The following is a 72089-nucleotide window of genomic DNA, read 5'->3' as shown; positions in this document are numbered from 1 at the left end:
CACTTCTGATGAAGTGTTAGTAAAGCATTTCAAAGCATTCTATTACTGTGCTCAAGCTTATTTCATTCCTAATAAGACAAGATTATTATCCCCATTTTAAAGCATTTATTAAAATCATAGAACTTTTGCTCCAAATGTCCCAAGATCATAAATAGGTATTTTTCCATATTTTCAATTCAATTTGATGAACTGTTACCCAAAAGCATTATGGTAGGCAATGTTGGTTTTCTGCCTTTCGTTAGCTCACAGTATATTAATTTATACCTATATCTTTATCTTCTAAAATATCTCTTCTATTTCAACAGTTAAATTCATTGTATCTCCTTACTCTTTAAACTGACCAGAACAGGACTGTTACTCAACCTTGGGTGATCAAAAGCAGAAAGATCTACTACCTTTGAACTTTATGTCCTGTGTTGTGTTGTTTCATGTTTATTACAAAACAAAACAAAACAAAAAATTGAACTCAAAACAACCCTAAGATTTTTTTTTAATTTTTATTTATTTATGATAGTCACAGAGAGAGAGAGAGAGAGAGGCAGAGACATAGGCAGAGGGAGAAGCAGGCTCCATGCACCGGGAGCCCGACGTGGGATTCGATCCCGGGTCTCCAGGATCGCTCCCTGGGCCAAAGACAGGCGCCAAACCGCTGCGCCACCCAAGGATCCCAACCCTAAGATTTAATACAAAGTGGGACTGCACACCCTTACAAAATTACAAGTAAAATTAACCACATAAAGCAAGCTCTATGAATTTAAAAATTGGAAAAAAATCATAAATAAAACATTCAACTATGTAGTATTTTTAAAGCTCAAAAGATATAAATGAAAATTCCCACTTGAGCTATGATAGAGCAACAGGGAACACATTTGTCCTTACACTTAGACAACAGACAATTGAGCAAAATATGTGAAGCAGCACAGGACTGTGATCCCTGAGAGAAGGGAAACAAGGTAAGCCATAAAATTTTACCAGCTTAACACCTACAGTACGTGCCTAGACTAAACTCACGAATAATTAAAGAGACCTGATGATCCTAATGAATTAAGGACAGAATTTAATCTTCAAATAGAAGTCAAAGTTAAGAAAGGTCAAAATGCCTTTGGGGGCAGAGTACCAGAGAAAAGGGGACTGCAGATGGAAGGCTCAAGCTCAGGAATTTTTCAGAGATGTCTTCTAAAGTCTTCAGCTGAGTATTCTCTGTATACACAGCAGAAACAACCAGGGTTAGGAGAAATGAACAGAAAAAAAAGCACAACAATAACAAGATCCCATAATGGGTTAGGAATAATTCAATAATTCATCCTCCCACCAGCCTGACAGGAAAGACTTTACACATTAAAATGGATAGCATCTTCAGAGGGGTGTCACCTTAGAAGTACAGCTAAATTACTCTCAGACTAAAACCTTCTCTGGATCTTCCCCCAAGAAAGTTAAAAGCAAACATTAAAAACTTTCCAATTTATTTAACTAAGCATCTGAAAAATAAACAGTCTTTAAAGGATTGGAGAAAATAACAACCAACAATAAGATTTATGTAAGATATCTAATTGAAAATTACTTGACATGCACAAAGTAGGAAAATATTGCTAAAATCATAATAAATCAATAGAGACAAATTTAGAAATAGGCTTAATGAAACTCACACACAAGGATGATAAGATAGATGTTATAAATATGCTCCAAATGTTTAAGCAAATAGAACACAACTGTGATTAGAAGAAAAAGGAAAGCTATCTTTAAAAACACAAAAGGAAACTACTACAGAAGAAAAACTATGTGACATGACAGTTACATTAGGTGGAATTAATAACAGTTTAAACATTGTAGACAAATACCTACACATACATATGCACATGGACACACACATACAAAAAGCTGTCAAAGATAAAGCACATTCTGAAAAAGACCCCCCAAAAATGAAGAGAACACCATGATTTATATGACAATATCATGTATTCCCCACTTACATCAAAGGATAGATCATCCAGACAGAAAACGGATAAAGGAAACTTTGGCCTTAAACAACATGTTAGGCCAGATGTACTTAACAGATATTTACAGATCATACAACCTAAATGCAACAGAATATAATTCTCCTCAATTGCACATGGAACATTTTATTGGATAGCTCACATGTTAGGTCACAAGTCTAAGAGGACTGGGGCAGTCTGGATGGCTCAGTGGTTTAGCACTGCCTTCAGCCCAGGGTGTGATCCTGGAGACCTGGGATCAAGTCCCGTGTCAGGCTCCCTACATGGAGCCTGCTTCTCCCTCTGCCTGTGTCTCTGCCTTTCTCTCTCTCTCTCTCTCTCTTTCTCTCTGTGTGTCTCTCATGAATGAATGAATGAATGAATGAATGAATGAATCTTTAAAAAATAAAATAGATAAACTATTAAAAATTTTAAGAGGACTGAAATAACATAAAACATTATTTCCTGACCATGGTGTTAAGAAGTTAGAATTGCAAGAAGAAAATTGGAAATTTCACAAACATGTGATTAAAAAACATGCTACTGAACAACTGATGGGTCAAAGAAGAAATCAAAAGAGAAAATACCTTGAGACAAATAAAAATGGAAATGTAACACACCACTAATCTACCAAAATTTATGGGATGCAGCAAAAGCAGTTCTAAGAGGAAAGTTCATGGCAACAAATGTCTATCTTAAGAAAAAAGACAAGTCTCAAATAAGCAACCTAACTTTATACCTCAAGGAACTAGAAAAAGGACAAAGGACAAAGTTAGAAGGAGGAAAGAAATAATAAAGATTAGAGTGGAAATAAATGAAATAGAGATTAAAAAGACAATAGAAAAAAAATCAATGAAACTAAAAGCTGATAAACAAAATTGACGAGCCTTTAGCTAGACTCACAAAGAAAAAAAAAATCTCAAAACCAGAAATTAAGGAGGTAATGTTACAACTGCTAGCACAGAAATATAAAGGATCCTAAGTGACTACTATAGACAATTATGTGAACAAATCGGACAATCTTGAAGAAATGGTAATACCTAAAAACATACAACCTACCAAGACTGAATCATGATGAACTAGAAAATCTGAACAGCCTCAATACTAGAAACAATATTATTGGGAGATTTTTTAATTATTGACCAAACTCTTGAGCACATGGCTTCACTATTGAATTATACCAATCATTCAAAGAAAAAATCAATACAAATCATTCTCAAATTCTTCCAAAAAATAGAAGAGGAGGGAAGTCTTCTAAATTAATTTTACAGAAACCAGATGAGAATACCACAAGAAAGGCCAATAAAGATGAGCATAAGAGCAAAAAAATTCTCATTAAAATATTAGCAAACCTATATCAACATACATTAAAAGGATCATACATTGTAATCAAATGAGATTTATTCCAGGGATGTAAGGAAGATTCAGTATCCACAAATCAGTCAATATTATTCACCACAATAACAAAATGAAAAAAACTTGATCTCAAATACATATAGAAAAATAATTTAACAAGATTCAACAATGGTTGATGTTAAAAACTCTTAACAAAGAAGGAATAGAGGGAATGCGTTTCAACATAACAAAGGCAATATGTGACAAATCCTCAGCTAACATCATACTCAATGATGAAAAACTGAAAGCTTTTTCCTGTAAGATGGAATAATAGCCATAAAAAAGCATGAAATCTTGCCATTTGCAACAACATGGATGAACCTTGAGGCCATTATGCTAAGTGAAGTAAGTCAGGCAAGAAGAAAAAGCTGCTGTATGATACACGTGGACTCAAAAAGTAAATACATTTAAAAAATCCTCATAGGGGATCCCTGGGTGGCGCAGCGGTTTGGCGCCTGCCTTTGGCCCAGGGCGCGATCCTGGAGACCCGGGATCGAATCCCACATCGGGCTTCCGGTGCATGGAGCCTGCTTCTCCCTCTGCCTGTGTCTCTGCCTCTCTCTCTCTCTCTCTCTCTCTCTCTCTCTCTCTGTGACTATCATAAATAAAAATTTTAAAAAATTTAAAAAAAAAATCCTCATAGATATGGAGAACAAATTGGTGATTTCTGGAGTAGGAAGAAGGGGTAAAAGAATTGGGAGAAATGTTTTGTTCTTAATTTAAATAAATTGAGTATAAACAACAATAAATATAATGTATTTAATCTCCTTTGTCGGTGCCTGACCAAAAAAAGCATTCAATAAAGCCTAGCTATTTTAATATTAATACTTTTGCAAAATAAATGAAATACAGCAACTGGGCATCCAAAAGGATAAGAGTGGGAAGGAAAGAAAAAGTATTTAAAGAAATGTTGCCCCCAAGCTTCCCAAATTTGATGAAAACCATAAGCTCAGAGATCAAAGCAGTTTAATTAATGCCGAGTAAAAATAAGCACAAAGAAACGCATTCCAAGTCATATAATTTATTGATAGAAACCAGTGATACACAGAAAATCTTAAATGCATCCAGAGAAAATGCATTACACACAGAACAAAGATAAGAATGATAGATGACTTTCATAAGAACTATGAAAGCCAGAAGATAATGTAGATACATCTTTGGAGTACTAAAGGAAAAACAAAACAATACAATATTAAAACTGGTGGTGAAATAACTTTTTCAGACACTGAGATAATTGTCATTTTACCTGAACATGGGGGGGAAAAAAGGCAGTTTTTCAGGCAGAAGTAAAATGATTCCAGATGGAAGTTTAGATCTGTGCACACACATGCACAGACACACACAATGAAAGCATCAGAAATGGCAAATACATAAATAAATATAAAAGATATCTTAGTCTCATGATTAATCTCTTAAAAACATATCTTATAAAAAATAGTAATGGCACCTGAGTGGCTGTCAGTTAAGCATCTGCCTTCTGCTCAGGTCATGATCCCAGGGTCCTGGGATGGAGCCCTGAGCATCAGGCTCCCTGCTCAGTGGGGAGTCTGCTTCTTTCCCTCACCCTGCTGCTGCTCCTGCTTTTGCTTTGTCAGATAAATAAAATCTAAAAAAATATATAGTAACAAGGAATTGTAGAAGTAACATAGAAGTAAAGTATATAAAAATAACAGCATAAAGAAAAGAGAAAATGGAAACATACTAATAGAAAATGTTTATATTATACATGACGTAAAATACTATTGACTATAGAGTCTGAGAAGATAAAGAATCATATCTTAATCCACATAGGAACTACTTAAAAATAAAATGGTTATAGATAATTAGCTTATAGTGGGGATGAAGAGGAATCATTTTAAAAAATCCGAAAGGAGGTAGGAAAAAGAAGAATGAATAGGAAAAACAGAAAGCAGGCAGTGAAATGGTTGAGAGAGAAATCAAAATCCTATTTCAAGTTTTCAAACTTTTCTCTCACTAATCAATAGAATAAGGTGACAATAATATTGTAGAAGATGACTTGAATGACTTGACCTAAATGTCCTTTATGGATTGCTCTATCCAAATTTAACAGAATATCAGAAATTTCATGTGCAAATTTCATTTTTTTTTTTCATGTGCAAATTTCATAACACTCACAGAGTCAGATTTATTTCTGGCTATAAAATAAATCATAGTAAATTAATGGGGCTTAAGTGATACCAAATAACCACAGTGAAGCTAAAGTAGAAATCTCTATCAGAATGATGTCTGGGATATCTCTCAAATGTCTGGAGATTAAACAATGATGTTCTATATAATCCAGGAGTCAAAAACATAATCACAGGAATTATTAGAAAGTATTAAATAAAAATGAAAACAAAAATTAAAGTATGAAAATAAAGAAGTACAGGAAAATCTATAGCATTAAAATAATTATACTAGTTAAAAACGGTCAGAAATCAATGATGTAAGTAAGCTTCTGGATATTTGTCACAGAGTAATGGAAATCTATGTTCACACAAAGGTTACACTGAAATTCTCATTGCAGTTTCATTTCATTATAATTCTAAACTGGAAACAATCCATGTATCTTATCAACTCACAAATGCATAAACAAAGTGTGGTGTATACATGTAATAGAATGCTCTTCAGCAATAAAAATAGCCTATTGTTACATGTAATACTCCCTACTTTTAAAAGCATTATACTAAGTGAAAGAACCCAAACATAAAACACCATGTACTCTATGATTCCATTTATATGAAATTCCAGAACACTCAAAACAGATCAGTAGTTGTGGTAAGCCAGATATGAGGACAGGGTATGGCTGAAAACAACTATAAAGGAACTTTTGGAAAGACTATAATAATTTGGATGATAGTTACAGGGTTGTGAATATTTATCAAAATTTACTGAGTTATACACTTAAAATTGTGGAGTTTTATTGTAAGTTAGAGTCGCATAAAGTTAATTTTAAATTATGAAAATCAATTACAGAAAAAAATACATTTTGTGAACCTGTTTGAGATTCCACCCATGGAACCAAGAACCATTTAAATACATATGCAAGAGAACCTTCTCTTTCAGAAAAAGTCTTCTATAATTCTCAGTAGTGGAAGGTACATTCATAGTGTTTATTTTTCAATATGAGTTGCCATTGGTGGCACTGCTGCTCCTAGAGCAAATGGGAAGTGTTTGATTTGCTTAATTTGCTCTGAGTTAGGCTAGAGAGTCTGTATCAGAAAGTATGACTGGGATGCCTTCTGTGGGGATCTTTTCAGTTTATTTTCATGATCTATATATGCTATCCAATTTTATTAGCTTAACTGAATTTCCTTAGAAACATATATAATATTTCTTCATGCATAATATGCTGCACTCTATACTGTACCCAAATGATTTATTTAGGCTAAATTTGAAAATGAAGATGTACACACTTTTATGACTCAGCATTAACTAGCTGGATTTCTTCATTTATATTTATAAGGCCATTATAAATATTTTAAATATAGATTTTAAATAAATATTTTAAATATAAATGAGGGGATCCCTGGGTGGCTCAGCAGTTTAGTGCCTGCCTTTGGCCCAGGGCATGATCCTGGAGTCCCGAGATCGAGTTCCACATTGGGATCCCTGCATGGAGCCTGCTTTTCCCTCTGCCTGTGTCTCTGCCTCTGTGTGTGTGTGTGTGTGTGTGTGTGTGTGTGTCTTTCATGAATAAATAAATAAAATCTTTAAAAAAAAAGAAAAAAAGAAACAGAAGGAGGAATTACACAAGTTGGAAAAATTAGAAAAGCCCTTCTGGAAGAGATAGCAGTGTTTCTTTGTGCAAAGAGTGTAGTCTTTGAAATTGGAATATGTAATTTCAGGAGTGTTGATTTCATATTTTAGCTCTACCTCTTACCTCTTGAACGATTGTGAACAAGTCATTGAATATTGCTGAGCCTCAGATCCACCCACTTTGCGGGTTATTGTGAAGATCAAATGAAATAGTGTTCATGAAAAAAAAAAAACACTTTGGATACTATAAATTAATGGCTGAAAGATTTTTTTTAAGATGAGCAAACAAATGGATCTTAATTTTTATATTCTATCTCAAATGCCCCTTCCTGTTGGTAACATAGGCTTCATCTTAGACAGGGTAAGCTCAGGTAAACCAGAGCTTCTTTCTATTGCTTTCTCCAGAGAGCTTTATCTATGTCCCATGGAGTCTTATAGAGCTCCTTATAGATAAGGAGGACATAGCTGATCCACAATCACCATCACCTCTGCACCTCACATCTCCTAGGATGAATGTACATCAGCCCCAGTCCTGGTTGCTTGTGTTTATTTGCCCCAGAATTCCTGAAAATGTCACAGCTCCCTGTGTGGTCACCACATCTGAGTCTTCTTCTGGCCCATTGGTCCTCTCTCAGATCAGTAAGAGGCCTTTTCTAAAGTACATTTCTAATATGGCGATTTCATACTTCATATTCACCTTGGCACCCAGATATTATTCTTTTATTCAGCTTGATACTCAGATATCATCCTTTTATTATTCTTAAATCTTCTACACCCAGCATAGGGAAAGCTAGGAAATAGATAGCAACAAGTACATTTCAGGTAAAAGAAGTCGTGTGAATAAAGGCCTAAGCATGGAGATGAAAAATGTGGAGGCATGATCAGGAAAAGTGAGATGAAAGGTGGTTGGGATGTTAGGTATTGAGAGAGGAAATAAAAGCAATGGAACTAGACAGGCTAGTGTTCTCACTAAGAAAATCCTTAAATGCCAGGCTGAATAGATTTATCCTAATTCAAAGGCAATGGGTTTTTTGAGGAGAGATGTAACATGATCAACATTTGCATGAGGAAGTTTATTGTGGTAGAAAGGAGAATGGAGAGAAAGGAGGATGGAAAACCACTTGTAAGGAGGCTGGTTTCATCCAACACAACATACTGGGGTTTAACACCCCCTACCACCACCACCACACACACCACCGTATTTCTCTAGGACATGTGCAAATGCTCACAGAAGTCAGGGAAGGCCCAACATTTAGAAAAGTTAGGGGGGAGAAAAACCCAAAATGAAACTCTGTTTCTATAAAGAGCTAACCTATATAGTAGAAAAGACTTTCACCTTTCACCTCCCTACCCCAGCTGCCCTGCCAGGTAACAGCCCTATTTCAGCCTACATAAGAAAAGGTATTTCATGGTACACTATTTTCCTGGGGCAGTTTGAAACCATTTTTCAACCAACTGTGGTTCTTTTTCTTGTCCTTTCTTAATCAGTTTGTGAAGGACGTTGTAACCTTTGAAAATCAATTTATGGTCTTGTCAGGAAACTCTCCTTTTAAAAAAATTAGATGCAGTTGTCCAATTGGACACAACACAAGCAAGACAGAAAATTCTCAAGAAATCACAAATACAAGGAATTAAATCAGTTTAACCGTGTCTCCCACATCTGACTACATCTGAATTTAGAAACTTTCCTTTGAAGGCAGAATTTTTTTCTCATCTATTTCTACATTCCTACCCATCAAACTTCCATAAATCCCCCATTAATATTTAATGAGAGCCCACAGTGATATGCCCAATATTTAGATGGCCTAGTCAAGAAGTCCTTTTCTTGTGCACACAGTAAATTTGAGATTACATTGTGGGAAAATATAGCAAAGAAAATAATTCAATCTTTTGTTTCAGACGTTCACAGCTCAAGTGCCCTAATAATCCCATGTTGAAATTTGAGAAAATTTCAATACAGTGAAATTGTCACTGTAACTCTATAAATAGTTTCAGAGAGGCTCAGGAATGTATTCACCCAAAGTCACACAGTTAGTCAATTATAGATGGACAATTAGAACCCATAGTCTTATTCCAGAGCTCCCATGTTGAATTGCCATAGTATCTTGCCTGGAATTGAACTAACTCTAACCTCTGGTCCTAAACCTTGCTGTTCTGTGCACTGAATATAGAGAGGTGTGTATAGGTTTCTCCTTCCAACATTCTGAGAAATAATGGCATTTAAAGAGCTTACTTAGAAAAGTGCCTGACACGATGTGAATTTAATAAAATGAAAGCTAATATTAATATAACTAATAAAATAGAGGGGGAGAGGCAAATTTCTGTCTGATGTTTTCTAGAAGAACCTGAAATCCTTAAATGCCAGGATGAATTTCAAATGTGAGAGAGATTTAGATAAATGCTGTAATTCAGCAACCATAGACTGGGTGTGATATAGTGGAAAGGATCCAAAGACAGAAGAGCCGTGAATATAGGTTCTAGCTCTACCCTGGGATTAGTTCTTTTATTAATTATGATCATAAGAGTCAAATATTGTTATGGCTAGAAGGGACATTAGAAATAATCTAATCCTAGATAGATAGATGATAGATAGATAGATATAGGTTATATATATATATTTATAGACTTATGTATCTATCTATATATTTTAAAGACTTTATTTATTTATTCATGAGAGACACAGAGAGAGAGGCAGAGACACAGGCAGAGGGAGAAGCAGGCTCCTTGAGCAGAGCCCAATGTGGGACTCAATCCCAGGACCCCAGGATCACGACCTGAGCCAAAGGCAGATGCTCAACCACTGAACCACCCAGGCGTCCCTAATCCAATATATTTTAACTTTACTTGTAGGTGGACCCATTGGGACCAAAGGTAATATTCAAAGAGGTTATAACCTCCCCGCTAGCTTGTAGGCAAGCTTTGGAATGTGTTAATATACACTGTTGTTGTGTTTACTCACCACTCAACCCCACCTCCCACCCCATCCCCACCAAGAAAAACATCGTCATTGTTTTTATGGTATTATAAGAATTAGGAGCCATTTATCTGGAACAACTTCTAAAAATCTTAGTCCCATATAGAAAATTGAGTATTTTTACATAGCTGGTCAATGACAAAGCCAGAACTAAACTGTTTGTTTTTTCTTATACCAATGAAAATTATTTTTAAAATATGCTTTTGTATTTAATGTTTGATCTAGTCTGCTTAGCCAATGAAAAGGTGAACAGTGAATACGAAATTTAAGCAGTCAGAGAATGCATTTGTTTTATTTATAGTGTTCCAGTGCCAAGAACAAACCCAACACATGGTAGGGTCTCAATAAACATTTGTTGAAAGAACGACATTAACTGGGCTGACACTGAATTCTTGCCAGGTTAGATTTCAGAGAACAAAATACATATTTCAACCACATGGTGGAGCCATTTTATAGGTTATTTGAAAAATGAAGTTTAGAAGCAACCGAAAAATCCAACATACTACTTTTTATTGTATAAAAAAAGGGAGGGATTTAAATGCAGGCTATGGAACTATTTAGATAACTTATCTGGCAAATATACTCATTTAGAAACCTTTAAAAGGTAAAGTGGCTAGAATCCTTGAATTACTGATAGAGAACAGTAATGTTTCATATGAGCAGTTTTTACTTTCACTGGTTTAGTTCAAAGAATGTCTTAATCCAAATGACATTTACTTGGTAGCTGGTAGGGACTACATGACACTTCTCTATTGGTCAGTAAGAACCCATTGGGACTGATGAAAGCATTCACAAAATAGCTGAATCCAGATTAAGATCCCACTTAATATCTACGTGACATGTGAGCTACAAAGATCTCAGAAGGAGAAACAGTGAGAACTAGAGCTTTCCCAGATTTCTATATTTTATCTCATATTAAGGTAAATCAAAGAACTGGAGACTCAGAGGTAGAAAATAAAACTTTGTAAGTGGGGTTAGTGATAGAGCTATAGGGAAGGGCAGTTATGAAGTCTACTAGTGCCAATTCTTAAGGAACAGGTGACTCTCAATTATTTTAGTTTTCGCATTCACTAACAGGGATGGGAGACTAAATGAGAATTCCACCCACCCTCCTCAACACTATTTCAGACCTTCTGGCTTTCTTTCTAATATTTTCAGGCTGCCTCTGCATTTACCCTACCTGAATACACACATGTTCTTTCTTTCACACACACACACATACACACACACACACACACACACACACAGCACATTCACTACATTGCTTTTTTCAACTATGGTCATCAGTTTCATCCTCTGTGTAGTGCCCTAGATTTTTTAGGTTGATATATGACCAGTCATTAAATTACCACTTCCCACATATATCTCTATGTAAGTGACTTTTATCCACTTTTTCTTTCATTTAAGTTACCTGATAGAAAGCCCATCATTCTGAATCATTCCAAAACAGATATACCTCAAATTCCAAACCACCTAGGGTAGAATTGGACTACATTCCCCCTATAAACCATTTGCGACAGGCTAGTGAAAAGAAACAAAGACAGTCCCTGGACAGGCAATAGGGCATGGCTGGCACAGATTCCACTTCGGAGATTTTCTTTGGCTCTCTTCAATAGCCTGTTCTAAGCCCCTGGTTATACATCCTTACCTTTTTTTTTTTTTTTTAAACCATATCCTCAAGGTCTTCATGTAGTCTTTTTTTTATTCAAAGCTCTTAGATACACAATCCAAAATCTTGCTGATTCAATCCAGTAAAAATAATTCCTCAAAATTAAAAAAAAAATATTCCTTTACCCAACCAAATGAAAATGGCATTTTATCAATGACTCATAGCATTAAATTAGAACGTCCATCCCATCAGTGAAATCCTCTTAACCTTCTCAGGGGTTTGCAAACTCAACAGAGTTTAGAGGAGAAATTGGAGGGTGATAAAAAAAAGTTTTTTTTGTGTGTGTGTGTGTACACACACACAATTTGACATTGCTGAAATAAATTTCTCTCTTTTTTAAGTCTTATAAAAGGATAGATGATCATCTATAGCTGAGATCTACATTTTTTTAATGGATAGTGGGTGGCAGCATACAGACAGAAGTAGTTGAAAAACCTGCTTTGAAGAACATTATATTAAGAGTTAGCAGTGAAGGCAGAATCTGACATTTCCTACAAAACTCTTAGGAAGTTCCAAAGGTGTGGCTGGCAAGGGGAAATAAAGAGGGGTAAAAAAAGAAAAAAAGAAAAGAAATGGAGTTTTTGGTTGTAAGCAATTATGAGGAGGTTGGTAGCTTTATGACATATCAAAAGCTAAACTGCAGGCCAACTATCTTACCAGAAAGAACCATGGAAAGAGACGGTTAAGAAGAACCCTCCTATGGTCAGAGCAAACCTCAAAGCCTAGTCTCAAAAACTACCACAGCTTGGGTTTATTTGTATTGGACTATAATTCCACTTATGCCCCAGGGCATTATTGAAAACAATAGGGGCATCAGCCAGCAATTAGAGGACCCTAAAATTGAATAGATATTAAAGTAAGCTGATAATTTAACAGAGAGACCAGAGAACATTATCCAAAGAGAACCCTGCTAAAATCACCATCATTCCAAATGGACCTGTGTGCATTCCCAAAATTATGTCCGTTAAAGTGCAATATCAGAGGGTCCACACTGACAAAGAAATAGTCTTCACTAAAATAACCTAACCAATTCACTAAACAAATTAATGTGCCTATAACAACAAAACAAGCCCCAGAATGGGATAAGGCGAATCAGCATCCAGGATTACTATATTACCCAATAAAATAGGAAGGTATGACTCATGCACATTACAAAAAAAGCAGGCACTCAGGATAGAATCAGGAAAAGATGCAGATATAGAATTTAATAGACTAAGACTTCAAAACAGGCAGTATAACCACAATCAACTAAAAAAAAAAAAAAAGCAATGCTTAAAGGAAGCTAGGATGATAGTATCTTATCAAATAGTGAATATCCATAAAGAACTAAAAGTTCAAAAAAGAAGTGGAAATTATTGAAATTATCAAACTAATTTCATGTATCATTCAATAACCAAAATGAAATAGTCCTTAAAGTAGATTTGAGTAGAGGAGGTTTGAATTGGAAGAAGAATCAGTGAACTATAAAATAGAACAAGAGAGCCTATTGAATCTGAAAAAACAATGGGGATAAAGACTGAAGAAAAATTAACAGAGCTTAAAAAATAAGATATTGAGCTAAAATCTCCCAAATTTGACGACAATTAGAATAGTCTTTTTAACAAATGATGCTGGGATTACTAGGTAGCCACGTTCAAAATAATTTAGATTTCTGCCTTTTATCATACAAAAAAAGTAACGCAAAATGGACCAAAGGCCTAAATTTAAGTGCTAATACCTCAAAAACCTTAGAAGAAAACAAAGGCATGCATTAAGAGAAATTGTACTTCAAAGGAAACCATCAAGAAAGTGGAAAAAAAGACACTGAATAGGAGAAAACATTTCAAATCATATTTATAAAGGACTCTAAGCTAGAATATGTAAAAGAAAAACTTTTACAACTCAATAATGAAAAGAGAGATAATGCAATTAAAACTGGATGAGGGCTTTGAATTGACAGTTTCTCCAAAGGGTATATATGAGTGGTTAGTAAGCAAATTAAAAGATACTCAATGTCATTAGCCATCAGAAAAATGCAAATCAAAACCACAATGAGAAAGCATTCTCTGCCCACTAAGATTCCTATTATCAAAAAAGACAGATAAGAACACATGTTAGTGAGGATGTGGAGAAATTGGAAACATCATGTACTGCTAGTGGGAGTGAAAAAATGGTGAAACCACTTTAGAAGACAGTATTCCAGTTTCTTAAAAGATTAAATATGAATTTGCCATATGATCCAGTAATTTCGCCCCTACCTATATATCTAAGACAGTTAAAAACATATGACCACTAAAAACTTGTACACAAATGTTCACAGTTGCATTACTTAGAATAGACAAAAAAAAGTAGAAACAAGGGTAATTTCCAACAACTGATGAATGGATAAGATGGGATATATATCCATGTTATAGGGTATTATTTAGCAGTAAAAATAAATGAAGTATAATAAACGTCATGACAAGAATGAACCCTGAACATATTATGCAAAATGAATCCAGTTACAAAAGACCATATTATGTTTGAACCCAATTACAGGAGTTATCTAGAAGAGGCAAATCTGTAAGACATACAGTTAAACAGTGGTTGTTGAAGCCTGCGGGGACTGATGGAGCATAAAGAGGGATGCCAGTGGAATGGGATTTCTTTTTGAGGTGATGAAGTGTTCTAAAATGTATTGAGGTTATGGCTGCATTGTTCTGTGAATATACTAAAACCAAAGAGTTTTACTTTTTAAATCTGAATTGTATGGCATGTGATTTGTATCTCAAAAAAAGCTGTTAGTTCTTTTAAATGACAGGTCCTCATGGAATTTCATGAAAATGAGAACAATAAACTTCTAAAAGCTCTTAGAGGCTAAAGAGGTTACCTATAAAAGAATAGGAGTCAGCACGGTATTAAAAAAAAAAAAAAAAAAAAAAAAACAGTCATGCAGGAAAAGAGCCAAGATTTCAAAATACTGGAAAAGAGTTTAATTTTCCATTTGATTTCCACACCAAAAATATTCAAGTATAAGTAGTGTGTTAGTTTTCTATTGCTGCATAACAAATTACTACAAATGTAGTTTAAAACAATCTACACTGAGCAACTCCCCTGTGTCAGAAGCCCAAGACTGGTTTAACCAGGTTCTCTGCTCGTGGTTTCACATAGCAGTAATCTAGGGACTGGCTGGGTTATGTTCCTTTCTAGGGCTCTAAGACCTCTCCAAACTCACAAGGTTGCTAGAAGAATTGAGTTCCTCATGGTTATAGGGCAAAGGTCCTCTCTTTATGTTTTCAAGTGGGGGTTAATTTTAGTTCTTCCAGCACCCCTCAGATCCTTGCACTGTGGCTCTTGCAGACCCTCTTACAACATGGGAGCCTGCTTCATTAAAGTCAGGATAACCTCCTTCTCCAGTCACCTACTGTGTCATCTGTTAGCCACAAGAGTGACTATCCCATCACCTTTGCTAGATGTCAGTCATAATTTCCTATCCACAATCAAGGGGGGGGGGGGCGGCCTATACAAGAAATTGACTCATTTGAAGGTCATCTTAGAATCCTTTCTACCGTACAGGGTTAGGGTATACATCTCAGAAAGTTGATTCTCCTTATGCCTTTGCAGAGCAAGTGATATCAGATATGCTCTTATAAAACACGCCCCCCTCAAAAAAAGGGAAGAGAAAAAAGGAGTTGTGATACAAAAGAATATAATTTTGATAGTGTTGCGGTGAACTCGGGGGTAAGCTCATACCAGGTCACAAGAGCTGATTATTATTAACATTTTAAGGAGTTTCCAGGCCAGTTGTTATATGTGGTCAATATTAAAAATTAAATAAAAATACAATAAGCATATTTAAAAACAGATAATACTCAAATTTATCACTTCCTTATTTTACTACATTTTCTTACTACCGATGCCCAAAATTACTTACATCTATTTTATCTTTATGGCAGGCATCCTCGATAATAATGAACTACTGCACATCTCTAACTCTGCCTTCAGTGACTTCAAGATGGCAGTTTGAAATTAGCCATTTAGGGACTGTCCATACCATGGAACTTCACAAATATTACAAATAAGTCCATATCTCTTGTAGCAGAGCTGATTGTTAAATATTTAGTATATCACTGATTGCCGAAATAAATTTTAGATTTCAAGGTACTATGCCCCATAGCAAAGCAGCAAGAATTGACTCTTTATAGCTATGAATTTTGAATAAAAAGATGACAGTAAAAGGTTTTGAAAGTTTGAGAAATGGGGGAAATATTCAAAGGATAGAACAAGGGATTCAGATATGGATATAGTATAGGACTCTGACTCATTCCCCAACCTAAACCTTCCATTCCAAGGTATTCTGGAATAAGAAATTCTTAATACATTTGGTAAAGATGACTACTCATAGTTCCTAGTTCTGAAGGGTATTAATCCCTAGAGAGATTCTATAGTAAATTCTTTCCTCTGGCTGATCCTGTGGAGTAACAGGGAGAATAAAGATCACTGGCCTAAGTGGATCATACATTTATGAGATCATTAGTCCAGAGAACATAATATTCCTTTAAGCTTCACCTTTACTGAAATACAAGAATATTGTAGGCAAAGGATAAGCCCTGAAAAATTTCTTGAGGTCAAGCACAGGCTTTACACAGAATAGATGCTCAGTAAATATTGTATGTAGATGTCATATTAAATTGAACTGAGCTGAGCTACCTAGCAAAGAATTAAGGCCTATGTCTAGTACTTTACACTAAAAATGATTTAAGGATCAGAGATGATTTTCTCAGAATGCATGTTTATGAACAAAATTAATTCAATGGTCTCATATTTATGAGCGTACTGTGTAAACATTTGATATGTGAGGAGTCCCAGTGGCACATATTTATACCCTAAAATACAATTTTATTTATTTTATGGAAAACAATTAGAAAGCTCCAACTAAATGTTAAGAACACAACGCTTCGCTAATATGTTTCTTTTCTTTATATGCATTTTGAGTATTTTTTAAAGAATTTATTTATTTATTCATGAGAAACACAGAGAGGCAGAGACATAGGAAGAAGGAGAAGAAGGAGGAGAAGCAGGCTCCATGCAGGAAGCCCAATGCAGGACTCGATCCTAAGGCTCTGGAATCATGCCCTGCGCCAAAGGCAGTTTCTCAACTGCTGAGCCACCCAGGTGTCCCACATTTTGAGTATTTTATTTTGAACCAGAATGCTAGGGATATACCTGGTTAACACTGTTTGACTTCTACTTTTGAGAACACTTTTTTGAAATCAGAAAATGTTAAAATTTACAATAATTTTCTCATACAGAAGGAATATGGAGGGAACTTAAATATTTGAAGTGTTTCATTCTTCTGCTAACTTCTCAGTGAACTCTTGAATCTAATATCTTATAAGTAGATATCCCTGTGATTCTAATATTTCACTTTTCATTGTACAGGGTATAATTTCTAATATTGTCCTGGTAAATGGCTATCTTGGTCAAGAGGCCAATTTGCAAAACTTTTTTGTAATCTCCACCAACTGCAATTCAGTGCTAAGTTTTGAACTTTGCAATACACAAGAACCCTGAACTTGCTATCTGATTTCATTTCATTCAACATTTAATGACTGCTAACAGGTACACTTACAATAGTTCTTCAACCAACTCATGACTTCTAGTCCTTAATGCCTTCATACTTTCATTATCCATCAGCCCCATTTTATCTCTATTTTCTCACATCACCAGCTTAGAATCCATGTTTCACTACTACAATAATTGCTTTGAAAATACCCAAGGTTTTGTTCCCCTTTCTGCCTCTATCATACTTACAAAAATAACTCAACCATCCATCATTTCTATGAATATACCAGAGAAGTTAGAGTCTTTCAACTAGATAGGACAGTATATTAATTTTCTAAAACTGCTGTAACAAATCATCACAAATTTTTTGGCCTAAAACAACATAAAATCATTCCCTCACAGTTCTGGAGGTCAAAAGTCTGAAATCATTGTCACTGGACTGAAACCAAGATGTTGTCAGGGTCATTCCCCTTCTAGAGTCTACTGTGGAGAATATGTTCTTTGGCTTTCCCAGCTTCTAGTAACCCTTGGCATTACTTATCATGTGCCAGATGTCTTCAATTTCTACCTCTGGAGTCATATTTCCTTCTCCTCTTCCGTGTATAATGTTCTTCTGCTTCATTTTTATGCCATCATCTACATAGACATTCTGGGGTAATTTCCTCAATTCAAAATCCTTAATCATATATTGCAAAAACTTTACAATGTCAGTTAACATTCACAGGTTCCAGGATATAGGATCTGATACCTTTGGGGGACTATTTATTAACCTACCACAAATAGTTGCACTTTAAATTCATGATCTCAACATTTAAATAGGTGCTAACATTGCCTAACATTGCCTAATCTTACTATATCAACTGACTTTCCAAGAGTCATCTGTTCTCTCTCAACTATGTCATGTGGTCATTTGTTCTCTCTCAACTATGTCATGTGATCTCTTCCAAACTTCTCTCTTAGCTAAAGACTGAGTCTACACATGATTTTTTTTTAAAGATTTATTTATTTATCGGTGAGAGACACAGAGAGAGAGAGAGAGAGGCAGAGACATAGGCAGAGTGAGAAGCAGGCTCCTCACAGGGTGCCCAATGGGGGACTTGATTCTGGATCTTCGGATCATGAACTGAGCGGAAGGCAGGCACCCAACCGCTGAGCCACCCAGGCATCCCTACACATGATGTTTTATTTCCCAGTCCGCCATCCTCATTCTGTGCCACTGCTCAATTGCTTACTATGCATAGCCACAGCTCATGCAACCCCTATAGTTCCTTCTTAATTCAGAGCACTTTACACATATCATTTACTCTCAGATATGTTGCATTCCACTACTAGTCTTCTTCTCATCTCCAAACCAAAACCAAGATTCTCCTTGCTTAATCCTGTGGTATCATAAAATATCATGTTATGTGGATCTTTTCAGGTTACACTATCTGGTTTCCAATTTCCACAATGTCCACATTCTCCCCACGATCTATATACTTTGTCTATTTAATGTAACTGAAGACCATGATTATTTATTCACCATTGTATACTTACTGTTTAATCCAATGTCTGGAACTTAAAAGATACTTAATGATTTTCTAAATGAATTCTAAATGATAAACTAAACTGATACTGAATGATGAAACCTCACAATTATATGTTGAAATATATGTATGGCTGAAAGTATGAACTTGGGAGTCAGAGAAACTTATATTTGAATTCTGGCTTCCTCATGTCTTAACTGGAAGAACTTGGGCAACTTAAATTATATCTTGATATTCTACATACCACTGATTAAAAAACAGTGTCAAGTTACAGTTCTACCTCTGACCACTTCTGTGATTATGGACCTTGTCAGACCTCAGTTCTTCATCTTTAAAAACTGTGGCCTTGGGGCAGCCCGGGTGGCTCAGCGGTTTAGAGCCTCCTTCAGCCCAGGGCGTGATCCTGGAGACCCGAGATCGAGTCCAATGTCAGGATCCCTACATGGAGCCTGCTTCTTCCTCTGCCTGTGTCTCTGTCTCTGTCTCTGTCTCTCTCTCTCTCCTCCCTGTGTATTCTCATGAATAAATAAATAAAAATCTTAAAAAAAATGTGGTCTTGGATTTGATGAGGTCTGACAATCAAATCACATCCTATAGTCTATAATTCTCTTTTTGTGTAAGATTCTAAGTGGGAAAATTCAATAGGACAAAAATTTAAAATTTTTGACAAAATTTATATAACTATGCTGAATACTTATGATCTTTTAAACATTTGAATGTTTGTTTGTAGGTAAAACATAGTACATGAAAATGCTGGTCATCCAGGTTTTACTGTGCTTGATTGAGGGGTTGAGAAGCCACACTATTTGCCAATCATCTTTCATCCTACACATTTGACAGATTGGAAAGCTGAGACAAAGAACTAATTTCAGTTCAGCTTGGGTTATTCTTTGAAACTTTCACAGAACTAGATGGATGTGCTCTATGTGAAACAGATGATAGTTTTGAACAACCCATCTGTGAGATGGATAGGTAAGAGAGTATGAGTTCACTAAGAATTTTTATTTTATGCAATGTCAGAATATGGAGAAGAAAATTAACCTTTTTGGTACAAAACAATATCATATGGAGAAACCACCAGCTACTAATTAGAAAAATATTTTAAAAATTATTTCAGGCCATCTTTCAGGCAAGAACTGAAGGTAAGCACATATGGATAATAGATCTTGATATCAGAACAAAGAAGGATATTTAAGATATGTGTGCGCTGCATACCACGGAAGAAAAAACATGAACTTGGTGTCAGAGTTATCTGAATTCTAGCTTTGGCATTGCCACAAGCTTGCTTCATAATAATATATCATATGAAAAGTATATAATGCCAAAGTATTTTCCCCTGCACTAAGACATATTGACTCAATTGATTCTTGTTAACTCTCCACAATATGTATATCAGTTAAAATAATCCGAGTAGCAGAAGACTTAACTTGAAGCAGTTTACATAATAGAAATGTTTGTAATTTCATGCAATACAAAGTCTTGTGACCAAGTATCTGATGGTTGTTTGATTCAATGAATCAACAATGTCATACAGGGTCCCGGTTCTTTTCATCTTTGAAGTCTCATCCCCTCTTAGTTACATGATGGCTGCAGCAATTTCAAAAATAACACTTTCACACACAATGCTTAAGAACCAAAGTGACTTTCTGATGTCTTTTAGAAAATACAAGAATTGAAAACATTTATTTTTATTGAATATATATGTACAGTAAGAGAGGAGAGGTATGCATGCATGTACAAAGGAATGCAGAAATATACTATACTTGATACCTTAAAATATTTTGGTCAAATTGAATGTAATAAAATTGGTTGGTTACTCCTAATTTTCCTGGACAAAGTGGAGAAAGAAAAGGATAATCCTGGGATTCCAATTCTCAGCTCAAGCACTTCATAAATGACCCGAAGATTTGTGTCTGCCTTAAAATAAAGCCTTATCTCCTGTAGCTGCAGAGCTGAAATTGTTGAAAACCAAACCTGGAGCCTTATCCTGAGAGTCGCTAAATTATAATGTAAGTTGAATTCCCAACCTCAGAGTGCTGCTGTTAAAATAAGGACATTGATTAGGATAGAATAAGATTCTCAAAATGGGAATGGAAACATATGGGAAATTCCTGATGAAGCTGGACCCCTAAATTTGCTGAATCATCTTTGCATGTGAAGACTACCAATTATATTCCCCATCTAAGATGATTAACCCTGCTTTGCCTGAGGAAACCATAATGGCCTCCCTTGAAATAACTACAGCACTGCTATTTCTCTTCAGGTTCCCCCACCGTCATGCTCTTGGTTTCTACACCTATAACTAGATTGGAGTCCCAGCAGGCCCTGCAAACTAAGGTACAAAGTGTGGCCTATGAAGAGGTGGGCTATACTCCAAAATAACTACATTGAGGATATGGAATAATGGTAGAAGGAACACAAAATTTACTCAGGCTGAATTTATTGATATCAGCCTTTTAAGCAGAGAATCTGGATGTAATGTTGCAGCATAGAGGGTTGAAAAGAACCCTGTTTGGTAGGCTGAAATATAGACCAAATGTGGCCTACTCTACATTAACTTGAAATGCCCAAACTGCCTTGGTAAAAGGATACAAAGGCTTAGGGAAATTGGTTAAAATGTATTTATCATGTAAGAGATTCTTACTCACCTTTGCAAACTCACCAGAGTTTACAGCTTACATTTGGACTATGAGAAATAAATTTGTGAGGGAAGCCCCAACATCCTTAAAGAGCTTTGTAGTCACTCTTTTCTAGCTTAGAAATTATGATGGAAGCTGCTATCACTAAATTAAGGGGATGCCAAGGGGATAATTGGATTTCAGGGTGGCAGAGGCCAAGTGAAAGCACTTAATCAAAGGCAAGGTAGGTATGGTTGTCCTAGGAAGAACGGACCCAAAGTGGCCATCAGAATAGTGTAATTAGAAGAGATGTATGATGTTGGCTAGTTGAGCACGGTTTTCCTAGGAGTCAATAGATGCACAGTCTATTAAATTCGTACTTGATTTGTATAAGCAAAAGAGTTATAGGTCAAGTGAACTAAAGTCTAACCGAAATAATGAAAATAGAGTCATGTTCAAACAATCAATTCCCAGATTTGAGTCAGTTTACAGACCCAGAGTCTCAGGAATGAAAGGGAGGCTGCAGTCCTCTTGAGGAAGAACCCTATTTACACCATCAAAAGTTTGTACTGTTAATATTTATTTCAGCTTTCCCCAAAGGTACCCACAGACTTTTACCAAAGTGACTACCTTAGGGAAAAGAAAATAATCAGGGATTATTGGGCACTGGCTCTGAACTGACACTAATTCAAGGAGACCCAAATTTTACCGTGTTCTACCACTCAAGGTAGGGTTATGGAAATCAAGTGATTAATGGGTCTTTTTAGTTCAGATTTGTCAAACTGATTTTGTGGTTACTTTCCCAGTCCTGGAATTCATAGGTGAATTTACAATCTCAGGGAGATTGTAAAGCTTAGGGCTATCAAAGACTTGAGTGTGATTCCTATCACATTTCTATTCAACTTGCCTATTGGCTTATGCAGAAAACAGGTGGATCTTGGGAAATGACAATGGATTATCGTAAGCTTAACCAGGTGGTGACTCCAACTGCTACTGTCTGTACCAGAAGTAGTTTCACTGCTTGATCAAATTAATACATATTCTGGTAGCTGGTATGGAACTATGTATATAGAAAATGCTTTTCTCTCCATACCTGTCAGTATACCATCAGAAGTTGTTTGATTTCAGCTAGCAATGCCACAACACTTTCATGGTTCTCCCTCTGGGGTGTACCAACTCTCCAGCCCTAGGTCATAATTTAGTTCACAGGGATCTTGGCTGCCTCTTCCCTTTTACTGATCTATAACATTGATGAAAGGCTGTTTGGACCTCATGAGCAAGAAGTAACCACTGTAGACTTACTGGTAAGTTACTTGTATGTCAGAGGGTGAGAAATAAATCTGAAAAAATTTCAGGGGCATCTACCTCAGTGATATTTCTGGAGAACATGTGGAGATAATCCTTCTAAGGTAAATAATAAATTATTGCATCTGGCCTCTCCTACAACCAAGTAAGAGGCACAATACCTAGTGGAATTCCTTGGATTTTGGATTCCCCAAATCCAATTCTTTGGATTTTGGATTCCCCATTGGAGTATACCACTCCAGTCCATTTACTAGTGACTAAAGAAGCTGCTTGTTTTGAATGAGACCCGAACAAAAGAGGGCTCTGTGACAGGTTTAGGCTGCTGTGCCAGCTGTTTCACCACCTGTGTTACATGATCTAGCATATATAGTGGTGTTTGAAGTGTCAGTGTCAGGTAGGGATGCTGTTTGAATCTTTGGTTGGCCCCTAGAGGTCAATCACAGTGCAGACCCGTAGGATTTTGGAACAAAGCCCTGGCACTTTCTGTAGATAACTGGATAATCAAGCATCTGGCTTGATACAATGGTCTAATGGTATTTTTTGAAGACTTAATTACCAGTCTTGGCGGCAATACCTTGAGGGGCTGAAGCAAGGTTCTTTGCAAGGATGCATATGTGCTAAATCAGCACTGAGTATATGGTGCTCTTTCTCCCATGGCTAAGATTCATGGACTAGCAATCAAGGGGTGGAAATGGAAGTCTATACCACTCTCTAGAACTCCTAGTGGCCCACCAAAATTTTTTATTCCTTTCTCATGATCTCATGTTCCGCTGCTCTAGGGGTTTTAGTTCCAAGGAGAAGAATGCTTCTACCAGAAGACACACGATTTCACTGAACTGGAAGTTAAAACTGACACATGGCTACTTCAGATGATTGATCCTGAATATCTGGAGAAAACTGAACTTCTACTCCACAATGGAGGTAAGAAAGTATGTCTGGGATACTGGCTATCTCTTAAGACTTCTGTTCTCAGTATCATATCACGATTAAAGTCAATGGAAAACCACAATAAACCACTTTAGGCAACATTATCAAGGCCCAGACCCCCTTAGGGAACAAAGGTGTGGGTCACCCTCTAGGTAAAGGGCATAGCCAGCTATGGTGCTTGGTGAGGGCAAAGGGAATATGAGCTGTGCAATAGAAGAAGGTGGTTCTACATACTAGCTATAGCCATGAGACCAGTTACAGAAACAACATCTATAATTTGTTATGAATATTTGTTTCTTATTCTGTTAAATGTTTGGGTGTGTATATATTTATACACACACACACACATATATATATATATGGAAAATATATTTTCTTTCCTCTCTTACCCCCTCATATAAGATGTGTTGATCTCATACCATAGTATTTCAGTTACTAGATATCAAAGAGAAGAATTAACACCACCCAAGGACTTATCATCATCTACTGAGGAAAGGGATTATATAGGATATAAGGAGATGTGTATGGGTGCTAAGCCGACAAGGGATAACTTGGTTAATTTTGTGTGTTAAATCGGCTAAGTTATGGTACCCAGTTGTTTGGTCAAGCCTCAGTCTGGTTATTGCTATGAAGGTTTTTTGTTTTTGTTTTAGATGTAGCTAATGTTTAAATCAGTAGAATATGGGTAAAGCATATTAATGGGACTGGGTCTTATCCAATCAGTTGAAGGCCATAAAAGACTTTGGTGTCCCAAGGAAGAAAGAATACTGCCTTTGGAATCAAAATTGCAACGTCAACTCTACCCTGGGCCTCCAGCCTCCAGCCCCTCCTGTCTGCAGATTTCAGACTTGCCACAGTTGTGTGAGTTAATTCTTTAAATATCTGCCTCCATATATATATCCCATTAGTTCCATTTCTCTAGAGAACCTTATATGATATATAGTCTAATAAATTTTCACAAAACTTTCTGTGAAATCAGCTCCCAGCTAGCATGAAGTCCACCTGCCACATATCTACCTAATTATGGTCATTCTCACAATTCTTAATGAGACCACTATCCTAGTTCCTAATAGAAAATATCAATTTGCTTTTTATATATTAATGGAGGGCTATATTTTATCTGGTTTATTTCATTCATTATTATGTTAGTCAGATTCATTAATATTGCATGTGGTTATAATTCATTCTCATCTAGTATAATATTTCATTATTTGAATATACTGGTTTTTAAAATTCATTCTACTGTTAATAGGCATTTATGTAGTTTTAAAATTTTAATAATAATTATGCTATGAAAATTTTAGGAAATGCCTTTTGGTGAACAAATGACGGCATTTCTTTGGTGAACAAAAGCATATATACTTAGTAAAATTGCTAGACAAGGTGTATGCATGTCCAATTTTAGAAGCTACAGCAAAAAATGTTGTGTTAAATTATATTCCCCCATCAACTGTGCATAATGAATCTAGTTGTTCTATATTCTTTTCAACACTTAATAATTAACTTTTTAAATTTTATCCTCCTGATAAGTATATGTTAGCATTCCATCATGACTAATAAGGCTAAATACTAAACACTTTTTCATTTACTATATAATATATAATGTAATATAAATATGGACAAAATATTTTATACATATATATGTAGATTTTATAAGATTTTATAGATATCATGGATATAAAAGATTTTATATTTATGAATTTTATACTTACAAATTTTTGTTGTTTCATATTAGGACATATTTTTTTCTACTTTTTAAATAGCTATCATGTTGTAAAGTGTGTGTTTAAAGCTTTCGTTCTTTTTTTTCTCCCCATTGGGTTGTCTTTTCTATTTAGTCAGAAGGACTTTTTTATATATTAAAATTACCCTTTGTTTAAAGGTATTTTAAATATCTCCTCCATTTTTGCAAACTATTTTTTCCTATCTTGTAATGGTATCTGGTCAATATCATTTAGAATAGTTCTTAATTTTAATATATTTCAACTTATCAATTTCCCCTTCTGATTAGCAGTACTTTCTATCCTTTAAGGCTGGAAAACAAACAACAAACCTCATCTACACATATAGTATATATTTTAATATATTTCAACTTATCAATTTAATTTTAATATATTTCAACTTATCAATTTCCCCTTCTGATTAGCAGTACTTTCTATCCTTTAAGGCTGGAAAACAAACAACAAACCTCATCTACACATCCCCAGCAAATTACTTCTTCCATTGCATTGGCTAAAATTGCATCATAGGTCTATTCCAAAAACTATTAAACAACAAGAACAGAATTGCCAGGCCTCACCTAAACCACTCAAAATCAACATCCTAGGGCTGGAAAGGGGTCCAGTTTCCATGTGGCTCTTTATCTGACCTCTGGACACCAGAACATTACCTGTACAAAATCACTTAAGTTCTTTCAACAAGGAAAAATATAGAGGAAATGTCTTTTGCATAATCAACTAAAATCAACCATGCAAAACTAAATTATGTGGGATCCTTGTCTAAACTCTCTAATCAGTGTCCTTTTGCTTTTTTATGAATTAGTTGGATCGCTAGCCAGTCTACCTAGAGACTCGTGAGATGTATATATATGTATACATGGATTTGACATTTTTTAGCAAATAGTACTACATAGTTTTCCTTTCCACATTCTTTCTCTTCTTTTCTCCTTCCATGTGGATTGATATTGTCATTGCCTCATTTTAGGCCTTTTACAATAATCTTCTCTTCCTACACAGAAATCCCTCCATACACCTTTCATGACACAGAAATCCCATCCCCTCATTTTCTTCCTAATTCATTGTTTTATTATATACTTCCTGCTTCCAATCTTTCAATGATTCCCAAATGGCAAAGGTATTGTGAAGATACATTTTACATGTAAACTTGATTGGGCCATGAGGTGCTTGGATATTTGGTGAAATTTCATTTCAGGAGTTTTTATATTTTTGAATAATATTGACATTCAAATCAGTAGACAGAGTAAAGCAGATTGCCTTCCCTCATCCAGGCAGATGAAGGTCTGAATAGAACAAGACTGATCAACCCTCACCCAAACAATAAGATAATTTTTGTTTTGACTGCCTTCAGAGTGGGACATTGACTTTTTCCTACCTTCAGATTCAAGCTGAAAACATGGGCTCTTCACACGTTCTGAGCCTGCCAGCTTTCACAATGAAACTATACCATAGGCCTTCATGGTTCTGAGGCTTTCCACTCAGACTGGAGACCCACTATCAGCTCTCCTGGATCTCCAGCTTGCTGACTCATCCTCCGGATCCTCGGATTGTCAGTCCCCACAATGGCATAAGTCAATTCCTTAGATTAAATCTCTCTTTCCGTATCTATCCTATTGACTCTGTTTCTCTGGAGAACTCTAATACAAAGTCCAAAATCCTTATCAGAAATTCAGAACTATCACTACCCTCTAAATTTATCTCCGATAAACCATTTCCAATATTATTTCTCACCACCCTCTCATCCTTGAGAATTATCCACTCTGATCAAAATATATATTTTGCCATTATATACCCTGTGAGCTCTCCCTCGTTGCTGCTGTCTCTGTTATAATGAAATACACTAACTCATCTTTATTTGCTGAAGTGAAGCCTACTTTCTCTTGGAAACCTCTTTGACTTTTTTCCTTTTCTGTACCCATGCATTACACTTTTTTGTGTGTGTCTCTTCATTATTCACTGTGCTTATACAAGTTGTATTAGAAGTATTTAACTTTCATTGTTCTTTCCCACCTAATGAAAGCCAATTTTTTAATTGTTATGTGCCAACTTCTACACAGAGTTTTGCATGCATTGCTTACTATAACTATATCATGAGTTAGATACTATTATTATTACTATTTTATTGATGAGGAATCTGAGGCTCAAGCATGTTGAGTCATCTTTCTCCAAAATGAACAGTGGAATCAGGACCCAACTACAATTCTGCTAGACTCTAAAGCTCTTTCTCAATACCACAATTCTGGGGGTGCCTCAGTTGGTTAAGCATCTGCCTTTGGCTTAGGTCATGGTCCCGGGGTCCTGGGACTGAGCCCCACATTGGGCTCACCACTGGGTGGGGAGTCTGCTTCTCCCTCTCCCTTAGCCCCCCCTCCCTTTCTGCTCATGCTCTGTCTCTGATTTTCTCTTTCTCAAGTAGATACAATCTTTTAAAAAATCATTCTGCTTTTGTTTCTTTTGTCTTTGTGGATGTATCTTGCAAGAAGTTACTATGGCCGAGTTCAAAAAGGGTGTTGCCTGTGTTCTTCTCTAGGATTTTGATGGAATCTTGTCTCACATTTAGATCTTTCATCCATTTTGAGTTTATCTTTGTGTATGGTGAAAGAGAGTGGTCTAGTTTCATTCTTCTGCATGTGGATGTCCAATTTTCCCAGCACCATTTATTGAAGAGACTGTCTTTCTTCCAATGGATAGTCTTTCCTCCTTTATCAAATATTAGTTGCCCATAAAGTTCAGGGTCTACTTCTGGATTCTCTATTCTGTTCCATTGATCTATGTGTCTGTTTTTGTGCCAGTACCACACTGTCTTGATGACCACAGCTTTGTAGTACAACCTGAAATCTGGCATTGTGATGCCCCCAGATATGGTTTTCTTTTTTAAAATTCCCCTGGCTATTCGGGGTCTTTTCTGATTCCACACAAATCTTAAAATAATTTGTTCTAACTCTCTGAAGAAAGTCCATGGTATTTTGATAGGGATTGCATTAAACGTGTATATTGCCCTGGGTAACATTGACATTTTCACAATATTAATTCTGCCAATCCATGAGCATGGAATATTTTTCCATCTCTTTGTGTCTTCCTCAATTTCTTTCAGAAGTGTTCTATAGTTTTGAGGGTATAGATCCTTTACATCTTTGGTTAGGTTTATTCCTAGGTATCTTATGCTTTTGGGTGCAATTGTAAATGGGATTGACTCCTTAATTTCTCTTTCTTCAGTCTCATTGTTAGTGTATAGAAATGCCACTGACTTCTGGGCATTGATTTTGTATCCTGCCACACTACCGAATTGCTGTATGAGTTCTAGCAATCTTGGGGTGGAGACTTTTGGGTTTTCTATGTAGAGTGAACTAATGAACTATTGGGACTTCATCAAGATAAGAAGCTTTTGCACAGCAAAGGATACAGTCAACAAAACTAAAAGACAACCTACAGAATGGTAGAAGATATTTGCAAATGACATATCAGATAAAGGGCTAGTTTCCAAGATCTATAAAGAACTTCTTAAACTCAACACCAAAGAAACAAACAATCCAATCATGAAATGGGCAAAAGACATGAACAGAAATCTCACAGAGGAAGACATAGACATGGCCAACACGCACATGAGAAAATGCTCTGCATCACTTGCCATCAGGGAAATACAAATCAAAACCACAATGAGATACCACCTCACACCTGTGAGAATGGGTCAAATTAACAAGGCAGGAAACAACAAATGTTGGAGGGGATGCGGAGAAAAGGGAACCCTCTTACACTGTTGGTGGGAATGTGAACTGGTGCAGCCACTCTGGAAAACTGTGTGGAGGTTCCTCAAACAGTTAAAAATAGACCTGCCCTACGACCCAACAATTGCACTGTTGGGGATTTACCCCAAAGATATAAATGCAATGAAACGCCGGGACACCTGCACCCCGATGTTTATAGCAGCAATGGCCACGATAGCCAAACTGTGGAAGGAGCCTCGGTGTCCAACGAAAGATGAATGGATAAAGAAGATGTGGTTTATGTATACAATGGAATATTACTCAGCCATTAGAAATGACAAATACCCACCATTTGCTTCAACGTGGATGGAACTAGAGGGTATTATGCTGAGTGAAGTAAGTCAGTCGGAGAAGGACAAACATTATATGTTCTCATTCATTTGGGGAATATAAATAATAGTGAAAGGGAATATAGGGGAAGGGAGAAGAAATGTGTGGGAAATATCAGAAAGGGAGACAGAACGTAAAGACTGCTAACTCTGGGAAACGAACTAGGGGTGATAGAAGGGGAGGATGGTGGGGGGTGGGAGTGAATGGGTGACGGGCACTGGGGGTTATTCTGTATGTTAGTAAATTGAACACCAATAAAAAATAAATTAAAAAAATAATAATAAATAAAAAATCATTCTGTAATGGGACTGATATTTGCATTTTTACTCTATTTACTATAATTTCTTGCAATATAGCAAAAGCATAATCAATGTCAATTTCTTTTTTGAAAGATTTATTTACATATTTTTAGAGGGGAGTGCAGAGGGAGAGAAAATTGTAAACAGACTCCATGCTGAGCTCAGAGCCCAACATAGGGCTCAATCTCAGGACCCTGAGATCACAACCTGAGTCAAAACCAAGAGTCAGGTAATCTACTGCACTACTCAGGCACCCCATAAATGTTAATTTCTTGATCTTCATAATAGTAAATGAGATTCCAGCTTAAAATGGCATCTAGTGAGCATTCTATGATAGATTCTCCTAGCTTTGCTGAAAAATAACCATGAAGACATAAAAATAGACACAACCCCTCAAAGCTTGGATACAAAATCATCCTATTGCTACCTATTATCCTAACTGTGAGAACTATGATAATGAATTGTGAATCATGACTTGCACCCTGAAGAAATCCTAATACTTTAGCAAGGAAGGTGAGGTTGCTTATAGGTTTTCATTTTAACTTAGCATTGGCATTAAACCTCCCAACACAGCCTTCCCTAGTTAAAAGCTAGGGAAAAAAACCTAATACTTACATAGCTCTTACTCTATGCCAGACACTGTTCTAAGTGCATTAAACCTTAATTCAATTAATTCTTACAGCAACCTTATGATGTGAGCACTAATCATATTTCCATGTTACAGTTGTGGAAACTGAAGCATAAAAACACATTAAGTGACATTTTTAAGCACAGACAGTAAGTGGCATAGATGGATTTGAATTTAGTCCTAAAGTTTGTCACATGTTAATCTTCACTGTGATTACTCATGAGATAGGTGATTTCCTCCTATGTTGGCTGGCTTTACACTCCAAGCTCTGCTCCCTGACCTCCAGAGCCAGTGCCATGGTCCTTGGAGTTCCTTGTCCATCCCAGGGAGTCAGCTGCAAAGATATCCCTTTGGAGGGTTCAGGCAGCAAACTGATAGCATGCCTGCATGCCTCTCTGCTGGTACTCTGAACCTAGGGGCCCAGGGACATGGTTACCTTCATTTAGCTTTCAAAGGGCAGAGTGCCAATAGCCTTGCGACTCAAACTGGGAAGAACCCTGGGTGCAAGCCTGGCAGAGAGTCAGCTGAAGGGCCTTCCTGGTAAATATCCAGCCAAACAGAACTGTTCTTTAGCCTTAAGGTCTAGGGAGGGAATTTGCCCTGTTAGGTTCTAGACTTACTTAGACTTACATCACTCCTTCTTCCTTTCCTTTTCGTCTCTTGTAAGATGGGAATACCTATCCTATACCTGCCCTACTATTGAATTTTGGAAGCACATAACTTGTTTGGTTTCACAGATTCACAACTAGAAGGGAATTTGCCCCAGGATAGATTATATCTTGAGCCTCTCATATCTGATTTAGAGAATATTTAAGTGAGACTTTGGACACAGACTTTAAAGTTGATGCTGCAACAAGTTAAGATTTTAGAGGCTATTCAGGTGGAATGAATACATTTTGCATATGAAAAGAACATGAATTTTGGGGAACAGGGGTGGAATGCTATAGACTGTCCCCCCACCCCAATTCACATACTGGAACCTAATACCCAAAGTGATGGTATTTGGAGGTGGGCCCTGTGGGAGGTGTTTAGGTCATGAGAGTAGAAGCCTCATGAGTGAGATCAATTGTCCATTTAAAAGCGAAAACATACAGCTTCTTTGCCTCTTAAACCTTAGGCAGCCATCTATGAACCAAGAAGCAGCTCTTACCAGATACCAAATCTGCCAGTCCCTGGCTTAATCTTTGGCTTCCCAGCCTCTAGAACTGAAAGAAATAAGTTTCTATTGTTATAAGTCATAAAATCTACAGTATTCTGTAACCCAAATGGACTAAGACACACGGCTCTGAGATGACTATTCATACGGATACTCTTAAGCTTAGATCTGCAACTTTGAATTTTTGCAAATATATCCAATTGCCTATTTGATATCATTACTTGAATATCTAATAAGCATCTCAAACTTAACATCTTGAAAATAACCTGCTGATTTTCTCTAAAACCCACCCTCTGGCAGTCCTATCTTCCATTTGCATTAAAGTCAAAAACCTTGCAATTAACCGTGATATATTTCGTCTTCTAGCTCAATAGTTTAATCCATTGCAAGATACTTTTGGCACTGTCAAATGTTGCATGGACTCATACGAGATTGCTAAGTTCTGACCATTTTTACCTATAAAAACAAATTTCAACTACTTCAACCTAACACATATCCAGAATCAAACCATTTCTCTCTACCACTTGTCCTGGTTCAAGTCACCATCGTTTTCCATCTGAGTATTACAGTAGCCACTTGATTGGCTTCCAACTTGCCTGAAAACTATTTTCTAGCCAGTGACCCTGGTGATCTGTGAAAAGTATAAATCAAATGTCTCGGGACCCCTGGGTGGCGCAGCAGTTTGGCGCCTGCCTCTGGAGACCCGGGATCGAATCCCACGTCGGGCTCCCAGTGCATGGAGCCTGCTTCTCCCTCTGCCTGTGTCTCTGCCTCTCTCTCTCTCTCTGTGACTATCATAAATAAAAAAATAATAAATAAATAAATAAATAAATAAATAAATAAATAAATAAATAAAATGTCTCAACTTTATTTGGAATCCCCCAGTGGCTCTCCATCTCAGGTGGATTACAAGTCACAGTCCATACAATGCTCTACAAGGCCCTTTATGATCTTGCCCTCTGTCATTTTTCTGTGCATGAGCAGATCACATCCCTCACACCTCTGACCTGCCTCTAAATCCTCTCCACCCATGCTAGCCTCCTTTTGTTCCTCAAAAACAGGAAACAGGCTTCTTTTTGGCAAGTACAGTCTATCCCATCTGTCTGCAATTTTCTTGCGCAGAAAACTGCATGGATGTTGGATGTCCTCCTTTCCATGAAATGTCTGCTCAAATGTCATCTCAGCAGAAGGGCATTTCCTGACCACTCTAAGTTGGCATGATCCTAGTGGTCCCTTAGTAATTTGCCTCCATATTTGTTCACTAATATATTATGCATTTTTAAGTCTATCAGCTTATTTTCTATATTTATATGTTTTCTTAGGGAAGAGTTTGTTGTGTTCATTGCTCTTTCTCCTGTCTCACTCATTATAAGTCAAAATAATTGTGAAGGAAAGGGAGGGAGGGAGGAAGATTAAACTAGCAACATCATTTTAAATAAAATATATGAATGAGTGTAGTTCCCTGATGCCTCTCTTATTTTGTCTTAGGAAATATACCCAAAGTTAAGCTGCAGTCTGCTAAGAGTGATGTATTCAGTAGAATTAGAGCCAACAATATGTATTAGAAAGATCAATATGACAGAAGCAAGACAATCTAGTTTTGAGTCCTTATTCAGTAGCTCCTGATCAGGTCATAAGACATAGAAAAACATACCACATTCTCCCCATTAGCATTTTAATTATTTCACATTTTTCCTATTCCAGAAAATGGTGTGAGAATTAATAGACACTGCATGTGAAAGGACATCACATATTGTACTGTTCTAAGTAAATTCATGTAGCTGATAATACTTGAAATTTCACAACTAGAATATTAACAAAAACTTTCTACAAGGAACTGAAGAATGGATTGTTCCTCCCATGTGTTTATCATAAGAACTATACCTGAAATAATCTATGGAGTATGATATTATTTACCTCCATACAACCTCAATTCAAAGTATGTATGTATATATTTAAATTTGAGAACTATAAAAAACAATTATAAGACAAGAAGCATTTACATAGCTTTACTTCTTGAGTGCAAGGTTTTGTGTCCAACCGTGATTTCCTAAGTGACCAGTAAACATTTGTTGAAATGGTAAATTTTGTTGTTGTTCCTATCAATAGCCAAGAGAAATCAAGGATTCACAGTCGCTGATTTTTTTTTCCATTAAAATATATATAAAATGAAGTGAACACCAAATTAGGTGTTTGGGTGTTTTCTCTCTTTCTAAAGTTTCTCAGGAAACCATGAGGGTATTTGGAAGTGATCCATTGCTTTGGGAAGTCAGACATTGCATAACTGTGGTTTAAATGCCTTTGTGAAGACTTTTCACTTTTGGGGGGCTGGCATTTAGAAGCACCTAAAAGCTGGCAGACTTGGTTAGGGCCTTCCTCTGCTAGTTCTAGAAGACACCATTTAATACTTCTATGGGTTTTACCCTCAATGTGGCTTCAGCCTTTCAGTTGTGTCTTTGAATTCTGTTCATTTATTTTTTAAAACTCTTTTCCATTTTAACATGGAATTCTCTGGCATAATGAATGCCAAGAATAAAACCATGGATTTACCCTTGAGGCTAAACTTTCCCCTGAACCCCTCCCACTTTTTTTTTTTTTTTTAAACATTACCAGTTGCATTCACCCTTATTTGAATAGAAATTTCTTACCCCCTACACAGCCATTGGCAATGACTACCTCTGCCTACTTCAGCTTTTGAGATTTGTGTTTATTTCAAATATGCTCCTTTTTAAAAAATAAAAATAGAATTCTGATGCTGGAAAAGCTAGAGGGATTGGAGATACTGATTTAAATATTACCTATCTAATGATATTTCTGGGCTTTTATTCTAGAGAAACTTGTATACATTGGGTGAGAGCGCCAAAGTAGTGGGATAAGGAGAGTGAGAGGCACTGTACTCTCCCAAAGATGGAGTGAGGAATCTGGCTTTCCTCATCTCTCAGAGCTGGAGCTACCAGCAAGGGCATCAATATGCTGCAGGCAAAACACTTTCAAATAGCCTTACTCCTGCCCAGTTTTTCTAAGCCTGCTTTCTTAAGTATTAATTAGCAAATGAACCAATCCAAAACCACTTAAATGTTGGCTATTTACACACTCATTCCCATTTTCTGAAGAAAAGGGATAGGTTAAATTACCTTAAAAAAAAGTGTGGTGGTGCCAACATACTTAGTTGTTTAATTTATATTTAACAAGAAAAAGAAAAGAAAAAACTAATTGTTTCTATATTCCCCCTCCCTAAAACACACTCCATGCTTCATACTTTCTCTTGACTTTGGATAGGATTATTAAAAGGGAAAGAATTTTCATGGAAAAGCTATTGCTATAATGTGCTGATTGTTACATTAATTTTCCCCCCAGCTCTATTGCTTGGCAGGAATTTTGGACTTTACTCAGGAACTGCTTAGTGAGCTTGTTGGTGGATGGGATTAGTTTAATCTCCTCTCACAAGCTTCTAAGCACTGGGAAAGGCTGGGGTGGAGGAGGAGCAGTGGTAAAACTGGGCGGGCAGGAAAAGAAAGATTGCTGATGATCAATGCCAAGGTTGATTTCATCTCAGAACCAAATTTGAATAGTGAGGAGAAGGGAGGAAGGGGAGGGTACAGTGATGATGAATAAGAATGTTAACCTGGGGTGATGGCGGTGATCTCTTCTTGGTTTCACTGTGCTTGGAGGGCCTCCAAGCTCTGGGGGCAGGCGCAAATGACAGGGAAAGAAAGTAGGGCGTGGGGGAGAGAAGGTGATTGGAATCTACAAATGTGAAACACAGAGAAAGGGAGGAAAAAAGAAGAATTTCTAGATTTGAAGAGAGTAGGGGGCTGACCTGAAATTTGACTCACTCACATTAGTGTATCTTATCTATAATGAAAATGGCCTCACTGGATTACAGTAAGATTTTAGCATAGAATTCCTAACTTCTTCCTTCTGGATCGAGATAAATTGGACTAGATGAGTTTTGGGACACAAAATCTAGTACACAGAGGAACTCTATTGTTCAAGAGAAACAAAGTGTCATCAATGTCACTGCTGTATCTGGACATACATGAAACAGATTTGGTTTACATACTTAGACACAGTTAATTCACTAATTAAAAATATTAATGTATACTGCTTCCTGTCCTAAACAATAGATGATGGAATTTCACTAGTGAAGGAGGTATGTTTTCTTTTGTAGACAATAGGGCTTGGCAATTTTTAAAAATACTTGGCAATATTCAGTTTTGAACCTGGATAACGATAAATATATTAAAAAGACAGTTTCATTCTCAGTCTGGAAAAAAGCAATTAGATGCTCTCAAGATTATATAAAACTAAAGAGGGTAAAAAATGGAGATGTTAATGGAATTTTGTCTTCTAAATTTTCATTAATTGTAAGTCATACACTTATACTCTATGTACACAATTGCTGAAGTTTTAGATACAAATTTGTAAACAGTGGTATTTTGCATAATTTTCCTGCATATTTCTGGTTTCTTAATAAATTAGTCCATTAGAAAAAATTAATTCATAGGTTAAGAGATCTAGTTAATATCCATAAAAGGGATGAGCAATTAGAATATTGAATGTGTCTTTGCACACACTGTTCAAAAAGCTAAATGTTTTTGCTTTTTGAGGATTTACTCTTTGATCAGAGATAATGCAACAAACTATTTGCCAAATCCGATGTTTTTCTTCATGTATATTTTCAGAGTTTTGTCAATTTATTAATTTTTCCCAAGAACTCACTCTACTTGTTTGCTTCCTAAATGTGCATTAGTTCTCTAATTCATTCCTTTTTCTTACCTTTATTATTTTTGTTTATTCTATTGGGTTTTTTTTCAGTCTGTTTATTTTGAATGCATGGCTTACTAATATCTAGCCTTTACCCCCAAACCTACTTATTTAAACTTCACATTTTTCCTTTACATTTCTCCTTCCACAACACTGCTTTGTTTCTATAAGCTTCATTAGTCTTAATTATCGTTTAGTTCTAAGTACTCCTTAATCTTACTGATGTATTAATTAATCCTATGGTTAAAATATTTAGGTTCTAAATATACATTTTTGGTTGATGAATTTGTCTTCAACATTTTATATTTCTAACTTAATTTCATAGGATGTGAGCTCTATGATACTTTTTATAATAAGCTTGCTTTATGGTCCATTCAGTCCTCAGTTTTTATGAATGTTCCTTATTTGCCTTAAGTTAAATGTACATTCACACTGATTGCTCAGTATAAGATAATGTATGTAAATGATAGAAGAGGTTAATTGATGGCTTTTCTAATCTTTTTACTTTTTTAATCTGCATAGTTTACCAATTTGTGAGATGGGTGAGAAAATCTTCACTGACAAGCTCCCCTTGCTTACTCAGCCAAACTGGATCCCTTGCATTTCTTAAACACTCTGAACATAGTCAAAAGTTAAGGTCTTTGTTTTTAAAGTAGCTTGGAGTGCTATTGTCCCAGATTCTGTATAGCTTGTTTCCTCACTTCCTTCAGGCTCCTTGATCTGTGTAGTAAAAACCATTATGGTAGAAAGAATCAAGTGAAAGTCTCTGAAATTGGCTCCCCCAACCTTTGGTCTCTAGTCAAAATAATAAAACAGAAGCAATATACCCTGGTATAATTGAAGAGATTAATTCCACAAAGACTTGAAGGACCAGGTGTTGGAGTCTTTATTATTCAAATCCAGATGGTTTGTGGTAGATCATGGTAAATTACTACATGCTTAACTAAAAGTCTCAAATGTTGGTTGCTCTGAAAGATGTGGTGTCTTCACTGAAATGGACTACAAAATATCTGGCATTTGGTCTTTGACTATTGGTCTGAGGAATTCACTATTCTCAGTCTCCATCAGCAAAGAAGTTCAAAAAATAATTTATGAGGGAGAAAAAAGCATATACATTCATTGTCTTGCCTCCTGTTGTCACATCATAGTCTGCAGAGATTTTGGTCATGTTGGCTTTCTAGGAATATTATGCTTTACAACTACATTAATGACATCTCAATCAGACTCTACATAAAATATTCTAGAAGCTTTTGCAAGACACATATGGTAGGAGATAATCTCCATGAAGCTCAAAGATCTGCCATATCAGGAAGTATTTAGGGGTTCAATGACCTGATGTTCATCAGGACATATTTATTTGGATTCTAGAAGTAGCACGTATTATATTTGAGAATATTGTTGTAACTAATTACCGAGTGACTTGGAAGGCTTACTTTTTTGAGTGAAGGGTGAAGAGCAATGTTTTCCAGGCTGTAGTGGAAACTCTCCGATCTATTGGCCCATATGACCCAGCATATCCTATATACTATATAGCATATACTATACAAGGATGATTTATGGGAGGCTCTAGAGACCCCTGATAGGAGATTACTAGAGACTCTGGCTTTCTGGAACAAGCCATGACTTCTGTAGAAGAAGACTATCTGTCATTGAAGACCAGCTTTGGGCATGTTGCCAAGCCCTACAGAAACTGAGCAACTGATCGTAGAAGTAGACCACTCTTGATAGGCAACATTATCAGATCCATCATGACAGAAGGTCAGGCGAATGTTACAACACACTGTTGAACAGAAATCGTGTGTTTGAAATTAGGCCTGTGTATATCCAGATGGTCCAGACTCTCATATTATTTACCTCTGTTGCCTGAGTCTATTCCTTCAACTTACACTTATGACTTCATTGGAAACTCCCTATACCTAACAGAAAATATTTATGCCTGGTTCACAGATTGATTGCCCTAATGATGTTGGCCCTGAAGGAAAATATCAGACAAAACTATGAATTGTGCACTTAGTTATTCACCTTTAAGCACACTGCTGGTTTAGAAGTCATCTTTCCTAGGGAAAGGGAAGAAGGTGCTTTTTACCAGAGTCTATAGCAAACTTCCACTGATCCCAAAAACCTATTATTCCTTCAACATTTGGAGTTTCTTATGCCTATAGAAAAACAGGTAAAAAGGTGTCAAGGATGATAGATCTAGGTTATACAAGGGACCTAGCGTTGTTGCTACACAAGTAGGAAGAAAGGAGTGAGCCTAGGAATTCATTGGGGCACCTCTTGGTACCTCCTTGACAATTATAACTGTCTGCATAGGTTTGTCTTCTTTTTAAATCATAAATAGGTTTGAGCTATACCAGGTAATTTTTTATATATACCAAAATGATTTGTTCTCCTTTTAATGAAGAAATACCTGTTAGTATGCTTAACAACATTGATGGCATTGATAAATTTTCAAAAATTAAGCTAATATAATACTGAAATATAAGCTTCTTTTGATTAAACTCTTCCTACACCTACTCATGGATTTTTTTTTTAAGTTTTAGAAGGTTTTTTGTTTGTTTGTTTTTTTACATTTTCTTATATTGAGGTATAACATGCAAAGCTTAAGTGCTACAACTGGATGAATTTTCAGTTGTATACTCCCCCAGAATCAGTTTCCTACCTATACCTAGAAGCCTCCTTTACACCCCTCCCAGTCAAACAACACCCAAAAGAAACCCTCTCCTGATCTCTACTACCATAGATTTATCAGTGCTTAAGCTTTATACACATGAATCATACAATATGTACTTCCTTTATCTGGTTTCATTTCATCAGTATTATGTCTCTCTTTACATATAGCAATTCTCTTACATTTATGTATAATACTCCATTGTATAAATATGCCACAAGTTCAAGTTTGCAGATCATGAATGAAGCTGCTATTCATATTTTTGTATGTCCTTTTGGTCCATGGATGCACTCATTTTATTGTGTTTATATGTAGGAGTAGAATTATTAAGTCTTAAGACATTATATATCAAAATTTATTTTTTTCAAATATTTTATTTATTCATGAAAGACACAGAGAGAGAGAGAGAGAGAGGCAGAGACATAGGCAGAGGGAGAAGCAGGCTACCTGTAGGAAGCCTGATGTGGGACTCCATCCCAGGCCCAGGATCACAACCCAAGCCAAAGGCAGTCACTCAACCACTGAGCCAGCCAGATGCCCCTATGTATTCAGATTTAATAAATACTTAAAGATACTCCAGACAGATGTATCCATTAAAGGTCACAGCAGAAAGGTAGGAGAGTTCTACTTGCTTTACATCTTTTACATCCAGCTTAACACTTGGTGGTTTTTGTTTTGTTTTTAATCTTAGCCATTGTAATGGGAGGGTAGTGATAGCTTATTGTGGTTTTAATTTGCAATTTCCTGATAACTGAAGATTTGAAGACATTTTCTTTACTTACTGGACATTTGCATATCCTGTTTTCTAAAGTAATTGTTTAGTATTTTACCCATCCCTTAAATGAGTTTTATATACTTTTGTTATTTGTAGGGGTTTGTTTCAACATGTGTAGGACAGGTATATTACAAATATCTTCCCAGTCTTTCAACTGATTTTCCTATTAATATCTTTTGATGAATCACAATTCTCAGTTCTCACAAAGCCTAATTTGTTAATACTTTATGGTTAGTGTAAGAAACCTGTTTAAGACTACTTTGACTACTCCAAAGACAGGAGTTTCCCTTCTGGGTTATCGTTGAGTAGATTTTTTTCTTGTTTTATGGTTTAATCCTAGATCTACAATTCTTCTGGAGTTGAATTTTGGGGATAGTATGAGGTAATGTCCAATATTCATTTTTTTAAGTTTTATTTTTATTTTTTTATTTTAATTCAATTTGCCAACATATAGTATAACACCCAGTGCTAAGGAGGGCACATGATAATATTCATGTATTTTTAAAATATGGGTATTCAAGGGAGCCTAGTTGGCTCAGTTGGTTAAGCACCCAACTCTTGATTTCAGCTCAGGATCCTGGGATTGACCCATGTGATGTTCAGTGCTCAGTGAAGAGTCTGAGATTCTCTCTCTCCTTCTGTTCCTCCTCTGTGCTCCCTTGCTCCCTTGTTCTCTCTTTCTCACAAATAAATAAAATCTTAAAAAACAAAACACATAGGTATTTAATTGAATGAGTACTATGTTTGTAAAGACCATATCTCTCCCCACTGTTTTTGCAATGTCATACACACACATATATATAAAGTCTTATATTTAGTAAATACTTGTTTTATATTGTTTAGCATATTTTGTTTTTTATCAAGATTTTTTGGTTATTTTTCTTTTACATTTCCATACATATTTTGGAATCACTTTTCAATTTCTAGTAGAAACAAGAAAAGTTTTTTCGGCCTTTGGATTGGGACTAAGTCTATAGATGAATTTGAATAGGAAGGATATCTTTGTGATATTGAATCTTTTAATCAATGAATCTAGCATACACCTCTTGTCATTTAGAAGCCTAATTTCTTTCAAGAATGAATCCTAGTACAGATTTTAGATATTTTCTTATTCTTTTAAACATATTTTATTTTGCTTGTCACTGTAGTCACTTTTGCATTTTAGTTCTTACTAGAAAGTTTAAGTAATTTAAGTTATTACTAGAAGTATCAAACAGGGCAGAAGCAAGCATAGATCACTAGGCATACTATAAGGGAAGCTTCCTCTAGGTTAATGCGAAGATTCAATAGCCACTTCCTGAGGAAGCTCACTCAGTTAATTATCGATTCATTTATATGAATTTTCATGCAACCCTTATTTCTCTATACTTGTCTCAAGTACAGTTGAAATGTTTATTAAATTTTGGACAGATTAGGACCATATCATTCCTTTGCCAGAAGGGGGTTAAAGTTTTAAAATCATTTGCATATGAACATTCAGGAATAACCAGAAGTGCCAGGCTGTCTGAAAGAATTCTCTCTGCAGTCTTATACATAGCCAGTCTCAATCCTCTATTTCTACACTATTCCCACTAGCTTTAACCTCCACCCTTGCAGGTTTTTGGGAATGTATTTATTCTTTCAACTTGGCATATACTTTCCTTACTGACTAGAACACCTTTGTTCATTTGAGGTTGTTAAAGCTTCTAGAAATAACACCTGTTTGGTCAACATCCCAAAGGATAATCCACCTGGATTCCTTTTTTTTTTTTTTAACTTTTTTTTTTTTTTTAATTAGAGTTCATTTTGCCAACATATAGCATAACACCCAGTGCTCATCCCATCAAGTGCTCCCCTCTGTGCTCATTACCCAGTCACCCCTACCCTCCGCCCACCTCCCTTTCCACCACCCCTTGTTCGTTTCCCAGAGTTAGGAGTCTCTCATGTTCTGTCTCCCTTTCTAATATTTCCCACTCATTTTTTCTCCTTTCCTCTTTATTCCTTTTCACTATTTTTTATATTCCCCAAATGAATGAGACCATATAATGTTTGTCCTTCTCCGATTGACTTATTTCACTCAGCATAATACCTCCAGTTCCATCCACATCGTAGCAAATGGCGGGTATTTGTCATTTCTAATAGCTGAGTAATATTCCGTTGTATACATAGACCACATCTTCCACCTGAATTCCTAGTTAGACCTAACATTCTTTCTATGCTTCCATTCTGTCTCACACCTACAAAGTTAACAATTCTATGAGAAAAACTGAAATTTAGCTAGTACAACAAATTCATCCCATATTGCTCTTCATTATAACCATTTTCTACTTCTGGGAAATCTCATGCTATCCTGGCACAAATTCCCCTTCTGTAAGCCTGCCAAAGACCAATTTCAGGTTCACATTAGTAGTTTGTGGGATCTGTATATTACATCTATACATCATAAAATCCTCTGTCTGTAATAACCTGCTCTTTTTCACTTCAAATATATATACCATGAGCATCATTCTTGGGTTATACAACTGATGATCACCAGTCTTTCTTTCCTTATTATCTCTCCTAAGATAAATCTTCTAATGGCTCTAAATTGAGATGATTTGATGAACCATAGAGCAGAGACAGCAACTACTTACTATAGAGATTCAATTTGGAGACATCCAGTAAAGTTAAAGACAACCGATGAAAGAAAGTAGAATGGTGGTTGCTAGGGATTGAGGCCTGGGGAATAGGCACATGTTGGTCAAAGTGTACTGACTTCCAGTCTTTTCTTTTTTTTAAGATTTTATTTATTTATTCATGAGACACACACACACACAGAGAAAGAGAGAAAGAGAAAGGCGCAGAGACACAGGCAGAGGAAGAAGCAGGCTCCGTGCTGGGACTCGATCCAGGTCTCCAGGATCAGGCCCTGGGCTGAAGGTGGCGCTAAACCGCTGAGCCACCAGGGGTTGCCCTGACTTCCAGAATTAAACTAGTTCTTGGGATTTAATATACAGCATGGTGATTGTAGTTAATGACACTGTATTACATACATGAAAGTTGCTAAGGGAGTACATTAAGCTTTAAATGTTCTCCCCACAAAAAAAAAAAGTATTTTTTTCCCAAAAAAATGGTAATTCTATGACATCATGGAGGTGTCAGTTAACCCTATGGTGGTAATTATTTTGCCATACATAAACATATCAGATCGATAACTTAAACTTACACGCTATATGTTAATTATATTTTAATAAATCTGGGAGGAAAAGCTGTTCAACTGGTCCCTATAGTCCATAGCCTAATTCTTGGACACAAAGCCTTATGAACTCTACCAGTCCTGATTCACTGGTCCAGAGCCAAATCACTAGCTGAAAAATAATTCTAACTTCTCACGTGTCTCTACCAAGTGCACAAATTTGTGATCATAACTTTTTCTTTGGGGGCAATGTAGGATTTAGAACCAGTTCTCAAAGAAGTCTTTCAGTGCCCTAGTTTTCATAACAAATGGCAGAGAGCAGGTCTTCTTCTTCACTAAGGCAATGATTTGCTTTCCCAATTCCATTAATCACTGAAATTTTGAATGGTAGATTAGTCACTTACATAATTTGTCAATTATAGATGAAACTTTAAAAAAACTCACAAAAATCTACTTCCACATATTCTATACTTCCTAGTACATTCTAGCTACCTTTCAATATACTGCTTGAGTTCTTCCTCCGTATTTTTGTAACCATGCCACCCCATATCAGCTACTTTCCTACAAAGTCTGTGTAACTTAAAACCTTCAAAGCTTACAGATACATTATAAAGTTAGAAAGTTACCTTGGAGACTTGTAGCTTGCCAATCTTATTATATAGGAGGGAGTCTCAGATAAAGAAGTGAGATAAATGGGAATGACATGTAATTTCACATTGTATATGTTGTTTAAATATGTATATTTAACACACACATATACATGTTTGTTACATGTACACACATTAATGTTTATGTAAACATATGTGTGTAATATATTCTCTGAATTGGCCATTATCTTGAATGTTTTATTATCTCCCTGGATCCTAAAATGTAGTCCTATCTATAGATCAGATATATTGAATTAATTTGAAGAAGACCATTACAAAATTCTACAGAGACCTCCAAACTGTAAATAGATCATATCTGCTGATTATTCTTGGAAAATAGAGAATTATTAAATTAAAATGCCCTTCCTCAAATTCTTAATTTTCTTTTTTTTTTTAATCAGGCTAGAAAATAAGAAATGCCAATAGAACAAATTAAGGTTTAATAGTATTGATCCTGTTCAGAGTTGCATAGAATAGTGTAAAGGGCCCAAGGGAAAGAAAAGACACATTCTAGCTCCAGGCATAACAAAATGTCTAGGTGGTTTGTCAATGTGCAGTTAAATCCCTCTCTGAATGGAAACTTTAAAAATTCTTCCCACTGTGCCTTTAAAAAGCCTCTTGTGTGTTAGTTTGGACTCTGCTGCCAGGCTGCACTGGGGCATTCCTCATCTCTCACCACTGAGATTCTCTAAATGTCTGTCAGCCAGTTGAGGCACTTGCTGAATAGGTCAGCATTACTTCATGCTCACAGAAAAGGTGGCCAAACAAGTTGGTTGTCTGTTCCCTCTGCTTATTATTTATTTTAGGCAAATGTGAGTCCTTAGGTTTGAGACAGAGCGCTGGTGGTAACTAGAGCACGGAATAATAGCCGAAGGGAGGTGAAAGGGAGGGATTGGCAGTCAGTTCTCACTTGGGGAAGCCTGAGGAGGTGGGGTTTGGGGTGAACAGGGGGAAAACGTGAGTTTTAAAAGAAAAGTCCAAGTGTGTGTTTGGAATCCTTAAACAGAGACAGAATACTGACTAGTTACGTAAATTAAGTCCTTTCAGGGAGGTCCAGATAAATGATGAGTTGGCGTTCGACCAGAAAATAGCATTATTTCGGCTTCCAGTAGTATATGTTAGAGAAAAGAGAGGACATTCCTCCTCTGTCGCCTGAATATGTGAAGGAGATAAGAAACATGCAGGAAAGCGCAAAAGTACTGCTTTTTCTTTTTTCCTAGAGGAAAGAGACCCTGTTGAGGAAGATTTTTTTTTTTTTTTTTTAATATCAAGGTAATGAAACGTGAAAAGACATTCACTCTGAAGAACATCCTGCCTAAACCATGTTGGAAGGCCTGGTGAAGAGCAATAAGGTCTTCAGGTGACTTTCAGGTGTTCCTATGATCTGAGCTGCACATGTGCGGTTGGTACTTGGAATCCATCAGTGTCAAGGTTTTAATATTTTACTTGCACTAGAACCCCCTTTGAGGTTCTAATCTGAATCAGAACAATCTCAATGAAAATCCCCTCCAACAATCTGAATCTCTGAAGTAAGAGCGAAATGTTGAAAGGGGATACTTTCGTGTTTGTCAAGAAACTTTTCTCATTACGTTGTAATGGGTGATGACAGAAATGAGAATGGGTTCCCTTTCACTCCTGATGAAAAGAATTCACAGAAAAAAAGCAATTATATGCAGTACATGTAAACTTAGTATGTCAAAATGTGAGTGTTCATTTCTAAAATACTTATATGTGTTATGGTTTTTAAAGTCTAAATTAAAGGTAAGGGAGTCACTTTAATTTTGTGTAGAGTATGGTTTGTGTTCCTAAAAGTTTGTAAGAGCAACTTTTTTTCTTATACTCTTATTTAAGATAAAGCATTCTATAAAATTTAGAGAGTAACTTAATCACACATATACATAATGTTGAATATCCATTTGTATGAATACATTAAAAATATGTAATGTACAGCATGGCGACTAGTTAATACTGTATTGCATTTCTGAGAGTTGCTAAAAGTAAATCGTGAAAGCCCTCAAATGTTTCTGTGTGTATGTGCCTATGTGTGGTGATAGGGATTAACTAGACTTGTGATCATTTCATGATGTATATACATAGAAAATCAGTATGTTGTACACCTGAAGCTAGTGTTATAGTCAATTATACCACTATAAATAGGTTTCAGTGTGAAAGATGAGCTGGAAGACATATATAAACACATATATATTCATTTAATAGATGTAGGATGTGGAACATATATGCCTCTATATTTAAATATAGAAAAGTCCGTATACTGTGAAACTGGATTTGAATCTTGGTTTTATTGTGTATAGTTGAGTTTGGGCTAATTAGTGTCTCTAAGTTTCAATCTCCTATGTAAAATAAATATAATAGTTTTTATCTCAGACTTGCTTGAATTCTTAAGTCATATCACATATATAAAGAGTTCAGCATTGCATTATGTGCATGATTAATGCTCAACTGACTTTTGATACTTTGAGCTTGTGTCACTGTTGTTTTGGTTGCCTCTCTTAATTAAAAATCCCTGTATTAACAATAAAAGGAGTCATTGAAAAGGATAAAGGATCTTTAACACACAGACATTCCGGGGAAAAGACTAAAAGAGCTTGCTCAAACACAAGCTGAATGTTGTATCAATATTAGTGCGTTGGAATAAATAAGTGAAGGTAAGAATGAGAGTGTCTATATAATTCTGCTTTAATGGCTGGACTGGGTTAAAAGTTCACAAGTACACATGCCTTTTCATTTATGCTCCCTTTATTTATTGGAGTACAATTTTGGACCAGGCTCATGTTTTAGTTGTCAGAACATACCCTACCCATCATATACACAGGAAGATCAGGATATTGCCATGGCAATGGAGAAGGCTGGCCTGGATTCCTTACAGTGTGAATGCTTCAAAACAAACTTGCACCACGGACCCATGCAGCCCATTTTAATCAGCATTAATGGCTCTAACAACCAGAGGCTCCTTTATCCACTCCGTTTGCAACAATTTGCTAATGATAATTAAAAATGCCTGGTGTTTGCCAACAATGCTGGAGCCACCTTCTTTGACCTAAAAAACCAAGAGTAGGGAGAAATCTAAAAATAGTATCTGCATAAGAAATTTTTGTTTGATGAGTTAAAAGAAGTTTGGAAAGGCTGGTGCCCAGGGATAACATGGTTTAGGATTCTGAGGAGGGAAACTGTATTACATCAACTTCAAAGCCCAACCTATTGCTGGGATAAAAAAAAAAAAGGTATTTATAAATAAAACTAGGCATTGGTGTGGAATTTTTTAGAAATCAGCATATTCAACCATTAAATGACATACTTATGTGTAAGTATTATATAATTTAAAGTTGTATCAGGGATTCCTAATCTATAATTCACAGAAAATGAACTGGTTCCAGGAAGCCAATCTGCCTCTGAAATTTTAGACAATATTGTGAATTTAGATCCATCTGCGATGCTTTTTTCTGGATGGAAGATCCATAGCTCAAAAGTTTTTAACATGGCTAGTTACCTATAGCAGTTATTATTATGGTCATTATTTTTCAGTCTGCATTTTCCTAGGGAGTTGAATTTTATTTTTTTTAATTTATTTTTTATTGGTGTTCAATTTACTAACATACAGAATAACCCCCAGTGCCCGTCACCCATTCACTCCCACCCCCCGCCCTCCTCCCCTTCTACCACCCCTAGTTCGTTTCCCAGAGTTAGCAGTCTTTACGTTATTATGTTGGAGAATAATATTAAAACACATTTCAAGAGCGATTAAAAATACTCTTGGGAATTTATCTTAACATTCCAATATAAAAATGAATCAACAAACAAGTATGTATCGGAAAGTTTTTAGCAGCCTCAAAAAATAGCTTTAAGAAAAAGAACATTTGTCATCTCACATGACAAGAAATATAAAGCCAAGAGTTGCATAGTTTATTAATTCAGTAAATAACCTATCCCTTCCTCCACCTCTCTGCTTTGCTTTTCCATATATTCAGTCAAGGTTGGTCTCCCCAGGTATCAGGATGTCTGCAGTAGCTACAGGAATTACATGTAGATGTAGCAATGCCTAGAAGTAGAAAAGAGAGAATTTGCTTTATGTATCTTTTTTTAAAGCCAGAAAACTTCCCAGAATCACTTCCCATGCCCTATCCCTCTCATTGGCCAAAATTGTATAACACTTCTTTCTCTAAAACAATCATTGGCATAGAAATGATTAAATTCATTCCTTACAGATGGGGAGAGTCTCAGCCTACCCAAAAAACAAGGTTACTCAAATAAGGGTGAAAAAAAATTGGAAATCTTTACATAAAAAGAAGATGAGGTAATAGCCATTGCACAGACAAGTATCACTACTAGCCACAGTGAACTGGCTAGGAAATTTCTTTTATTGAAGAATTTTTTTTCTGATTAATTTTTTTATGATTAAGTGGTTAAATATTTCACACATGTGGACAAGAATGGATAGTAACATAGCCAACATCTGTGACACAATCACTCAGCTTAAGTACCAACATTTGCTCAGATTTTCATTAAAGAGAGAAAACTATATTTGTGATCCTCTCTGTACCCAGCATTGATTATAATTCCTTCTCTCCTTCCCCAGCTATGACTACTAATCTGAATTCCTTATTTCTTTTCTTATGCATAATTTCACCTTTATGCTACATATTTATGTACTTTAAGGAAACTCTAAAATCCATTTGTGATTTTCATCCTTTAGAAAGGAAAATAGAAAAATATCAAGTTTGTGGGGGAAAATACAAATGATAGTATTAGATTTCCAAGAATTTCTGACTACAAGGTTTTGGTTCTTTGTGGTCCTAAATTTGCTTCATCAAGCTCCATTAGGTAAAAGAGTCAGTAAAATTTAGAACCACATTCTACAAGAAATTATTTTTCACAAAAGGCCAATGATAAATACTCTTCCACTTGTGATCTTAAAAATGTAAAGAAACACTTCAGTGAATATCATGTTCCTATTGCATGCAGGAGAAGCAGAAACAAGAGATAGATGAAGTCCAATTTCACTATATAGAACACTGCCATCAGGATGATACTTTGAAATCCAACTGAATTCTTATGCTCTCCATTTTATAACTGCAACTGAAAATGGGGACCCAGTAGCACATAGTCCAGGAGAAAGCCTTCATATTGCATCTATCACCAGCTATTTTTATTCTGCGGGGGAACTCCCAGGCTGTAAGTGTACTGTCCTGAGTGGGCAGGGAGTTCAGTTCGTGCCTCCATATGTTGTGGTGTCTGCACCGTCCAAAAACAAACAAACAACAACAACAACAACAAATATAAGCCACTTTTTCTTCTTTAAGACTTAGGAGTTAACAGTTCTCAGTCCAACTGGCTAATATGCATAAGATAGAGAGTTTGGAGCTAAGCATAATGCCCTCTGCCCATACATTGATTTAACTTGCTTAGGTACCAAGTAGAGCAAATCTTATTCATCAATATATGTAGTCAACAAACAATCCAAGATGAAAGAAAAAACTAACAGTTTACATATTAAAAACATCACTCTCACTGGGCATAAACAATCATAATGAGATGTGATAAATGCTCTTTTAAGTGAATATTACAGGGTGATGACATATTAGTCATCCATTGACTAATATGGACTAATAATCACCATTAGGGTCCATTGTGGGGGATTTGAGGATATTTCATGGAGAATGATTTAAGATAGTTCTTGAATAAGTAAGAGCTCACCAGGTAAAGTAGGAAGAGAATGCAAGACCAATAAAATATAATGTGTTTCAAATAGGAAACCCAATTCCATTTGGATCCTGGCCTCTTGAATGTCACCTCTTATAGTGCTCTTTTACTAGATCCACTTATTTTTCTCTTAACCAACTGCAAATCTACTTCCATTTTGAGCAAATGTTCTCAAGTCAGCTCCTGAGCTTCTGACAATCCGTTTAGTCATGCTTTTCATTTATTTCTTCATTCTATCTTCCGACCTCCTTTTGCCTTCCTATTTGTTTCAGAAGTAAGTCTCTTCTCAAACCAAATACTCATTAATCTTTCATCATAGATCATAATAGTCCCAATTCACGGGGACCAGAGTATGAATCCATAGTAACTGGATACTCATTTTCCCATCCTTAAGCACAAAGTAAATTTAATCCTCAACCCTTCATCAAAGATGCAGGAAAATTCTTGCATCCCAAAGAGTACAAATGACAAAATAATATCTATGCAAACCGTCTGAATGTGCATATCACATGTCGCACAGTCTCTTTCTCTTTCCTTCTCTTGGTGTTTTATAAATTATTTAAAAAAATGATTTCCTCCTGAAGGAGTCTCCTTAGATTTTTTCAAGTTGTCCTTCCATGAAATTTTAATACCACAGATACATTGTATATCTAGTCATGTACTGTATGTATATCTGAGTTTATTAAAAAGTAATAATTTTTCATGCCTCAAAAATCAATTTTTACTCACCGTGGTGATATTGCCCTGTTGAGAATTCATGAATGATATATCAATCTATCACCTATCTATTTGTCCATTTAAATAGCTTCCACTTTTTATCCAAAAGGAAAAAAACACTAAACTTTGGTGCACTTCAGTCATCATGTTTATAAAAAGTGAAACTTACTCGGATTAATTCATAGAGATATTATTATAAGATATTATGACTTATACAACTGTTCTAAAATCAGTTATTATACAGATTGCATTTTGAAGAAATATGGACAGAATGAACACCAATTTTGGACACCATTTTGGCAGCTTTAGATTTCTAGCATTTCTCTATGACCTTCTCTGAATAATGTTTCATTTTCCTATCATTCCTTTATGGAGGACTATATGCATGTATGTGGGTTGACGAATGAGTGCATTTTGCTCATATTTTGTACAAATATTTCAACTACGGACTTATTTCTAGTCACCTGGATAGATTATATAAGATATAAGATATTATAGATATGCGAGTTTGTACAATCTGAATTCAAAAACTGAAAAGCAGAATCTCTTTGGGTAGAAGCTCAAGAATTGGTGGGAAAAGAGCTCCTCCTCAATCCCATATAAGTGAGGGAATTTCTGAGGAGTGTTCTTATACTAAATGGTCTTTTGGTAACCTCAGGTTTGATTATTTCAGAAACATTAAAAAAAAAAAAAACTTGTACTAAAAACATGCTAGTAATCATATGCCACCACATAATGTTATTTTGTTGACTAAGTATTAAAAAGATAACTTCATGAAAAGGTAAGACAAATTTCATTTCCTTAAAGTCTAAGCAAGTAAATGTGCAAAATCTGGCTTCCACTCTGCAGTCTCTGTATTCAAATATCATAAAAACATTCTGATATGATAAGAATTCAAGAAGATTCTCATTCAGGATAAATTTATTTTCACATTTTCCTCTTAAAATGGACTGATTCTGTTTGTCTGTCTGTGATCATATGTTATGTTTAGGGGATCAGTAACACACTTTTGAGCTACTATCTAGTCTCGAATCCCATATCTAGCATAAAATGGTTGCATGTTTGAGGCAATTAGTTTCTTAATTTGAAACAATGGAGGTAATGTTATATATTTATAATATTTGGGGGGAGATTAAAAAGATAATGGATCTGGCACAAAGGGGACACTAAAATATGTGAGTATGTTTCGTTTCCCTGGCCATATTTCCCTGTAAGTGCAGAGATTATACCTGATAAAGATCTGTGAATAGACACCAGTGAATCACCTTCTCTATTCTAAACACTAAATCTTTGGGGGCTCTAGGTGATTAATAAATAGGAGAAAGAGGAAAATAGTCATTTTTATTATAATTGATATCATTATATCATATTAGTGTCATTATCAAATATTTCCAAAACATGTATACTATAGGTCAAACTTCATTTAGGCCCTATGAGGATTTTAGGAATTAATAAAACAGAATTCACTGAAAAGTGAATGAGACAGACATAAAAAGCAATTAACCTTAAAAGGCAAGGCTTGATACTGTTATAATGGCTCAAAAAAAAAGTGCCATGAAAGCACTGAGAAAGGTGAGTAAAATTGTATCTGCAAGAAATTTTCCCTATTACCAAAAGTAGATGCAAAGAATCCAAAACACAGTGTCCTATTTAGGGATAGGTCTATGTCATAGAGTCTACCTTCCCCAGAGTCCGGACCCACAGATAGTTTGCATTTGAAAGCATTTCCAAAATTCCACATTTCATGTACTGGTGTTATACACCACTGAGGCTTTTATTGTCATCCTACTTGTATGGGCTTCCAGGAACTATAAAATCAACTTTTGCCAAATGACTAGTAAGGCAGATTAGCTAAGGTTGTTAACAGGGAGCAACTAACACAAGCATTCCTCAAAAATGGCTTGCACTTGGGTTTGGAAAACACGATTTGCCAAAAAGGAAATTTGTGGGTGCTAAATTTAGAAGTGAATAGAAAACTTGTGGGCTACACAGTCCCATTTGGCTCCTAAGCCAGACACAACTTCAGAACTGTGTGGGGCTTTTTTCTCCCTCCCCCCTTTTTTTCTATTTTATTCCCATGGCAGTCTTAGAAGAAGGAGCAAGAATTCCTTTCAAGCAAGAATGTTTATTGCCTGCATGATGCAGTCTTCCATTTAGTTAGAAAAACATGTTTTTCAATTAACTTTCCCTTGATAAACAATGATTTAATTTAAAGGGATGGCTGTTTTGCAAATTGCAATAAAATAGATTTTATGTAGGAGAAAACCTTACTTTAAAAAAAAAAAAACGAGATGATTAGGTCTCAAAGCAGAAACTAATTTTTTGGCTCTTGCTTGTCATGCCACAATATTTTTAGTACTGTACCTGAAATGCAAAAGCCTGAATAATCTCACTTAAAGTGTCCAAGTGAAAAATGGCATTCATCCAATGTAATCCATTGGATTTTCATTGGTTTGCCTTTTGGTGAACAGATTCTCTTTGCTGATAGCAACTTGCTTTAAAATCGACACCACATCTTGGCTCGATTGAAAATGAACACCTCCCTGTTGCCTATCAAATCTTCATGTTTAGTTCTCTTGCTCACTCTTTCTTTCTTTCATTCTGTCCCTCTCCCTCTTTACTGTATTTGATGTCTAGATACATGAGGATTGTAGAATATTTGTTCCTTCATTGACTTACCAAGCCAAGTAATGCAAATGTAAATCTCTTAAATTCCACTCAGTTATAAGTATATGTAGATTTTTAGGCATATTCATATATACAAAGCATGTAAAAAGGAAAAAAAAACCCACAAAGATTAAGTGTTAACCTGAATATAAACCATCGCTTAAAAACTTATAGTAAGTCCTTCCATGTGGAAAGTTTTCTGATTTTATAGTGACAACCATCATAACAATAATAACAGCAGTAGTAATTAATTTAAAAACAACCTTTTTTTGTCCTCAAACATACCTCTCTTACCCTCCACCCGCAGAAGCTGAGAGTGATTAAGTCTTATCTAATAACTTAAGCGGCTGTAAGTAGCATTTTAAAATCTTTAACCTGGTGTTTTCACAACTAAAATAGAAATCATCAGATACTATTTGGCCCAGGAAAAAGCTTACTTCTTAATTCTGGCATAAGTGTGCAACTTGAGAATGGGAAGGGTGAGAGAATTGCACAATCTTTTAAATAATTATATGAAATGCCAACTTTATTGTGATGCAAATGGTCTTGCATACTTGGGAGGCTTTAAGGAAAGTGTTTTCCACCAAATATGTTTAGATGCTATTTTTATGTCTTTGAGAGATGAGAAATACATGTGTAGGTCTATATATGTTTATAAGAGATCAAACGGGTTACCTGGTGGACATGAAGAAACCCAAGATTTTGTATAGTTCACAAATCCAAAAGGAGCAGATTTGATGTGTTCATGCTTGCTCTGGAATGCTCTCCAAGTCTTGGGGTAGCTAAGCAACCTCGCAACCCTAAACTATTCTGTGGGTCTAGGAATGCCAAAGGCCACCCCAGACTGTCCTGGTGACACTCATGGAGTGTGTTCCTTAATGAATAATATGACTAAATAAAGAATAGGTCCTAGAAGGAAACCAATTCTATTGGGTGCATAGTAGGTTTCCTTAAAAAATGAGGAAGATTGGGGAGCCTGTGTGTCTGGGTAAGTTAATCAGTGGACTCTTGATTCCAGTTCAGGTTATGATCTCAGGGTCCTAAGGTTGGGCTCCAGCTTACAGCAGAGTCTACTTGTACCTCTCCCTCCTCCTCTGCCCGCCACCACCCCTGGCCATGGCTCACACTAGTGTGCACATGCTCTCTCTCTCTCAAAAATAAATGAATAGAATCTTTTTTTTTTTAATGAAAAGGATTTATAGTGAAAGTCAGAAACAGTTGTGAGTTTGGATTCTTTCCAAATGATGTCTGAAGTCAGATTAAGATATCTATGAGATTCCTCTAGTGAAAGGTTGAATCTTCTTGAAAATTTTCATTCTGATTATGGGAAAGTCAAATACAGTGCAATTATAATCATTAACCTCTCTCTCTCTCTCTCTCTCTTTTTAAAGATTTTATTTATTTATTCATGACAGACACACAGAGAGAGAGAGACAGAGACAGAGACAGAGACACAGGCAGAGGGAGAAGCAGGCTCCCTGCAGGGAGCCTGACAGCAGGACTCCAGGATCACACCCCAGGCTGAAGGTGGCACCAAACCGCTAGGCCATCCAGGCTCCCCTCATTAACCCCCCTTGGGATAGCTAACTCCCAACCATTCAGCAAATTTTAGTATATCTACACAGCATGATGTGATATTTTTGTGGGGAAATATGCCTGTGCAGAGGGAGAAGCAGTTTCTGGCAGTGATTATAGTCATGAGCTTCAGATAATTAAGAGAAGTGGTATAATTAGTAGAGTCCACAAGGCTGAGAAGCAATGGTCAGCTAGATGACCCAGAACTATCAAATTTCAACTGAATCTTTGCCAGTATATAACAGAAGAATGTGACCCTTTAAAAGGGAGAGAAAACTGACACTTCAGTCAAACTCAAAATAGCTAACACTTAGTATTTAGTATGTGTTGGGTACTCTGAAAATACGATGTCATTTCACAATCCTATCTTAAAAATAAAAAGCCTATAACTTGAAGAGATGATATGATGTTCCCTGGTTTGCACAACTTAAAGCAACAGATCCCAAATTCCAATCCTACCTTTATTGAATCTGTAGTATGACTGGCAAGATAGTCTGGTTTACCATTTCAATTTTCTTTTAAAAATATTGGCATTATAAGCATTAAAAATTACAGAGAGCCTTGAATAAACTAATTGAATTATACCAGTTTCAAAATTCATTATATTTATTATTTTTAGATTTTAATTTTTAATGAAAGAAAGCACTGCAGATAGTTCTGAAATCTGTTGGTAAACTTCACTGACTCATTCATTTATCTCTCTCTTTCCAGAAGAAATCAGTGTCCTAAAGTGGAAATCTATCATTCCCATTGATGTTTTCATGTGTATTATATATAACATATATGAATTTAATTATATATGTATATATATATTACCCATAAGTATAACATACATATGTGTGTATATACAGTTTTGATTGTTTTAATTTTACTACAGAGTATTATGCTGCACCTATATTTAAAATAAAAACCTCCAAAAATAAAATAAAAAATAAAAAATAAAAATAAATAAAAGAAAAACCTCCAGATGCCTGGCTGGCTTAGTCAGTAGAGCATGTGACTCTAGATCTCAGGGTTGTGAGTTTGAGCCCCACATTGGGTGCAGAGGTTACTTCAAAATAAAATCTTTTTAAAAAGTAAATAAAATAGGGCAGCCCGGGTGGCTCAGCAGTTTAGTACCTGCCTTCGGCCCAGGGCCTGATCCTGGAGTCCCGGGATCGAGTCCCGCATTGGGCTCCCTGCATGGAGCCTGCCTGTGTCTCTGCCTTTCTCTTTCTCTCTGTGTCTGTCATGAATAAATAATGAAATCTTTTTAAAAAGTAAATAAAATAAAAACATCAACATCTTGTTTTAAAATTCTATGAATATTGATAAATGTAGCACTGATTCATTAATTATTATACCTGTATAATAAAAACATGTATGGATTTATTGCTATTTGTCTATTCTCCCATAGATGGATATTTCTATTATTTCATTTTTGTTATTACAAACAATGCCAAAAAGACTTACTATTTTTGTGTGCTTGTGCTAGAGTTGCAAGTGTCTCTAGAAAAGAGATTGATATGTACAATTTTTTTGAGACATATAAAAGCTAGAGCTTACTTTCCCTCCTCTTGAGTGTGGTGTAAACTTTATGACTCACTTCTAACTAATAGAAAAGGAAAGAGAGAGACACTATGCTCATTCAGAGACCAAGTATAAAAGTCATTGTGGCTTTCTGCCTGCATGCTATTTGGCTCCCTTGCTGGGGGCGGGGGAGTGCAGAGCCACATCATGAGTACGCTCAAGCAACCTATGAAGTCTATGTAATAAGAAACTGAGATGTCTTGACAGTAGACAGCAAAAAATGACACCCCCGCCAACAACTAGCAAGGAAATAAGGCTTGTTTCCAAGGGTGAGCCATTTTGGAAATGGTCCTTCTAGATCATCAAGCTTCTAACACTAGTAGTCCTGGTTGACCTATTGTCTTAAACCTCATGAGAAACCTTGAGCCAGAACCACACACCTAAGCCAAACTCCAGACCAAGTAATTAATATTTGCTGTTTTAAAAAATTAAGTTTTCCGATAATTTGATATACATTGACATATATTTTGAAGCATCCTCGAGATTTGTTAGTTTTTAGTCTTTCTTAACTTTATAATAGATTATTTTTTCTGAATGATTCACTGAAGTTTTTTCATCTATTTTAGATATTCATGCAAATAACCTTTCCCAGTCTGAATTTCTTTGTAAGTTTTCATATGTATTACCTTGTCATATAGAAGACATAGATTTTAATGCATTCAGATATATCAATAATTTCCCTTATTATTAGTGGTTTTTAAGTCTAGTATAAGAAAACTTTCCTGGAACAATTAATGATAAATAACTTTTAGTTTCCCTTTAAATGCTTAAATTTTTGTTTTTAACATGTAGCTACTTGGGACGTCTGGGTGGCTCAATGGTTGAGTATCTGCCTTCTGCTTAGGGTGTGATCCCAGGTCTGGGGATAGAGTCCCATATCAGGCTCCCTGTGGGGAGCCTGCTTCTCTCTCTGCCTGTGTCTCTGCCTCTCTCTCTCTGCCTCTCATGAATAAATAAATAAAATCTTAAAAAAGCATGTATCTACTTAATCTATTTTAAAATTGTGTGTGATATGTTGTGTATAAATCTATTTTTTAATATGGATAGCTAATTGTTTCCAAAATGATATATTCCCTTTCCCCTTAACCTAAAATGACACTTCTATCATATGTCAACTAAATATATATGAAATATATAATATATAATATATATGAAATATATAATATAATATATAATAATATACAATAATATAATATATTATATTATATAAATATATTACATTAATATAAATATATTATATATTATAAATATATAAAATATTATATATAATAATAATCTATATAATATATAATAATATGTTATATATATATTCCTGGTTGTTCTATTTTCTTCCAATGTTTGTTTTCTATATTTGTGCCAATAGTTCACACGATTTTAATTATTTTGCAAAAATTATAAAACTTCCTCGCATCATTTTTGTCATTTGAAATTTTCTTTTTTTTTTTTTCATTTGAAATTTTCTTGACTCATGTTGGCCTTTTCCTTTCCATATAAATTCCATTAATATTCTTTTTTATGGCATTAAATTTATAAATTATCTTTTAAAAATCAACATATTTTTATGAAAGGAAGTTTTCTTTTTTATATATATAAATTTATTTTTTATTGGTGTTCAATTTGCCAACATACAGAATAACACCCAGTGCTCATCCCGTCAAGTGCCCACCTCAGTGTCCATCACCCAGTCACCCCCACCCCCTGCCCACCTCCCCTTCCACCACCCCTAGTTCATTTCCCAGAGTTAGGAGTCTTTCATGTTCTATCTCCCTTTCTGATATTTCCCACTCATTTTTTCTGAAAGGAAGTTTTCTCATCCATGAACATGATGTACTTTATTAAAGTGTTATTTTGTTTCAATTAGATTATGTTATATCAATAAATATTTTGAACATCTTTTGGTAAGACCTATTCCTAAGCAGTTTATAATGTTATTACTTTTTGAAATGGTTTTTATTTTATTATGTCACCTTTTTTATTACATTTTCCAATGGATTATTGATTTGGGTGAGTTGATACACTTTTGAGCAAGCTTGCTGAACTCTACTATTTATTACCTTATCCCCACCACTGTGGATTCTCTGGTTTTTATATAGCTCCTTTCAAATAAAGTTCTTTTATTTCTATCTATGCAATTATTATTATTTTATGCATTGTCATGTCCTACAGTAAAATTGAAGGAAAATGGGGAGCACAGTGGGCGACCTTGTCTTTGAAATAAATGTTCTATGGTTTTATTATTTATTTGTTATGCTTTTTTTTCTTTGGCAGATTCTTTTGTCATATTAAGGAATTCCCTTCTATTTTAAGTTTGTATTACGGGTTTTTCAAATATAAATTAGTACTGTATAGTATGGTATATTATTTTTACATATCTGTTGGAGACTCATAATCTTGCTAACTTGTTTCTAAAAAGTTCTAAAACTAAAGAGATTTACTAAAACTAGAGATTTACTAAATTCTCTCTTATCTCTGCTTTGTGGGTAAATTCTTTGATATTATCTCCTGTTTCTTCCATATACTCAGCTACTGTATCCATTCTAGAGTTCATTTTATCATTTTTTTAATGAAATAAGCATGTTTTTAAATTTTTTCATCTTTCTTTTATTCATTTGTGGTTCTTTTCATAATATCTTATTCAATTTTTGATATCATTATTTCATTTATTTATTCAATGCTTCCAACCATATAATTTCATAGTTATTTTTATATTGTTGTAGTATTTTCATATCAGTTATAGTAAACCTATCTCTAATTGTTGATTTTTAGAAATAGCTTTAGTGTTCCAGGTGAATATTGGCCTATTGATTCCAAGGCTCATCTGGAGTGGGAGGTTCCTCAACCTCTATTCCCCAGCGTTTTTCCTAAGTGTTATTGTTGTTGTTGTTATTGTCGATGTTGTTGTTGTTGTTATACTACCTCATGTAACCCTAATCTAGAACATAATCTTCTACATAAGATCCCAAATCCTCTCCTGAGATGATGGTGGGCAATCTCTCAGATGTGGCCAAGGTTCCTACTCAGGCCTGTGTCTGAGATCTCCTGTGTTCCAAAGCACACATCACCATGTAAGCACCACAGAGTTCCAACAGATGCTTTTTCAGCTTCTTTTATTAGAGTTGGAGAGTTCTGCGGAACACCTAACTGTAAACTGTGCCTTGGGTGTCAGTGCCACATCTCACATGCAGAACTTTTATTACCTGAGAACAGAACTTCTGATTGACTCTGATTTTGGACCAAGAGCTAGGGAAAGCTTCAGCTGTATTGATTTGTGTCATAGAATGTTTATTGTTTTTAATGTGACTATATCTTTTTAAAGTTCCATTTTATGTTTTATATATCCTTGCTACATATTTAAAGTTTGAAGGTGAGAGGATGGCTACAAACCAAAAAATTAAAAACACTGAGTAGAAGTCTACATGATTCTTGAAGGTAAAACAGTTATATTAATCTTTACTGAGTCAAATGAGAAACTGAAATATCCAATGTACCATACGTTAAATACTAGTTACATGTTATTTTGTTTAAACTTATAACAATTAGTTGAGATAAACCTTATCACATTTTATAAATGACTGAATACCACATGATCCAGTAATTTACCCAAAGAAAATAAAAACACTAATTTAAAAAAGATATATGCGCACCTATGTTTATGAGGTGGCCATGATATGGAAGTAATACAACTGTCATTGATAGGTAAATGAATAAATAAGGTATGATATATATGTATGCATATACATCTGAGATATATAAATAATGATATATACAATGGAATATTATTCGGCCTTAAAAAAGAATGATCTTGCCATTTGTTACAACATAAATAGACATAGAGGATATTTTTCCGAGTAAAATAAGTCAGACAGGGATAGACAAATACCATATAATATTACTTTTATGTGTAATTAAGACAATCAAATAAATGAATAAAAACAACAAACAAAAAGCAGAAATAGACCTGAAATACAGAAAATAAACTGATGGTTGCAAGAGGGAGGGGTTGGGGGATGGGCAAAGTGGGTGAAGAGAATGAGTGGTATAAGCTTCCAGTTATGGAATGAATAAGTAATGGGGATAAAAGATACAGCATAAAGAATATAGTCATTTGCATTGTAAAAGGTTGTATGGTTACAGGTGATAGCTTCACTGTTCACTGGTGGTGAACATAGCGTAAGGTATAGACAAGTCAAATTACTATGCTATACAAATTACTTGAAACTAATGTGGCATTGAGTGTTACCTACACTTCAAATAAATAAGTAAATAACCGAAAAGATTTCAGATTTAAACCCAGTTTTCTCTGTTTCAAAACTAAACGTTTCCCTACTACCTCATGAGTCAATTGGAGAATTTTGTTTGCTGTACTTGCATGCAACAATACCTGTTAATAAGGATGATCCAAACTATGAATACATTTCTCTATTACACACAGCCATATAAAGAAGTAAGAATAAAGTCATAAATATAGAAATAAGAAAAAAAAAGAAAAAAAAAAGAGCAAACAAAACCCCCTAATCCCACCTGGTGATGTTTTCACCAATCACATGTGGACTGATACCCCATTGCACAGGTGAGGCAATTGAGACTCAGAGCAGTACAGTAACTTGACCAGATCATGCAAGAGGTAAGTGGAAGAGCTGCATTGAGGACCTAGATCACTTAACTCCAGATATTATTCTCTTTATCTATATCATACATAATGTTTTTTCTGATATAACCTGAATGGTTTTTTTGTTTGTTTCATGTTGGGGAATTTTAGTGATTTACCAGGATACTCATGAAAATTTCAAGGAATATTTTTAAGTATATTTTTATGCTTTTATGATGTAGGCACAGTACAAACATGAAATACATTTATAATATGTAATAATTTAAGGGTGAGCTGCAGGAAAGGTGTGAGATGTAGAGGCAAAGAACATTCTTTATGAGGCTACCTTGTGGAAATTATTCCTGATAAAATCGTTAGATTACAATATTTTTAATATTTATAGGTACACAACTCCCACTTTTAAATGTTTTTTTTTTTTCCCCTTTGAAACTTTCCTTCCTTACTCTGCGAATCAAATGCCTAGTGTCTTTACTCCTACTCACAGGACTTCTACCATAATCTTAAGGCTTCTAGTGTTTAGAACCCACCCCTATACATAGAGATTCTCAGAGTAAAGAAGTGTCCTCTAAATAACAAGAAGAATCCTATCTTAGAGTAGATTCCTTAGTGAACGTGTCCAAGAAAAGGGGGAAAGAATCCGTCTTTTCTCCAACCTCTTTAAAAATTTTTGTAAAGATGAAGCTCTAGGAAGGGTCGGTGGAAAAGCACATTGCCCCCACCTGGTGGAGATCCAGGATGGTTACCAGACTGACCTGGTGTCACGCATGTAACCTTCTTGGACCATTTTCTAGGGGGTTGGGGAATCTTATGCCTATGTCCTGTGCATGTGACGGAGTCCTGCCAACTACTACAGACTGATCTTTCCTCATTCCATCATACTGAGGTTCTAGACAGAAAAATAAATTATTTTCTGCTCCTTCAAAAGGTCATGATGACTCATATATAAAGTTCTGCACTCTTGAGGGGGCTCCCTAGAGTGGATGCTGCTGGTGTTTCATATCTCTGGACTTATTTTATCTTCTCAGAATGAAGACTCTACCAGGGACACCTGGGTGGCTCAGCGATTTGGGGTCTGCTTTCGACTCAGGGCATGATCCTGGGTCTGGGGATCAAGTCCCGCATCGGGCTCCCTGCAAGGGGCCCGCTTCTCCCTTTACCTATGTCTCTGCTTCTCTCTGTGTATCTCTCATGAATAAATAAATAAAATCTTAAAAAAAGACTCTCTATCAGATGAAATCTAAGGGGAACATAATACTGACTTTTGGTTTCTGAAGGTGTCCCTACTCTGTTTAATTAAAACTGCCTTAATGCCTTCTAATCCAATTTTTTTTCTTGGATTCACAATATATTACTAAAATCTGCTGACTGTTTATATTTCAGTAAAGAACTTCTCTTGCCCTAGGGAAATTACTTAAGCACCAAAGCATTTGGACAACAAGTAGAGATTTTTTTCCTATGTGAATTGAGAATAATTGTATCATCCAAGATAATGGCCTAATAATATAATGAAAAATAAAAATTTACTTCAAGAAAATTAAATTTATCATCCTTAAACCCTGTAAAAGATAAATCAGTAAGTAAATTGCTATTCCTTGTATGAGGATGAAATTAAATTTTATATACTACACAAATATTATCAGAAACTTTAATCCTTATGTGGATGTGGAAACCAAGATAAAATTATTTATGAGACTTGGTCCAATTTACACAACTTGCAAATGGGATTGTGGTTGTCTAAATTCAAGTTTGATGGTGTGAAAACTCAGGCTTTATTCATTGCACCATGTTACCTTACCTACTGGGATACTCTCAAGAAGTCTGCTTTACTCTTAGATAGAAAAAAAATCCCTCTTTTCCAATGTAATATATGAAATTTATTACAAATGCTTAAGAAACTTGAAGTGTTAGTACAAAATAAGGAATGACACAGTGTGGAACAATCCATTCCCATCCCCAAACCCCAGCTATGTGTCTGTTCAGTCTAGGATCCTAGACAAAACCTAAAGCTAAATCTTTGAATCATTGTGTTTTGCTTTTCCGACTGACTTTTTGTGCAAATTTAGGTACCTTTAACATAGGATCTTTTAAAGATTGTTGATTGATTGATTGATTGATTGATTGATTGATTTTAGAGGGAGAGAAGAGAGAGAGGAGCAGGGAGCAGGGGTAGAGGGAGAGAGAAACTTAAGCATTCTCTATGCTGAACATGGAGCCCAACATGGGGCTTGATCTCATGTTCCTAAAATCATGACCTGAGCCAAAATGAGGAGTTGAATGCTTAGTCAACTGTGCCACCCAGGTGCCCCTAACATGTGGTCTTTTAAAACAAAGGTGTACCGCACAAGTTTATAAATAAACTAAACACATTCCCCAAGGTCAGAAGTTATTTATAGAAAATAATCATGGGCAAAGGATGATAAGGCTGGATAACAGTTATATAGACATGAAAATTATATGTGTGTATATATGTGTATTTTTAAAAACTGGACTCAAATTGGACATAATCTTGGTTACCTATTATGACTATTTCCCCAGATTCACCTACTGTTTTAGATTATGAAAAAGGATATGAAATATTATTATGGTAAAAAGTACAACACATACTACAAGCATTGATTAAAGATGAAAAAAGGTTAGCTTTGTCACTCACTAGCTGCAATGACCTTAAATAAGTTACTTAAACTTCATGTGCTTCTGTTTCCTCATAGGCAAAAATGCAGATAATAATATCCTTCTCCAAAAAATTAATATCCTTATCACAGGAATGTTATAAGCATAAAATGAAAAAAATACATGTTAAACTATTAGAACTGTGTCTGCATGTAAAAAGCAGTTAATAACTGGTAACTCTTGGATAATATGCCTGTATATGTGTGTCTGCACATGTGTAGTTTAGAAGAGAAGTTGAGTAGGAGGAGTCTCTTATAAACTGTTATTGGAGAACCTATGTCTTGTTTTCTAGGGTTATGAGCCATGGGGTCTAGGGAGGGAGTGTATGCTTTCTCTCCACATATTCTGACTTGCTAATAACTTAGCCATTCTTCAAAGTTTTCTTCTTCCCAAATCTATACTCTGGATTGAATAATCACAAGGGGAAAATTATACTCTGGGCTTTAGCTTCAAAAGATAGAATGACATGTTAGCTGGATCTAGAATATAGATGCATGCCCCTGAATATGAGTACATGTGCATATGCACACACACACACAGGTCAAATACGCCAATATCTGTTTAAATACAATCCCTTTGGTCTAAAGTATTTTAAAAGATCATTATAGCATCACTAAATAATGAAAACCAAGAGAACCATTGCGTGAGGAATAAAACTGTCTCTTAAAAATCCAAAAGAGAGTGATAGGGATTCCTGGGAGGCGCAGTCAGTTAAGCAACTGACTCTTGGTTTCTGCTCAGGTCATGATCTCAGGATTGTAGATCAAGCCCCCTGTTAGGTTCTGCATTCAAGGTGGAATTTGCTTGAGATTTTCTCTCTCCCTCTACCTCTCTCCTTTGTGCTTGCTTTCTCTCTCTCTCCCAAATTAATAAGAAAGCTTTTTCTTTTTAAGATTTTATTTATTTATTCATGAGAGACACAGAGAGAGAAAGAGGCAGAGACATAGGCAGAGGGAGAAGCAGGCTCCATGCAGGAGCCCCACGTGGGACTCGATCCTGAGACCCCAGGATCATGCCCTGGGCTGAAGGCAGGCGCTAAACCACCGAGCCACCCAGGCATCCCCCCCCTTTTTTTTTTTTTTAAGAGAGAGTGATCATCTTACTTCCCTCAAATTCACAGATTCAAACTTTCACGAAAGCCAACCACATGCACAACAATCACATAATGGATAATTCTGCTGTGAACGGAGCCAATTTAGCGCTTGCAAAGATTTGCACGAGACGTCTGATATTTCAGGCAGATGAACAAATGGCTATGCTAATATGCCAGTAGACTCCAAGTTCCATTCCTCTACTGTAAAACAATTAGAATTAGAATTGTACTGCTTAGGCCCCTTGATCTCAATCTCTAAAAAATATATCTCCATCACTTTATCATTTATCATTTCTCCTTCAACCTGTACAGATGATCTGTATCAAAATTATTCTTTCTTTCTTTATTTTTTTAGAATTATTCTTTCAGTCCAAATGTTGTATAGGACAGAAAAGCCATTACTCACTCTGTCCCATATACAAGTAATCCTTAAATACATTCTAGTTGGATTTGGTTCTACGAAAAACACATTTCTTATGATAAATGTCTTATCTTCCCTTTGCTATCTTGCAAGAAAAAAATACTTAAATATTTTTCTTCTGCTCTCTGTAATTAAATATTAAGCATATAAAAGTCATTCCAGGTGCTTAATAATTTCATTAAACAGATACTACATTTTTCCTATATAATACTTCTGTTGCACAATTTATTATCATTTTTAATTTTTAATTGAATAAGTGTTTTTGGATATTGGTGGCACATAAATTCTAAGGAGTGTCAAAGATTTCAAGATTTTGCTTTAATTAGTGGCACTTCAAAATCACGCTAAAAAGGGAGAAATATCTCATTGGAAATGACTAGTAAGATAGTAATTGAAAATTCAGGGCAGCCCCGGTGGCACAGCGGTTTAGCACCGCCTGCAGCTCAGGGCGTGATCCTGGAGACCCAGGATCGAGTCCCATGTCGGGCTCCCTGCATGGAGCCTGCTTCTCCCTCTGCCTGTGTCTCTGCCTCTCCCTCTCTAGCTGTGTCTCTATGAATAAATAAATAAAAAAAAAAAGAAAATTCAAAGCGTACCATTTGATTTCATTAAATATGTTACTCTTGGATAGAAAAAATATGTAAATGTGTAAATATGTAGGAGAAGAATTCTCTGCTGCCCAAAAATATCTTCAAGACGTGTGGCATTTTTTTTAAATTTGTTAATTGGGTATATTGATACCTGACTTTAAACCCTTGGATTTCCATGATTGTATTGAAGAAGTTAAAACAATTTTGAGTGCCAGATGGATATAAATTCAATAATAATTCAAGTTAAGGAAATCATGGCTTTTTGTTTACTGACAAATTTTACTTAATTTGTGTAAAAGTTTGGCGCTAAAAGAATATTAGTACTCCCTGTTTCCTCTTGCTAATTATAAACTCTTCAAACTTTGCCCACTCTTAAACTAAAACATCACTCTTCTAGGTTATGAATGCTATTGTTAGTTATCTACTGCTATATAACAAATTGCCCTAAAACTTAATGGATTAAAACAACAAACATTTACTATATCATAGTTTCTGTAGGCCAGGAATTTGGAAGTGCTTTTTTGGTAAATGGTCTTTCCTTAGGTTGCGAAATGGATGTCAGTCACTATTGCAATTATCTGAAGGTTTGACTAGGACTACAGGATCCATCTCAATGCTCATTTATGTGACTGTGAAAAAGTAGATCTCACTTTCTTGCTGGCTGTTAGCCAAAGGCCTCAGTTCACCATGAAGCTCACTGCACAGTGTAGTTTGAGTGCTCACAATATGATAGCTGACTTCTCCCAGAGTGAGCCATCCAAGAGAGAAGCTGACTTCACAATGTCTTTAATGACCAAACTTACAAACCAGACCTTCTGCCATATGCTATTAATAAGAAATGAGTCATTAAATCCAGCTAACACTCAAGGGGGGTGTTTAACTTCACCCTTTGAAAGGAGCAATATCAAATAATTTATACACACAATTTTGTGGATGCAAATTTGTGGACTACAATCTACCCTCTGATTACAAATTATTAACATTTATCTCACATGAAAGATAAACATGCCTCCTCAAGATCCCCAAAGATCACCAAAGACCTGCCATTTTACAACATTAGTTCAAAGTCCTGTCAAGATGGAGAAGATACTTCTTGGGGGCAGCTCCTGGAATAGAGTATTTTTGCAACTGAAAAACTGTGAGAGAAAGAGACAAAATTGCCCCGTTGCCCAGTATACCATGAAATAGACATTCATGTTTAAAAAGAAGGATGTCTTGGGTGGAGCCACCTGGGTGGCTCAGTGGCTCAGCAGTTGAGCATCTGCCTTTGGTTCAGGGTGTTATCCCGGAGTTCCAGGGTCAAGTCCCACATCAGGCTCCCTGCAGGGAGCCTGCTTCTCTGCCTATGTCTCTGCCCCTCTCTCTATCTCTCGTGAATAAATAAGTAAAATCTGAAAGAAAGAAAGAAAGAAAGAAAGAAAGAAAGAAAGAAAGAAAGAAAGAAAGAAAGAAGAAAAAAGAAGAAAGAAAGAAAGAAAGAAAGAAAGAAAGAAAGAAAGAAAGAAAGAAAGAAAGAAAGAAAGAAAGAAAGAAAAAGAAATTTCTATTTCTGTATCAAGAAGAGGAGGGTGATTCTAAATCTCTAGAAACTTATCAATGAAGAAAGCAAGGTCATCAGTCTTCATAACAATTTTACCCTTGTTGCTGTGCTTTTCCTGGCAACCTCCCACAACTAACTCATCTCCAATGTCTTCTTTATTCTTAGCTGGAGATGCTTTTTAAGGTGGTGCCTGAGCCATTTCTGGAAGTTACTTCGTTTTCCTGGGTATCTCCAATGTATACATGTTATTAAATTTCTGTTTTTCTCCTGTTAATCTGTCTTTTATTACAGAGAGGTTTCAGCCAAGAATCTAAAAGCATGGAGGGAAAATTATTTTTCCTCCCCACAAAACCCTGGTTTGTTATGCCATGAATCTCTTGTTGTGTTTCTACTATACCAATTCTGACATGGCCCAGATTACCACTTATTAATGAAAATATTCTCACTTGAGCACTGATGCTTTACAAAGAATCCTTTCTCTCCCTGGTCACTATCCTTTGCAAGTTGGTTTAAAGAGAGTTAAATAAGAAAAAATGATATTAAGATAGGGAGTGATATTAAGATAGGGCACCTGGTCCCCTTGCAATTTGCATTTTTTTTTTTTTTTTTGTCTTGGGAAAGGTTTGAAAAGGAGCCTCATTTGTCCATTTACTACTCTTTGACCACACAGTGTTCCAGGCTTGATAAAGTTTGTTAAGTATTGAATGAACTAATTCATTAATCTAGCTACTTTCCCGCCCTACCAGCCTATAAGTCTATCATCATACTGAGAAGGATTAAAAACAAAACAAAACCTCAGAATAAGAAAAAAAAGTAGACACTACAAGAATGCCTGAGCAGTGAAGGGACTCTGTAAAAAATGTTTCCTGTGAATTTACATCTTTAAGAGGATTACCTCTACGGGGATATTGGTGCCCTTTTTTTCCAGAGTAAGCAGTTGTGGGGCAGTTTGGGCTCACCTTTTAGCCTCTGTTTCATTAAGAGCTCAGCTCCCTGGGTGGAGAACTAAACTAGCTGGGCTGTTTGGCACCTGAATGAGAAGAGCTTTATTATACTGTGGAAAGGGAGGAACCATGTACAACCTTGACCATGTAGCTTTGGACACTAAAAATCCTCAAAAAACTTTCTAATGGCCACTATTCTTTAAAATAAATCTTACTAAGATAAAATTTTTAAAAACTATTTTAAGGCTACAGTTTGATGAGTTTTGGCGGATATATGCATCTTTGGTGTAAATGTCACCACAAACAATATGTATCATATTTGCAACATCCTAGACAATTTTTTCATGCTGCTTTGCAATCAATCCACCCTCACTCCAAACCCAAATAACCATTTTTTTAAAATATTTTTATTTATTTACTCATGAGAGACATAGAGAGAGGCAGAGACAGAGGCAGAGGGAGAAGCAGGCTCTCTGCGGGGAGCCTCATGTGGGACTTGATCCCAGGACCCCAGGATCACAACCTGAGCCAAAGGCAGATGCTCAACTGCTGAGCCACCTAGGTGTCCCCCAAAATGACCATTGTTCTACTTTTGATCGCAATAGATTAGTTTTGTCTTTTCTAGAATTATATATGAATAGAATTTTCCAATATATACCCTGTGCCTGGCTATTTTTCTCAGGGTAATATGTGATTCATGCATCTGGTTCCATGTAGTAATAGTTCATTGTTCATTTATTTTCACTGGTGAATACTATTCTCTTATGTATACACTACAATTTACCTAGCTGTTCACTTGGCTTCTAAAATTTGGTCATTTCCAGTTTTGGCTATTATGAATAAAGGTACCACGTACATTCATGTATAGATCTTTGAAGGAAATTATTAAAAATTTTTTCTTTGGTGAAAATCGAAGAATGGAACTGCTAGGTTTCATGGTATGTGAATTTTGTCTTTGATTTTCTTTTTTTAGAGAGAGAGAGAACGTGGCCAGCACACGTGCGCAGGAGGTAAGGGAGGGGCAGTCGGAAAGGGAGAGAGAGAGAGAATCCCAAGCAGGCCTCATGCCCTGTGCAGAGCTTGATGCAAGGCTCATCTCACAACCCTGAGATCACAACCTGAGCCAAGATCAAGAGTCAGACACTTCCTGACTGAGCCACCCAAGTGCCCCCCAGTATGTGTATTTCTAACTTAATAAGTAATTTCCAAACTATTTTCTGAACTTGTTGTATAATTTAACAGTTCCACTGGAAATATATGAGAGTATACTTGCATATATTGATATGATCATATGTTTTTTTCTCTTTTTTTTCTGTCAATATTTAAATAACATTGATTTATTTCTGAATGTTAAGTCTGTATTTTTAGAGTTAAATCTCACTTATTTATTTACTGTAGATATTAGTTTATAGTTTTCTTTTCTGGTTATTTTTTTTTTAAAGACTTTATTTATTTACTCATAGAGACACAGGGAGAGAATGAGAGGCGGAGACACAGGCAGAGGGAGAAGCAGGCTCCATACAGAGAGCCCAATGTGGGACTCGATCCTAAGTCTCCAGGATCACGCCCTGGGCTGCAGGCGGCGCTAAACCGCTGCGCCACCGTGGCTGCCCTCTGGTAATGTTTTTATCTCATTTTGGTATCATAAGATGACTTGGGAGATTTCTGTTCCTCTTCCATTTTCTGAAAGAACTTATGAAGGATTTGTATTATTTATACCTTAAAAGATTAATAGAATTCACCAATGATGCCACTTGGGCCAGAAATTTTTTTTATTATATATATTATATATATTATATATTATATAATTTTTATTATATATATTATATATTATATATTATATATTATATATATTATATTCCATATAATATATATATATGGAATTTGTCTATTTCATTTAAGTTGTTGTCTTAGTCAATTCAAGTTACTATGACAAATTACCCCAGTCTGGATAGTTACATACATTTATTTCTCATAGTTCTAGAAGATGGAAGTCTGAGATCAGAATAGCAGCATGGTTGGGTTCCAGCAAGAGCCCTCTTCAGGGTTTGCAGACTGTGGTCTTCTTACATGATGGAAAGCGAGGGCAAGAACTCTCTGAGATCCTTCCTATAAAGGCAATAATTCCATTCATAATGGCTTGACCTTCATGACCTGACTACCACCTAAAGGACCCACTTCCTAATGATATTACATTGGAGAATGAGGATTTCAACATGAATTGGAGGGGACACAAATATTTAGTTAATTGCAGTTATCAAATCTATTGACATGGGGATCCCTGGGTGGCTCAGCCTTCGGCCCAGCCTTGATCCTGGAGTCCTGGGATCGAGTCCCACATTGGGCTCCCTGCATGGAGACTGCTTCTCCCTCTGCCTGTGTATCTGCCTCTCTCTCCCTGTGTCTCTCATGAATAAATAAATAAAATCTTTTAAAAAATTTATTGACATAAAGATGTTCATAATTTTTTCTTGCTATCTTTCTCATGTCTGAGGATCTTTAATGATATACATTAGTCGTTCCTAGTACTGGTAACCTGAGCTTCTCTATTTTCCTCATCAGTCTCTCTGAAAATATTGAAATTTCCTATCTCTTTTAAAAACAAAACCCAGATTTCATTTGATTGATTTTTTCCATTTTTTCTAGGTTCTATTTGAATAATTTCTGCTCTTTATTATTTTTCCCTTCTAATTACTTTGAGTTTAGTAAGCTTTTCATCTAACTTCTTAACACATAAGCATAGCTTATTGGATTTCTACCTTTCTTTTTTTCTAGCTTATTTTCAGTTTCATTTAGTTTCACATGTTGTATTTTTTATTTCTGCATTTCAAAATTTTTTTTAAAAAATTTTTCTTTTGTTGCTTCTAAACTAATTGAATTTTGATTAGAGAATATACTTTTGAAATGTATTGATTTTTTTCTGTGTTTTGTTTGTTCTGTTTATTTGTTTTGTCTATCTTGATGAATGTTTAGTATGGACTTGAAAAAAATGAATTCTGCATTATTCCTAGATAATGGCATGGAGAAGTTTAGATGAAAATTAGAGAACTTTCTAATAAAGTAAAATTAAGAAACTTGTGTGTTGGCTAGCAACTCATCCAGAAATGACTGAAAGGAATTTTAATTTAAATTTTACAATGAAATCAAACATTTTTCTTTGACTTATTCATAGCAGCTAGTTCTGAGTACAAGATTCTTTTTATATAATTATACCAGAGTGCTTGCCTGAATCAAAAAAAAAAGCGGAGAACTAAATATTGATCCACATTTCACCACTATTTATTTCTTGGGATGCCAATCTCTGCCTTATCTATGAGCAATTCCTGTCCCAAAAATCAGTGCCATATTCAGTGATAGGAGGGCATCTTCAATCCAAGAATGTCTTGCCCTCCTTCATCAGTATGCAGCACAATTTGGAGATCAATAGCAAGGAAACAACATTCAGGCTACCTATTATTCACTTTTCATAGTCCTTCTTTAGAAAACAGCCCTATGAGGGGATGCCTGGGTGGCTCAGCGGTTTAGTGCCTGCCTCATCCCAGGGTGTGATCTTGGAGTCCGGGGATCAAATTCCACATAAGGCTCCCCGCAGAGCCTGTTTCTCCCTCTGCCTCTGTCTCTGCTTCTCTCTATGTCTCTTATGAATAAATAAATAAAAATCTTTTTTAAAAAATGGTTATTTGGGTTTGGAGTGAGGGTGGATTGATTGCAAAGTGAGGGGGATTGGACAGAGCCCAGTCCCACTCGGACTTCCTGCATGGAGCCTGCTTCTTTCTCTGCCTCTCTCTCTGTGTGTCTCTCATGAATAAAGAAAACAGCCCTGTTAAACCATACTGTTTCATATAAACCATTATTCATATAGAAATTCCAGAGAGATGAGTAACATCATTAAGATGTTAACATAGGTCTCTCCTGACTTCGATCCCCTAAGATTAACTAGCAACTGCTCATAGATAAGACACTACTCTGAAGACCCCAGAAACTGGAGAGGAGACTGAAGCATTTCTTGGACCACAGAGACTAAGAAGGACCATATTAGAAGGGTAAGAGATGTGGCTATACTCTGATAGTATCATCCTTCCCCCAGCCAGCATAGCACTGCACCAAGAAGCCCCTCCTCAATCTATGGTTTCTCCAAAGGTAGAAGAGAGCCCCAGGGTGAACATCCAGTTCCCCCAGCATTGAATTTCCCCCCATTTGGGTCACTGGGGTAATCTACATGGTTTGTCCAGTGGGGATCAGATAGAGACGAAGAAGGGGGATGGATTTATAGCACCCAGGGCTCAGATCTTGGCCCAACTCATTCCTTTCAGCAGCAATTCCCAAGAGTGAATCTGCCCATCTGGAGTCAAACTGGTGGCCCCATCTGGCCAGGCAGCT

This window comes from Canis aureus, chromosome 31, assembly GCF_053574225.1.
Source record: "Canis aureus isolate CA01 chromosome 31, VMU_Caureus_v.1.0, whole genome shotgun sequence".
In the NCBI taxonomy this organism is placed as follows: Eukaryota; Metazoa; Chordata; class Mammalia; order Carnivora; family Canidae; genus Canis; species Canis aureus.
This window is presented reverse-complemented; position numbering follows the sequence as displayed.